This window comes from Engystomops pustulosus, chromosome 2, assembly GCF_040894005.1.
Source record: "Engystomops pustulosus chromosome 2, aEngPut4.maternal, whole genome shotgun sequence".
NCBI classification, from domain to species: Eukaryota; Metazoa; Chordata; class Amphibia; order Anura; family Leptodactylidae; genus Engystomops; species Engystomops pustulosus.
In genome coordinates, this window is record NC_092412.1 from 227,902,503 (window position 1) to 227,957,625 (window position 55,123).

The 55,123-nt window shown below is 42.6% G+C and overlaps 1 pseudogene; it reads left to right on the forward strand.

The window, feature by feature from the left end:
* The first annotated feature begins 2,948 nt into the window (after window positions 1-2,948).
* Window positions 2,949-50,786, forward strand: LOC140117096 (uncharacterized; annotated as a pseudogene).
* Window positions 50,787-55,123: the final 4,337 nt, after the last annotated feature.

The window sequence follows — 55,123 nt, forward strand, 5'->3', positions numbered from 1 at the left end:
CGACTTCCTCCCTTCTGATCAAGTGGCTGCCAGGTCAGATGGAGGCCAGGAGACAGATCTGGGGAAGCTGGCAGAAGATGTGGGGGTTTCTTCTACTCTCCCCACATCGAGTCAGTGGTCTCAGGAAGGAGGGCCTGACAGCGAGGACGGGAAAGTGCCGGGAGAGGTAGGTATTCACGGCAAGGACTCGCTACATGGCCCATCCCCAACTGAACTGTCTCAGGACAGGGCCCACCTGTCTGCCCTGGCGACTGGGTCAGAGGCAGTGAGGAATCGGACGCTACCTGCGGTCACAGCGACCATCGCCGCTGGGCCGCGCAGCTGGAGCGTTGAAGCCCCTCGGGGGCTCGCCGACTTCCTCCCTTCTGATCAAGTGGCTGCCAGGTCAGATGGAGGCCAGGAGACAGATCCGGAGGAACTGGCAGAAGGCGTGGGGGTTTCTTCTACTCTCACCACGTCGAGTCAGTGGTCTCAGGAGGGAGGGCCTGTCAGCAAGGACGGGAAAGTGCCGGTAGAGGTAGGTCTTCACGGCAAGGACTCGCTACATGTCCCATCCCCAACTGGAATGTCACAGCACCAGGTCAGTCTGTCTGCCTTGGAGACTGGGTTGGAAGCTGAGAGGAAGCAGACCCTACCTGCGGTCACGGCGGCCATCGCCGCGGTGGCGTGCAGGCGTAACGTCGAGGCCCTTTGGGGGTCCACTGCCTTCCTCCCTTCCGACCAATTGGCTGCCAAGTCAGACAGAGGCCAGGAGATCGATCCTGGGAAGCCAGCAGAAGATGGGGCAGTTGCACCAATTCTTGCCACGTCCAGCCAGGAGTTTCCGGCACCGTTAGACACTGACGCTTGCCTGAAAATTAAGGAGAAGCAGGTGGTAGAGTCTCCCTTGGACTCCGACTCCAAGCGGGCCTGGGACCAAGGGCGACTGTACCAGAGGACAGTTCAGCAGGGTACACCGGAGGTATGGCCCAGTGACCCACATGCAATGGTACCCTGTCCAGTTTGGGCAGAGGAACCCATTGCGGATGTAGAGGCTTGCCAGCAGCTCCGGGCGGACCAAAGGTCCCAGCTGCGGGCAACCCTTCACCCCTTCCGGGAGTTGCTCAGCAACCAACCTGGGAGGAACCCGTTGGCAGTCCATCACATGGACCCCGGGGACCAAACCCCATCCCAGTTTTCAGCATACCGGGTCCCTCCTGAGGTGCAACAGTGCCACAGCTGGGTGACTGACGTGATGCTGAAGCTGGGTATCTCTCAGGCATAGAGAGGTAGTGAGTGGGCGCATGGGGAAACACAAAGGTATTACCCCTTAGCGCCCTCTATAGGAGGGAGGTGTGATGATGTGACCAGGGGGAGGGGAGGCCTGCTGGTATTCACCACCATAAATTAACCTAATTGAGCCAGTTTGTTGACAAAACCAGCATGTGGCTGGGCTTCAAAGACCTATACAGACAAACCGACTGCAGGCCTCACCCCCCCTCGCCTCCCCAGTCGCAAACAAAGAGCCATTAAAACTTTCACATCACCAGGTTGTATAGAGACAGTTATGAAGTTATGGTCCGTCTCACCAGAACACCAAATACATTTTTGGATCAGTTATTCTCCATAAATCATAACAACCCATTGTTCATTGCTCTAGGATACTCAGATCCAGAGATATCAATATCTCTGGATAGGACCATAGCAAATGGGTCAGGTTTGGTATCAATGCGATCCTGGGATTCCCCCGGATCCAATGATACCAGAACCATGACCCCAGGACCTTCCCATGGGGTAGCTGTGGCTTCTCCAGGGCTCTGGAGGTAATATCAGGTAGGAGGGACCATTGACCCCCCTTAGGATGGGCAGAGGTGTGTCCACACCTGATATAATCGGGCGCCCTTGAAGGGGCCGGGGTCTTTGTCCTGGGGGAAAACTAACATCAACTAAGCGCAGGGAGGATCTAAAAGTGTGGACTATCCATCCCCATTAGGCCACACACAAAGGTAACTAACTAATTAACCAAACTGCTTAGACTTGTAGTGCTGCCCGTGTAATTTGTACTCTGTTTACTGTATATACCTATTGTGTGTACTGTATTGTCTAGTGTGCCCTTAAGGCAATTAAATATAAAATCTAATCTGTGTTGCTCTTTTATCTCGATCACGAATCTTACGTCCGGGTTTCTCGCTTATATACATGCTACCGGGTTGGTTCCTCACCCTATATAATCCCGTTACGGACCGGGCTTATATTAAAGGAGAACTGGTGGCAGCATAAGGCTGATAATATTCTGTCTCACTGCGGCTAGTGAGAGGGATCTTATAGCCATTCAGGGATTTGATTTAGGGTTGTGCCATATCCGGAAGTTGTGTGGACAACTTTAAATCACTTCCTGCGCCTCTCAGAACCCGTGCGTTCTGGGAGTGTCTGTAAAAGGATAACTGAGTGACCTTACGTACCCTTCAGGGGTCCGGAACGTCGCGGTTTCCTTCACATGCCCCATTGTCTCTTATTTGAAAATACAGGGATGCTCCTGCAGTTCACGCTCAGCGGCGTACTAGTGCATCACATGACATGGTGATATCGCGATGACACTTGGGTGAAGGAGGCAGGAGAATCTGCCAATGACAGCGGTTTGGATTTTAGCTCCGTTCCTCCAGCGGCACCATTTTGGTTTGGAATCGCTGGAGAGAGGAGCAGAGCGTTACTGTGTCACATCAAAACACAATCTACATGATCTGATCAGATCACGATCTGATCCTTATCTTGTGTTTCCCTCTGATCACCACAGGACATAGACATATTTTTTTTTAAAAAGGGCTGAGCTTTAACATATAAACAGGATATGTCCTTAAGGGGTTAATAAGAGGCAATGCCCTTTTTGGCAACTGACACATTTAATCGTAAAGTTATTAATTCCTTATTCAGCACTGACTATTGGAAATTTCAGAGCAGCAAAACCGGTTGGGTGTCTCTCTGATGTCACACAGCAGTATATATAAAGGCGCTTGCAGTAAGTTTGTCCATTAGCTATATTCACATCAGAATAAACTTCAGCGGAACTAAACCTTGGCTGTCATTCCTACAAGAAAAAGAAGGTAGGTTACTCTTACAACTACTTCCTCCTCTTCTGAAAGATAACTTTGTGGGGAGGGGGGTGGGGGTTTACGGGCTACCCTGAAGGAGATAGGTCATGATACAGCCTTGGGTTGCAGTCACACAAACATGTGATTTCTCCATGCATCTGTATATACGCGATGATTTTTTAATCTGTTCGTGCATTTATGTCCCTGTATCCGTTCCTAGTCCCATAATGATGGCTGGTGAATTGTATGACTATTGGATGACTATTATTTAAAGGGAACCTGTCATCAGCAATAGACCTAATAAACCACTGCCACAAATATTGTCACGCAGCGTATTGTTTCTTTCATGGTCCAGTGTGGTGGAATCATCCAGAAAATCAACTTTGAAGTGAGCTGTAAATTGTTTGTACTAAATCAAGGAAGAGGAGAATTTAACACTGTCAAGGTGGGGAGCACTGAAAGCCTCCTCCTCTGTGATTGACATTATGCATCGAACCAGGAGATCTGGTTAGCGATGTTTATTGATGCAGGACCATCACTTACAGTCAAGGGGGCTTTCTGCGGAAGAGAGAGCTTGACTTCAGTGTTAAACAGTCCGCTTCCTTGATTTTCTTGATGATTCCACCACACTGGGACATGAAAGGGTCGTGAAAGAAACATGGGGCCACATTTATCACTTGTTTTTTCTGTTGTTTTTGCGCCTTTTCGTTTAGGCGCATCGTTTTTGCGCCCGTTTTGCGATTAAACGTCAAATTAGCCGCGCAGCTAAAATAACCACCTTTCCCTCATCTATCATTCAATTCCAGATGTTTTGCTGCGCCTAATGATATTCATCACGTGCGACTTTTGCATTTAGGCGCAAAAACGGGCGCAAAAACACTCCAGCTCGAAGGTGGCGTTATCTGAGAAGAAAGCACTGAGCCCCTTTGCAGAAGAGCTCATTTCTAGCAGCAAAGCTCAGCCAGACACTGGAACATATAATAGATACATTAGATACATTGCAGACAGGAGCTGCAGACTATTTACACTTCATCACCTTCTATTTACAAAATATTCTGCAAAACGCTGAGCTCACAGCAAGAGCAAGAGAAGTTTGCACAAGTTTGCAGAAGTTTGCAGATACGACATACAAGTGTCCCCCATGTAATTCTGCACAGTATCACCAGTGTGTCTGAGGGGGATACTGTGCAGAATTACAGGGGTGCAGCAGGAGACCAGCACTGGGGGATCCCCTCCAGGAGAAGCCCCTGCTGAGGAGGTCACTGGGTGCAGGGTGTCACACACCTGGGTGCTGCTGTGAGTGTTATCTTCATTCTGGGCTGTGGGAGAAGCAGAGAGGAGCTTGTAGCAGGATCACATGTAAGTGCCCGAATCTAACATTGCGCCTAAACTGCGCCTAAACTGTTTTAAAGTAAAGTGATTAATAAGAGGCAGGAAATTAACTTATCACAGATGGTTGTAGCTTGTGATAAATCTGGCAAAACAGTGCGCCTGAATTTAGGCGCAACTACTACACTTTGGCGCACAAAAGTGATAAATGTGGCCCATGATCTGTAAGGTGTTAAACTGCTTGACAACATACTGGTAGTGATTTATTGGGTCAATTTCTGCTGACAGGTTCCCGTTAAATCAATATCTTACTATCTAACAAATAGTAGATAAAGCTATTGACAACATAGTTCTCTTTTCTTGTGAGTTAACATTTCACATGTGGAGCAACTTACCAAAGCCTAAATGTATTAGTATTGTCTTATACGGCTTTTGCTTAATATGTCAAGTTGTTATTAAAATAACTGAGCGATTGATCATTGAGCAAGAACTTGTAGGACTGATGTCCTGTTATCATTCTACCATATCCAATCTATCTTAGCACAAAAAGTTATTTGTTCTTTCCTTTTTTAATTATCCTCAGGTATGGAATGTGACTTTTCACAAAATGAATGTTATTTATCTCATTTCCAGTTGAGTATGCAGATTTTTGTGAAGACCCTGACAGGAAAGACCATTACACTTGAGGTTGAGCCCAGTGACGAAATTGAGGATGTGAAGGCAAAGATCCAAGACAAAGAAGGAATCCCACCAGATCAGCAGAGATTGATCCTTGATGGAAAACAGATGGAAGATGGTCGCACCCTATCAGATTATAACATCCAGGATAAATGCACCATATCCATGGTATTACATTAGAAGGTTAAGATGGCTTTATCTTTTATTACACTCACTGTATTATATCAGTTTGAATAATCCTATGGGTTTTTCTAATGCCACCAATCAGAATGTTGTCTTCTTTTTTTGAATAAAATTGTCTTACTTAAAAAAATATTAAACTGCAGTTATTAATTTTAAGGAATACACTTCAGGGTGGTGATTTCAGGGTGATATGTGATTTATTCGTGTCCTAACTAGGGGACCTTATATTCCATGGAATAGTTTTGGTGCACGGTTAGACCGACACAAAGCAAATCTACCAACTTCTAAACCCCTTCCTGAATGTGGAAAGCCAGTTATTTATTTTTGCAATGTCTCTCTTTCTGTAATAATATTCATCGGGGGGCAATATATACATAATGTGGTAAATTTGGGGTTATAGAAGTACAATTTGCACTATAAATAAGTGAGGGCATTGGTCAGTCACTATCTATAGTAAAACTTATTTAGAAATCAGGAAAGGCTGTAACCAAATTTTTTGGTGGGCTTTTATTGATTTTTTTTCAAGGGGCATGTATATGCAGTATACTGATTGATTTAGTGGCCACAGTATATATTTTAACTGAGGGGGTTATATCTAATTCATTCAAGAGGCTTAGTATATTGCAAATTTATTATAAATGGAGGATTCGCAGTGCATTGTTGATATATGCCGCGGGCACGTAATGAGCATTTGTGTGCAGTATATATTGCTTAGGAGCATAGTGTGGAACATAGGGGGTCATTTACTAAGGGCCCGAATCGCGATTTACGACGATTTACCCGAATTTTACCGTTTTGCGCTGATTTTCCCTGAATTGCCCCGGGATTTTGGCGCACGCGATCGTATTGTGGCGCATCGGTGCCGGCATCCACGCGACGGAAATTGGGGGGCGTGGCCGTCCAAAAACCCGACGGATTCGGAAAAACCGCCGCATTTACAAAAAAAAAGTGTTGCTTGACACGCGCTTATCTGCACCAAGTAATAGAAGGTGAACTCCGACAGACTTCAGTGGACCACGGCGCAGCAGCGACACCTGGTGAATATCAGCGCATGGACCTTAGTGAATCCCGTCCGGACCCGAATCAGCTTCGGAGAACCCGCCGCTGGATCGCGACTGGACCGGGTAAGTAAATCTGCCCCATTGTTGTCATGTAGGGGACTCTATACTATAAGTGAATATGGTATTTTTAGGATCGCCGTGTGGAGCTAAGGAAATCTTTGGCCAATTCTGCAGCAATTACATCTGTGAGAAGTCTTCATGCAGTACCATAACCGAAAGAGGAAAATCGTAACAAGTTAGTCCATGGGTGGACAGTTAATTTTTCCATTAGGCCACATGAGAACATACTTATACTAACCCAATACCTGTACTGTATTCAGTATATATATATATATATATATATATATATATATATATATATATATATATATATATCCTATCCCTACATTTAAAATAACAGTAAGTAAAACGTTACATGTTTCGCTGAAAGTATGGAGGGCATAAGTGCATCATTATTTAATAATTTCACATTTTTCAACAATCCCACATGGGCCATGTAAGAGATAGTTAGAGGGCCGGACGTGGCCCTCGGGCAATGCCCAGGTTTGAGTTTGTTGCTATATGCCACTTATGATAAATAGCCTGGGAAAAAGAGCCAAGGGAGCCAACGGCCCCAAAACCACTGGCCTCCCGTATAGAAGGAAAAGGGGAAACAAAGACAAGGGCCCTCTCCTCATGATTTACAGTCCTTACTAATAAAATATATAAAATATTATAGGTGGGTTCTCACCTGATGGCACAATTTAATGTGCATATAGTGGAATTCCTGGCAGCCAATACTCGGTTTTACTATCCTCCACGGTCCAGGGGAATCAGTGGGTAGTTTGGTCCAGGGGAATCAGTGGGTAGTTTGGAAGGTGAATTAAGCTGATTTCCTCCGTATAGAAGGTTAGGGTTATGATCAAAAGGAATTCACTTTACCCGATCCATGTAGAGGGTTAACAGGTTCTATATTATAAATCGGCAACGCATTTTGGTCCAGGACATGACAACTGATGCCTGACGAAGGTCCATGTCCTGGACCGCAATGTCTTCCCGATTTATAATAAAAAACCTGTTAACCTTCTACACAGATCAGCCTTCAATGGTGTTCGCTGTATTGTAAGAGGCCACATCCAGGTAGAGAACAATGATGCACCAGCCAGCTGAATGGGGATTTATAGTACATATCTCCCTTATAAAACTCAGCAGCCAACCAAGTATATGGCTTAAATGGGGAACCAGGGGCGTAACACACATTTATACACACATTTACACACATACATTTATACATTCATGCACACACATTTATGCACTTATGCACATGTATGCACTCGGATGGAGTGTGGGAGGAAACCGGAGGACCCGGAGGAAGCCCATGCAAACATGGAGAGAACATACAAACTCTTTGCAGATGTCCTGGATGGGACTTGAACCCAGGACTTCAGCGCTGCAAGGCTATAGTACTAACCACTGAACCACAGTCATACTAGTAGGTTGATTACATTGTGAGCCCCATTGGGGACAGGGACCGATTTCACAAGCTGCGCTGCGTAATCTGTGTGCACTATATAAAGGAATTATTATTATAATTACACCTTGTTCTAAGAATGAGCTAAATATTAACTCTTTGTTAATGTGCTGCCTAAGGACAATAGGGAAATGGAAGTTTGCATTAGAAGAGAATGGCCTTTTTGGAAAATGATTATTAAGATTTTAATTATATAGTAACAAAGAATTCAATTTATAGAAAGTGATGTCCAACTTCTGGCAGTTGGCTCCGATCTTTTTCTGCATTTGCTTACCTTACTTATCCTTTCAAATGATTGAGAATCAGTTACTTTGTTTATATATGAGGGATACCATTATTTCAGGCCATTTTTTAACTTGCATTCTGAGTGTTTTGGCTGTTTTTTTTCACTCTGCAGAATCTGGGGGGCATTTATCTTTATTTTTCTTCATTTTTTTCTGCTTGTTATGTGTTTTAGACTTTTTTTTTATAATGGGCAGGCTACCACAGGGGGGCTGGCAGGCTACCGCAGGGGGGATGGCAGGCTACTACAGGGGGGCTGGCAGGCTACTGCACTACAAGGGTCTGGCTGGCTACTACAGGGGACTGGAAGGCTACTACAGGGGGCTGGAAGGCTACTACAGGGGGCTGGCTGGCTATATACTGGGACCTGTGACCAATGCATTTCCCACCCTCGGCTTATACTCGAGTCAATAGGTTTTTCCAGTTTTTTTTGTGTTAAAATTAGGGGTCTCGGCTTATACTTGGGTCGGCTTATACTCGAGTATATACGGCAATTGAACAAGGGATCACTTGATTGCTTGTAGATTTCACTGCTAGACTTGAGAATCGCAATGTGTCATATAAGTCTCAGTTTGAAAGTAGCCTCAAAACTTATCAGACGCAGTGGGGGGGAATTTAATATGGGTTACCAAACCAATATGGAACTTCTGCCTCATTTATTATGGCCGTACTCCAAAAAACACTTTAATCACGGGGCGTGCACAGTAAATATGTCTATTCACCAGGTCCACACACCAAAAAATAAAAAGAAGTAAATTAAAAAAGTAATTACATTTCTTTTTGGTCAAACACACCATATATTACTGCTGTAGGCCAAATATATTGGGGGTCATTTACTAAGGGCCCGATCCACGTTTTCCCGATGTGTTACCCGAATATTTCCGATTTGCGCCGTTTTTCGCTGTATTGCCCCGGGGTTTTGGCGCACGCGATCGGACTGTGGCGCATCGGCGCCGGCGTGCACGCGACGGAAATCGTGGGGTGTGGCCGAACGATAACCGGACGGATTCAGAGAAACCACCGCATTTTTTTAAAAAAAGTGTCGCGGTAAATGCACTTACCTTCACCCAGGATGGCTCGGTGAACTCCAGTGCGTTCCGATGCTCTTCCGCTCAGCAGCGACACCTAGTGGACGTAGGAGGAACTGCCTTAGTGAATCGCCGGAAGACCCGAATCCACCGCAGAGAACGCGCCGCTGGATCGCGAATGGGCCGGGTAAGTAAATCTGCCCCATTATGTCGATTAATCTAGAGTAGAAGCTATTTGGAAAGACCACAGTCATAAACAGGTAATACATTCCTTCTAGTCTCTAGGTAGGGTTAATAGGCTAACATGGCTAGCCAATCCAAAGGTCATTGTCAGGTTCTAGTCTCAGGATCCTCTGTGTAAGGCCTCATGCACACAAACATATTTTGGGGGCTGTAAGCTACTTGAAAATACAGAAGGTAATTCGTACATGGCCCCATTGACTTCTATTGTGCAGGGTTAAGGTGCAGTAGGGCATGTTCCATGCCTAGCTTTACCTGGAATACCTGAATTATTCCTAATAATTCAATGAGGAGAAATGTATCTTTGCAGTTGCACCTGTTTTCAGGTTAAATTGTTACATCTGCCGATTTGCACAATTTTAGTGACTATTCCATACCCTTGCCACTTTTCAGTTCTACCACCATGCACCATTTCAAGAATTCTCCTGGTGTAGGGAATTGGAAAACTTAGGAATCAGTTGCACAAAAATTTGCAACTTTTTCATTTAATGCTTAATTACTTTGAGAGAGAACACAAGACATCATGGGATCTGTGGGCAAGCTAACTGGCTTCAGCTTAAGGGCACAGACTGACATACATTAGTCTCCACCTACTTCAGATTTTTGTCAAACACTTTCAGAAGAAAAAATTCTATAACATCGGAAAGAAAAGGGCAAGCAGCACAAAGTAGGCATCATACTGTTTGTTATTTAAAAAGGGGAATCACATATAATAATTTGGTAAAATCATTTAGAGTTATGCTTTAAAGATCAGAATATTCTATTTCCAGAGCACTTAACAATCTGCAAGGCTTTTTTTTCAGTTCTTTTCCAGGCGTTAAAAAAAATAGAATCAAAGCATTGGATGTGGATTTTCACAGATCTAATTTATTGTTTTTTTTGTTTTTTTTAGCAAAATATGCAGATCCTTGTAAAAACCCTCATAGGCAAGACCATCGCCCTTGAAGTAACATACAATGACACTATTGAAAACCTAAAAGCAAAGATCCAAGAAAACGAGGGTATCCCACCAGATCAGCAGAGATTAGCCTATTAGGGCTATCAGCCAGAAAATGGCCCCACCCTATGTAAAATCCCACAATGTCTTTTTGTTATGTGAGCGATTCAGGTGGCCATTGCAAATTGGGGCAAAATTTTTAATAAGTGTAAATTACAAACTAATTCAAAAACTAAGCACTAATGACATAGGTCCATTATTGTTAATGGCTAGATTAATAATAACACAATGGCATATAGGATACAATATATTATTAAGGCGGGAGAGACTGATTGACATGCGCCACACAAATGGATATAAAGAAAACGCATTTGAGTAGAAAACGATAGATAGATAAAGGAAACAATCCAAGTAGAAAAATAATTTTGACTAAATGTGCCAAGATAGGCTGGCCCAGGTTTAAATAACCAGATTCTCCACTTTTGGGACACGCCACCTGAAGAAGCAGTAAGTGAAACGCGCGTGGGGGCGAGGAGGCAATGTCAGCTGGTTGCAAAGGTAGCGATTTTCATAGTAGAAGTACGCATCAGGTCTTGACTTAATGCACTTTATAATCTTTATACTCTTTATGTAATACAATATAATGTTATAGAAACCCTATGAAATAAGAAATTTTTAATAATCTTAATATCAAATACCTCCTTGTTACAGTCTAGTCCGTCCCTCCTATTAATTTTGGGGAACATTGTTTGATTTTATTGAGTTGAATGTGTTTCTTTTAAAAGAATATTAAATAAATAAATTTCATATTTTATTAAAAGAAAATGGACATGGTCCTTGTATTTTGGTAGAATTTAATACAAAAGGGGGACCACCATAGAGTATATAAGAATAGGAAAAGATTAATATTGGTGAAATAATATATTATTAAGGTCAAATTTACATGATGCTTTTGCTTCGTTTTGAAACGCATTGCAAACGTGATTTTTTTTCTTTATAGGTAGTAACTTGTGTTTCATATCATTAATCATTATTACTTATGTCAAAAGTTAAAACACATGTTGTTATTTAAATAAATACCTTACACATATCTGTTTCCCCCAATATGCTTACACTGGGTTTCAAAACACAATGTGAATGTGAATACAACCCTGCATTGGCATATTCCTCTTTGCCCCGTTGATATTTGCATTTTATTTGTCTATATAATGGTTTCTTCCAATTTCTTTATATTTTCTACCATTCAGCTTTGAAGTTCTTGGTAGATGGATAGATTCTCATGTTTTGAGTTTATTGAATATAATGTTAATTTCTTCTCCCGTTGTTTTTGATTTTTGTTTTGTTCAATGATCGAAAAAACAAATTCCAGGCACTTTAATAGAATTGTCATGAGTGCCCCCGTGATCCATGCCTCGGATACCGGACACACCCGTGCCCCTCTCCGTGGCGCTACCCCCTGGCCCCAGCACCAAGCTCACCTTTCTATGCTCCTGCTCCCGTCCGGCATGATCCGCATGCGTGTCCCTGCTCCTAGGGCAAACGTGCGCAGCCACTCGAGGATTTAAAGGGCCAGCGCATCTCTGATTGCTCCCAGGATTCCCTGGATCTTTGCGCTCATTGCCATAGAGAAAGCTTCCCAGTGTGTTCCTCTGTTTACTGCTTTGTTCCTGTTCCCTGCTCTGCTGTATTTCTATTGTGACCTCGGACCTCTGCATCTCTGCCACCTGACCTGACTCCGTGCCTGTTTCTCACATTGAGCCTGGATCATGTGTCTGTACTGTGACCTTGGCTGCCATCGCGAGCTAGACACACCTGTGGAACAACCTTGTGGTACCCTGCCGCAGCAAGACCATCCCGCTTTGCGGAGGGCTTGAAGAGTTCAATGAAGAGAAGTTTGCAATCATTTAAATCCTCATTTTCAGAGAAAAGAGATAGCATTTTCAAACACTTCTGCTAGCTTATTAATTTGTGTATCTGTGGTACAGCCCTTTGGGGCTCATTTACTAAGGGTCACAGATCGCACCTTCATCGGAATTTGCACCTTTTTCAGGATTTGCACGGCTTGGACAGGTATTTAACAGATGTCTGCGCTGGGATTGTGATGCACGTGATCGGATTGTGGCACAGCTGCACTGGCTTTCATGCGACAAAAAAATCAGGGGGGCGGGCCATCAGTCGATCTGACGGATTCGGACAGAGTGTGGGATTTAGCACTTATCAAGCACTTACATGCACCAGGAAGAAGGTGAACTCTATCGGACCTGAGCGGGGAAGCGACACATGCAGGATATCAGGCGCACGATGAATCGCGGCAGATGTGCATTATATACGAACAATGCACTTTCGGTGAACTCCGTTGGACAGGTGAGTAAATGTGCCCCATCATGTTCAACTGGGAGCAAGTCACACAAAAAATGATGGATATATTAAATTCAATCACATAAAGGGTCTTCTTATGGGAGACTGAGATGACGTGCTGCTGCACTGTGTTATAACTGTTTGTAAAGGCTGAGCACAAAGAGGCTAGGGTAGCCCTTCAGACTCATTAACATAATTCTAAAAGTTGATTTTAGAAGGATGGAGGCCATGGATAACAAATATAAGAAGATTACCACAGTCACAGTGTCTGGATCTGAGTAAGGTGTCCCCAGTTTATCAAGATGGATTTTGATGGTAGGTTTTCTTTAAACCCTCCTTATTTAAAATAAATCAGAAACAATCAGCTACTTTGACTGCTTAACCAGTTTTGAACAATATACCTTAAACACATTTATATATATAATTCTTCTTTTTTATTAATTGCATTTGGAAATTTAGTTTTCAGTTCCAAAATCCAGTTTACTTCCTTTTTTCTTATTAGTGACTCCCAATTACCTCCCCTTTGTGGGGTTAAACACCCATTCTATCCCATGGAAGCAGAAGGTGGAAGTGTTAATGTTGTGAAATACAATGAAGTGACGGGCAGCTCTGGAAACCCCTGTACATTTTTTTGTTCTGACAAATACTCAGCAATTGGGGTCTTCAGCTTACATATATGGCGTAGTATAGCGTAGTGCGTAGTTCACATTGCAACTTTTGCACTCTATTATATAAACAACATGATGTGAAGTTGAAATTTCTGTTCCCATTTGAATGAAAATACTTACATTTAACAGCAAAAACACATCTATTACATCTATTCCCACCAGAGGTAATAAAATCCTTTAGTTACTGCCATGTTCTAGATATCCCATCATCTTTCTCACTGTAATAACTTGGTGACATCATCGTGCCTAGCGATCTCCCCCTGTGTGTCACACATTAAAAAACTTTCTCCTAGAATTTTTCTGCAGGTTTTATCTATATTTAAAATAGGGATATCTTTTCTCACAATGTTATATACAACATATATTATAAAAACATATAATAATGTTATAATAACATATGTTAATATATTCCCTGATATAAGAAGTAGAAAATACCAGCTTGTTACATTGCTTTTGTCTGCATTTATCCTCCAATAACTTACCTTGAGTTTTCTTGCAAATGCGTTTTTTTGCTCTCTGCAACATCCAATTATTATACCCTCTTTCTGTAAGATTTCTATCTATAATTCTGCACTGTTCTTCATAGATATCATCTCTACAGCAGTTCCTCCTTGCTCTTGTGTATTCTCCAACAATTGTATGTGAAGGATGGCAGCTACTTGCTACCTGCTACTGGTTTCACATTCAAGTTCATGTATGTACCGTACTTCCAATTATATCACCATACAAGGTTAAATCCAAGAAATGTACACTGAGGGACATATATCATTTTGTCTCTCTGAGGTGAATTTTAGAGACATTTGGCGGCTAGTTTTTGCACCTTATGTATGATCCTGTCTTTTTACTTGTAATACATGTTTAGTTTTTTTCTATCCTGGCAGGAGCAAATTTTTGGCTTCTTTTTGAGACTTTGTTGCAAATGTCTCAAATCCACATTGACACAAGCCATGTGAGGGGTTTTATACAGGAGAGGACACTAGAGATGAGCGAACATACTCGTCCGAGCTTGATGCTCGTTCGAGCATTAGCGTACTCGAAACTGCTCGTTGCTCGGACGAATACTTCGCCCGCTCGAGAAAATGGCAGCTCCCGCCGTTTTGCTTTTTGGCGGCCAGAAACAGAGCCAATCACAAGCCAGGAGACTCTGCACTCCACCCAGTATGACGTGGTACCCTTACACGTCGATAGCAGTGGTTGGCTGGCCAGATCAGGTGACCCTGGGATAGACTAGCCGCTGCCCGTGCTGTTCGGATCATTCTGTGTCTGGATGCCGCTAGGGAGAGAGCTGCTGCTGGTCAGGGAAAGCGTTAGGGTGTTCTATTAGAATAGTGTTAGGCAGGAGTGATTCAACAAGAACCCAACAGCCCTTCTTAGGGCTACAATAACGTTATACTTTTTTTTTTTTTATTTGCAGCTAGTACCATATTGTGAGGAATTTGCAGGGGGACTTGCTACCGTTGTGTTTAGCGCTTAGTGACACACATATCCACCTCAAACACCAAAGTGGGAAAATTTATTAGGGGTTTGATTTCAATTAGGCACAGTCTGGCAGTTTCTTTTTATTTTACGTTTATTTTTTCATAACTCAGCGTCATCTCATCTGGCATAGCAGTGTGCTTTCATACTTGGCTAGAAAATAGCCAAACGGCTTACTTACGCCTACAATAGCGTTATATATATTTTATTTCTGGTTGATCTGCTGGTGGCTGTCCTTGCTGCAGTGCATATACTAGCCAATTGTCAGGAATTTGGAGTGAGACTTGCGACCGCTGTGTTTAACGCTTAGTGACGCACATATCCATCGCAAAGACTGAAGTGGGAAAATTTATTAGGGGTTGGATTTCAATTAGGCACAGTCTGGCAGTTTCTTTTTATTTTACATTTATTTTATCATAACTCAGCGTCATCTCATCAGTGTGCTTTCCTACTTGGCTAGAAAATAGCCAAAGGAGAATCCAAACGGCTTACTTACGCCTACAATAGCGTTATATATATTTTATTTCTGGTTGATCTGCTGGTGGCTGTCCTTGCTGCAGTGCATATACTAGCCAATTGTCAGGAATTTGGAGTGAGACTTGCGACCGCTGTGTTTAGCGCTTAGTGACGCACATATCCATCGCAAAGACCGAAGTGGGAAAATTTATTAGGGGTTGGATTTCAATTAGGCACAGTCTGGCAGTTTCTTTTTATTTTACGTTTATTTTATCATAACTCAGCGTCATCTCATCAGTGTGCTTTCCTACTTGGCTAGAAAATAGCCAAAGGAGAATCCAAACGGCTTACTTACGCCTACAATAGCGTTATATATATTTTATTTCTGGTTGATCTGCTGGTGGCTGTCCTTGCTGCAGTGCATATACTAGCCAATTGTCAGGAATTTGGAGTGAGACTTGCGACCGCTGTGTTTAGCGCTTAGTAACGCACATATCCATCGCAAAGACCGAAGTGGGAAAATTTATTAGGGGTTGGATTTCAATTAGGCACAGTCTGCCATTTCCTTTTTATTTTACGTTTATTTTTTCATAACTCAGCGTCATCTCATCTGGCATAGCAGTGTGCTTTCATACTTGGCTAGAAAATAGCCATAGCAATAGGATAGCATTGTTTGGCTTTAAAAACTAAAAAACACACAAAAAAACAAAAAAAACTAAAAAACACAAAAAAAAGTAAAAAAAAAATTAAAGTTATAACTTTCATTTTCAAAATGTTTAACCCGAGGGCTAGGGGTAGAGGACGAGGGCGGGGACGTGGGCGTCCAACTACTGCAGGGGTCAGAGGCCGTGGTCCTGGGCGGGGTGAGACACCACCTGCTGATGAGGGAGCAGGGGAACGCCACAGAGCTACACTCCCTAGGTTCATGTCTGAAGTTACTGGGACTCGTGGTAGAGCACTGTTGAGGCCAGAACAGTGCGAACAGGTGATGTCGTGGATTGCCGACAATGCTTCGAGCAATTTGTCCACCGGTCAGTCTTCCACGCAGTCCACCCATGTCACCGAAATCGGCACTCCTCCAGCTCCTGCACCTCAGCCTCCTCCCCCCCAGTCTGCCCCCTCCCAGGAAAATTTGGCATTTGAACCGGCATACTCTGAGGAACTGTTTTCTGGACCCTTCCCACAGTCACAAACCACTTGTCCGGTTGCTGCTGAGCAATTTTCCGATGCCCAGGTTTTCCACCAGTCGCAGTCTGTGGGTGATGATGACCTTCTTGACGTAGTGGAAGAAGTGTGTAAAGAGGTGTCCGACGATGAGGAGACACGGTTGTCAGACAGTGGTGAAGTTGTTGTCAGGGCAGGAAGTCCGAGGGGGGAGCAGACTGAGGGATCGGAGGATGATGAGGTGACAGACCCAAGCTGGGTTGATAGGCCGGGTGAACACAGTGCTTCTGAGACGGAGGAGAGTCCTCGACCAGAACAGGTTGGAAGAGGCAGTGGTGGGGCCAGACGGAGAGGCAGGGCCAGAGCAGGTGCATCAGCGCCAAATGTGTCACGTAGTGAAGCTCCCGTGGCGAGGGCTCCCGCGGCGAGGGCTAGATTTTCAGAAGTCTGGAGGTTCTTTAAGGAAACACCGGATGACCGACGGACTGTGGTGTGCAACCTTTGCCAAACCAGGATCAGCAGGTCTAGCTTAACTACCACCAGTATGCGCAGGCATATGAATGCTAAACACCCCACTCAGTGGCACCAAGCCCGTTCACCTCCGGCCGTGCACACCACTGCTCCTTCCCCTGTTTCAGCTGATAGTCAGCCCCCTGCCCAGGACCCTGGCACAAAAACCCCATCGTCGCCTCCACGATCCTCCACAGCATCCACCAGCGTTCAGCTCTCCATACCCCAGACGCTGGAGCGGAAACGCAAATATAGTGCAACCCACCCGCACGCCCAAGCCCTTAATGTCCACATCTCCAGATTGCTTAGCCTGGAGATGCTGCCCTATAGGCTAGTAGAGACCGAGGCCTTTCGCAACCTCATGGCGGCGGCCGCCCCTCGGTATTCGGTCCCCAGCCGCCACTACTTTTCCCGATGTGCCGTCCCAGCCCTGCACCAGCACGTGTCAGACAACATCATCCGTGCCCTGACCAACGCCGTTTCTGACAAGGTCCACCTGACCACGGACACGTGGACGAGTGCTGCCGGGCAGGGCCACTATATATCGCTGACGGCACATTGGGTTAACTTGGTGGAGGCTGGGACCGAGTCTGACCCTGGGGCTGGTCATATACTGCCGACGCCGAGGATTGCGGGGCCTACCTCGGTCCAGGTCTTTCAGGCCTACTATGCCTCCTCCTCCTCCCACCCCTCCTCCACCTCCTCCTCCGAACTACCATCCGTGGGCATGGCGCCATCAGTCGCTAGCTCTAGGCACAGCAGCAGTGCCGTCGCTAAGCGACAGCAGGCGGTGCTCAAACTGCTGAGCCTAGGCGATAAAAGGCACACCGCCCAAGAACTATTACAGGGCATCACGGCGCAGACTGATCTGTGGCTGGCACCGCTGAACCTGAAGCCAGGCATGGTTGTGTGTGACAACGGCCGTAACCTGGTGGCGGCTCTGCAATTCGGCAGACTGACACATGTGCCATGCCTGGCCCATGTGTTAAATCTCATAGTTCAGCGTTTCCTCAAGACATACCCCAATCTGTCTGATTTGCTCACGAAGGTGCGCCGCATCTGTGCGCATTTCAGGAAGTCCAGCACAGATGCTGCCACTCTCAGGGCAGCGCAGCGCCGCCTCCAACTGCCCGCTCACCGACTGTTGTGCGACGTGCCCACGAGGTGGAATTCAACATTAACCATGTTATCCAGAGTTTACCAGCAGCGCAGAGCAATTGTAGACTGCCAGATGTCAACTTCCACCAGAACTGGTAGTCAGGTCAGTCAGCTTCCTCAAGTCTACAATGAGGAGTGGACGTGGATGTCTGATATCTGTCAGGTGCTGAGTAACTTCGAGGAGTCAACACAGATGGTCAGTGGCGATGCCGCCATCATCAGCCTCACCATCCCGCTGCTTGGCCTGTTGAAAAACTCTCTGATCAGCATGAAGTCGGAAGCTTTGCGCTCGTCACAAGAGACGGGGGAAGAAGATTCCCTTGTTGATAGCCAAAGCACCCTTAGGTCTCTTTCTCAGCGCATATCGGAGGAGGTGGAGGAGGATGAGGAGGAAGAGGAGGAGAATGTTGGCGAGACACAAGAGGGGACCATTGTTGAGTCCTCCACTGTTCAGCGTGTATGGGCAGAAGAAGAGGAGTTGGAGGAGTTGGAGGAGGAGGAAATGGACAGTCAGGCCAGTGAGGGGAGTGAATTCTTACGCGTTGGTACTCTGGCGCATATGGCAGATTTCATGCTAGGCTGCCTATCCCGTGACCCTCGCGTTCAAAGAATTTATTCCAGCACCGATTACTGGGTATTCACTCTCCTGGACCCACGGTACAAGCAAAATCTTTCCACTCTCATCCCTGGAGAGGAAAGGAGTGTGAGAATGCATGAATACCAGCAGGCCCTGGTGCACAAGCTGAAACAGTATTTCCCTTCTGACAGCGCTAGTGGCAGAGGGCGTAGTTCTGCGGGACAAGTAGCGAGGGAGAGTAGGCGAGCAGGCAGCTTGTCCAGCACTGGCAAGGGTACGCTTTACAAGGCTTTTGCCAGCTTTATGTCACCCCAGCAAGACACTGTCACCTGTCCCCAGTCTCGGCAGAGTAGGGCTGATCTTTACAGAAAGATGGTGAGGGAATACGTAGCTGACCATACCATCGTCCTAAATGATCACACAGCTCCCTACAACTACTGGGTTTCAAAGCTGGACATGTGGCACGAACTGGCGCTGTACGCCTTGGAGGTTCTTGCCTGCCCTGCCGCTAGTCTTGTCCGAGCGGGTTTTCAGTGCAGCTGGTGGCATCATCACCGATAAGCGTACACGCCTGTCGACTGACAGCGCTGACAGGCTGACGCTTATTAAGATGAATAAAGCCTGGATTTCTCATAATTTCCAATCTCCACCGGGTGAAGGAAGCTCAACCTGAATAATTTATCCATTCCTCCTCCTCCTCATTTTCCTCCTTCTCCTCCTCTTTGTACACTAAAGCAGAGGAAACTGGCTATTTTTTGACAGGGCCCACTGGCTCTAGCTATAGTACTTTATGCATTTAGTTTTTCTGGAGGACCACCTACCCGGTCCTCTGTTTTAAACAATTTTTGGGAGTGCCACATACAGGCACTCAATCTATTTCATTTTTCTGGAGGGCCACCTACCTGCTCCTCTGGTTTGAAAACTTTTTTGGACTGCCACATACAGGCACTCAATCTATTTCATTTTTCTGGAGGGCCACCTACCTGCTCCTCTGGTTTGAAAACTTTTTTGGACTGCCACATACAGGCACTCAATCTATTTCATTTTTCTGGAGGGCCACCTACCTGCTCCTCTGGTTTGAAGACTTTTTTGGACTGCCACATACAGGCACTCAATCTATTTCATTTTTCTGGAGGGCCACCTACCTGCTCCTCTGGTTTGAAAACTTTTTTGGACTGCCACATACAGGCACTATCCAAATTAAATTGTCTCCATAGCAGCCTCCACACGTTGTCTCCATTGCTACCTCCAAAAGTCGTCCATATAGCTGCCTCCATACATCGTCCCCTTATCAAACGAGGTGTGTCAGGCAGAAATTTGGGTTGTTTTCATGGATTCCACATCAAAGTTGTTAACTTTGTCGCCACCCTGCTGTGTTATCCACAAAATATACTGGCAAACTTTTATCATTTACCAAAATTATTTCAGCGCTTCTTGCGCATCTGTTTACATTCCCCTCACCCGCCATATCCTAAACTTATAAGAACGCTACTACACTTGATCTTATACAAAAGGTTCTCTTAGAAGTGCTGTTTGGGGAGTAGCCTAGAGACAGGGGCTTGTGTTGGCGAAAGCTCGCCTGGCAGCGGAGCGCCAGCTCCATGCGCATCATGCGCTTCTTGCGCATCTGTTTACATTCCCCTCACCCGCCATATCCCAAACTTATAAGAACGCTACTACACTTGATCTTATACAAAAGGTTCTTAGAAGTGCTGTTTGGGGAGTAGCCTAGAGACAGGGGCTTGGATTGGCGAAAGCTCGCCTGGCAGCGGAGCGCCAGCTCCATGCCAAGATCCAACTAACATAGTTTTAACTGCAGCACCTTTAATCTACTACTAGTTCACTGCCTCCATACATGGTCCCCTTATCAAACGAGCTGTGTCAGGCAGAATTTTGGGTTGTTTTCATGGCTTCCATGTTAACTTTGTTGCCACCCTGCTGTGTAATAAAATATACTGGCAAACTTTTATCATGTACCGATATTATTTGAGCGCTTCTTGCTCACCTCCTTTGGTTCCTCTCTGCCACCCATTGGTTTGAAATCCATTTAGGGTATGTCGCCATGCCACTCTCTAGCCTGCAGCTGCTGCCGCTGCCTCTGCATGCCGTCCCCTATAGTGTCAGGGTCAATTATTGGATGTTTTAGATGCTATCTTGCTTCATTCTGTCACTCTGTCATGGCCATGCTGTTGCCCATAATTTTGGCATAATGGTGTGATTAAGCAGCCTCAGAGGCATCCATGCATGCTGCCCCTGCTGTTTCCTGTCCATTTCCGTGGTGTTTCCATCCTTTTCTGAGGTTCCCAGGTGTTTGGCCAAGCTTCCCTGTGCAGAGCCTTGGTCCCCTTGAAAAATGCTCGAGTCTCCCATTGACTTCAATGGGGCTCGTTATTCGAGACGAGCACTCGAGCATCGGGAAAAGTTTGTCTCGAATAACGAGTACCCGAGCATTTTAGTGCTCGCTCATCTCTAGAGGACACACGCCATGTGAGGGGTTTTATACAGGAGAGGACACAAGCCATGTGAGGGGTTTTATACAGGAGAGGACACAAGCCATGTGAGGGGTTTTATACAGGAGAGGACACAAGCCATGTGAGGGGTTACATACAGGAGAGGACACAAGCCATGTGAGGGGTTTTATACAGGAGAGGACACAAGCCTTGTGAGGGGTTGTATACAGGAGAGGATACAAGCCATGTGAGGGGGTTATATACAGGAGGGGATACAAGCCATGTGAGGGGTTATATACAGGAGAGGACACAAGCCTTGTGAGGGGTTGTATACAGGAGAGGATACAAGCCATGTGAGGGGGTTGTATACAGGAGAGGATACAAGTCATGTGAGGGGGTTATATACAGGAGGGGATACAAGCCATGTGAGGGGTTATATACAGGAGAGGACACAAGCCATGTGAGGGGTTTTATACAGGAGAGGACACAAGCCATGTGAGGGGTTACATACAGGAGAGGACACAAGCCATGTGAGGGGTTTTATACAGGAGAGGACACAAGCCTTGTGAGGGGTTGTATACAGGAGAGGATACAAGCCATGTGAGGGTGTTGTATACAGGAGAGGATACAAGCCATCTGAGGGGGTTATATACAGGAGAGGATACAAGCCATGTGAGGGGGTTATATACAGGAGAGGATACAAGCCATGTGAGGGGGTTATATACAGGAGAGGATACAAGCCATGTGAGGGGGTTATATATAGGAGAGGACACAAGCCATGTGAGGGGGTTATATACAGGAGAGGATACAAGCCATGTGAGGGGGTTATACACAGGAGAGGATACAAGCCATGTGAGGGTGTTATATACAGGAGAGGACACAAGCCATGTGAGGGGTTATATACAGGAGAGGATACAAGCCACATGAGGGGGTTATATACAGGAGAGGACACAAACCACGTGAGGGTGTTATATACAGGAGAGGATACAAGCCATGTGAGGGGGTTATTTACAGGAGAGGACACAAGCCATGTGAGGGAGTTATATACAGGAGAGGATACAAGCCATGTGAGGGTGTTATATACAGGAGATGATACAAGCCATGTGAGGGGTTATATACAGGAGAGGACACAAGCCATGTGAGAGGGTTATATACAGGAGAGGACACAAGCCATGTGAGAGGGTTTATATACAGGAGAGGACACAAGCCATGTGAGGGGTTTATATACAGGAGAGGATACAAGCCATGTGACGGGGTTATATACAGGAGAGGATACAAGCCATGTGAGGGGGTTATATACAGGAGAGGATAAAAGCCATGTGAGGGGGTTATATACAGGAGAGGATAAAAGCCATGTGAGGGGGTTTTATACAGGAGAGGATACAAGCCATGTGAGAGGGTTATATACAGGAGAGGATACAAGCCATGTGAGGGGGTTATATACAGGAATGGACACAAGCCATGTGAGGGGGTTATATACAGGAGAGGATACAAGCCATGTGAGGGGGTTATATACAGGAGAGGATACAAGCCATGTGAGGGGGTTATATACAGGAGAGGATACAAGCCACGTGAGGAAGTTTTATACAGGATTGAACACTACTGTTAAATTGGTTTTGAGGCTGTGTCCTGCATTTTAAAACACTGTAGTCACACCCCAGGGAGATGACGACATATGAGGCTGCAATCACACGTGGTGTTAAGGGTGCGGTCACACGTTGTGTTTTGATTGTTTGTTTTTTTTTTAAACCAATTCCAACAGCGGATGATAGGGGATTTGCCTAATTACATTACTGTTAAAATTTGCATTTGCAAAACGCAGGGTAAACGCAATGTAAACACATTTGTAAATGCGAATGTTAACAGTAATGTAATTAGGCAAATCCCCTCTCCTCAGCTGTTGGAATTGGTTTCAAAATGCAATTAAAGCGTGATTAAAATGCTTTGTGTGACCTCACCCTTAGAAGTAATCAGTAAATAAATTAAAAAATGTAAATGCAAACATTTCTGAATTTTAAAAATACAGGTTACCATGCAAAATTTTAAACAGTTAAAGCATGTGAAATAATAATAATAATAATTTTTTTCAATGAAGAAATCCTTCCTTTGTACCTGCCCTGGACCAGGTGCAGATTTGCGCCTAAAAAGTGATACATAAGTGAAAAGTCGCACGGAACATCTGGGAAACAATGATACGTAAGGCACACTGCACAAGGTGCAGCCAAAGCATACATGAAAAACTACAGAGTAAACAGTAGCAAAAAAGTCTCAAAAACTACAAAAGTCACAAAAATGAGCCAATTTGACTAGCAGAAATGATACATGTCCCCCTATGTGTATATCTCCTGTGAAACCCATTTTTAAAACATTGGGGGTCATTTACTAAGGGCCCGATTCGCGTTTTCCTGACGTGTTACCCGAATATTTCCGATTTGCGCCGATTGTACCTGAATTGCCCCGGGATTGTGGCGCACGCGATCGGATTGTGGCGCATCAGTGCCGGCATGCGCGCAACGGAAATCGGGGGGCGTGGCCGAACGAAAACCCGACATATTCGGAAAAACCGCCGCAGTTAAAAACCGAAAAAGTGTCGCTTGGGTAGCGCTTACCTTCACTTGGTCCGAGCTGGTGTATTTCGGCGCGTTCAGATGCTTTTCAGCGCAGCTGCGCCACCTGGTGGACGGCGGAGGAACTACCTTTATAAATCTCGTCCGGACCCGAATCCTGTGCAGAGAACGCGCCGCTGAATCGCGAACGGGCCGGGTAAGTAAATCTGCCCCATTGTCATTCATATATTCAGGAAACAGTTTTTCATGATGACACATGGATATATGGAAGATATATGGAAGGTTTAATTAGAGGCAATGCCCTTTTTGGCAACTAAGACATTCAATTTTACAGTAATAAAGAATTCCTAATTAAACAGTGACTTGGATATTCCAGACCAGGAAAACTAGTTAGGTGTCTCTTTGATGTCACTCAGCAGTATATATAGCAGTCAGTTTCCCATCAGCTATACACCAACGTAAACTTCAGTGGAACTAAACCTTGCCTGTCGTTCCTACAAGAAATAGAAGGTAGGTTACTCTTACAATTACTTTCTCCTCTGCTGTAAGACAGCTTTCAGTTGGGGGGTACTGGCTCCTCTGAAGGAGATAGATCACGATTTAGCCCTACTGTGAATTATTTCTGGAAAAAAATCTGCAAATAGCTCTCTCTTCTGGGAGGAGAATGCATTTTATGACTTACCTCCCGTAAAATCAATATCTTTCTATCTAACAAATGCTAGATAAGGCGACCCCATTCATATGTTAAAGTCTGGGATAGGTGGCAGGGGCAACACAGTTCTCTTTTCTTGTGAGGGAACTTTTCACATTTACAGCGACTTACCAAAACCTAAATGTATGACTATTGTGTTACACTGTTTTGCTTAATTTGTCAAGTTGTTATTAAAGTAACTGAGCGATTGATGATTGAGCAATATGAAGAACTTGTAGGACTGATGTCTGTTATATTTCTACCATTCCAGAATAGTGCTCAGTGTCGTATCCATTCTATCAGAAAAGTACAAAAAGTTATTCATTATTTTCATTATTTAAATACATTTAGGTATGGCATGTGACACTTCACAAAATTATTGTCGTGTATTTCTTTTCCAGCTAAAAATGCAGATCTTTGTGAAGACCCTTACTGGCAAGACCATCACCCTTGAGGTTGAGTCCAGTGACACTATTGGCGATTTTAAAGAAAAGGTTCAAGGTGTTGAAGGTACCCCACCAGCTCAGCAAAGATTGATCTTTGGTGGGAAACAGTTGGAAGATGGTCGCACCCTATCAGATTACAACATCAAGGAAGGATCCACCATATCCTTGGTATTACCTTAGAAGTTTAGATGGCTTTATCTTTTACTAAATTCGCCCATATTATACTGCTTTGAATAATTCTATGGGTTTTTCTAATGCCACCAATCAGAATGTTGTCTTCCTTTTTGAATAAAATTGTCTTACTTAAAAAAATATTAAACTGCAATTTCTTCTTCATTTCAGTGAATACATTTCAGGGTGGTATATATGATTTATTCATGTTTCAACTAGTGGACCTTATATTCCATGGAATGGTTTGTCATGCAGGTGTAATAAGGGATGTTAACCCCTTAGTGCTCTGCGTCAGATAATTGAGTTTGGAGCTGAGCCGGCATTGGAATACATGGGGTGCCGGTTGTAACTAACAGCTGACATCCCAGTGTAACACAGGCAGTCAGAGTGGGCTCCAATCTCTGGTCTTTAACCCGTTAAATGCGCTGAACGAGGCATTTAACTGCCTGTAAGGGGTCTCTGCCCCACGATCGCCCCCTTGCACCGAGCATTCCCATGACAGCCTTGAGGTCCGATCAGGACCCCAGGGTGGTGCACAGGCATTGCCTGTAAGATGCCGTCTGTGACGTTATCTTAAAGGCACATCAGTATTTCAGGGTATTATCATGAACAAGCAATCAGATGATTGCTTGTTCATGTCCCATGGTGGAACTAGTAAAAAAGTTAAAAAAAATGTTATTCAATAAAACATAAATTAATAAAAATGTCCATAAGCCCCATAACATATAAAAATACATATAATGCTTAAAAAAAGTCTAAATCATAACACAAACCCCACATTTATGGTATCACCGCATCCGTAACAATCCATAGAATAAAAGTAATTAATTATTGAACACACACAAGGACGCTGTTAAAAAACCTGTTTAAACACTGCAAAAAAAATTGATTTCTACCTTTTTAATCCCACTTAAAAAAGTGGGTTCAAAAACACAAATGTACTCCAGAATGATACGGTTGCAAAGTACATCATGTCCCGAAATAAACAAGCCATCAACCAGCTCCGTAGCAAAAAAAGTAAAAATGTTATGCCACTTGGAAGACGGTGATGCACAGATGATAGATTTTTCCCACATTAGGCTTTTATTTGGCAGATTTAGTAAAACATAAGAAAAAATATTCAAGTCTGGTATCCCCTTAGTCGTACCGGCCCGTAGAATAAAGATAAGATGATTATTAGGCTATACTGTGAACACCAAAAACAAAAAAGTAAAAAATCCAGTACAGAATTGATGCTTTTCTACTCCTGACCTCAAAAAAAGTTCATAAATAGGAGATACCAACCCCAAAATGGTAACACTGGAAAAATCATCTCATCCCGCAAAAAAATGTCGTCACATGGCCCCAGTAACGAAAAAGCAAAAATGTTATAGTTCCAAAATGGGCCAGATAAAGGAACATTACAGTTCACCAGACACTAGAATGTTCCTCTACCAAGGGAAGAATAAATTGTATAAATATAGTGTCCTTTTCCCTCCACTTTATATTCACATCATGTTTCATAATCGTTGATCTGGATTACCTGTGTGAGACTTGCATTCTAAACTCATTTACATGACATGCCGTCTTGCAGGATACCACTAATTGTGTGGGTTCATTGGTGGACCTTTATTTTATATGTTTGTGAATCACTTGCACTGTGTATGCCATGACAAAGGGCAACTAACGCTCGAAACGCGTAGGCAATGTATTCTCCATTTTTGTACTGGTTTTATAAAGATTGAATAAAGGATTGTCTGTTTTATAAAAAAAACCTGCAAAAAACCTTTTCTTACATGTATAAAATGGGCCAATGAGAAAACTAAAATCCTGGCAGCTGCAGGGAGCTCCTTCCCTCCTGCGCCTCCCTGTGCACCCATAAAACAAGTAACGGCCACACGTGAGGGTCTCTGTATTGATGGGTTTTCTCTTGTTATCTTTTGAAAATGTGTACATTTAGGGCTAAATGAACATATAACCGACAAAATTTTACCATTCTAAATTTCACCTCCATTTTGTTTTAATTACAGGCAGTCCCCGGATTACATACAAGATAGGTTCTTTAGGTTTGTACTGAAGTTGAATTTGTATGTAAGTGTATATTTTATAATGGTAAATCCAGACAGAAATTTTTTTTTTGCCCCAGTGACAATTGGAGTTTCAAATTTTTTAGCTGTAATGGGACCAAGGATTATCAATAAAGCTTCATTACAGACACCTTACAGCTGATCATTGCAGTCTAAAGTAACATCCAGAGAGCTTCACCGGAGATCACACAGTGCAGGGAGGTCCGTTTTTAACTAGGGGTCGTCTGTAAGTTTGGTATCCTTAAGTAGGGGACCGCCTGTATATTATATTGGTACAGTGCATTGTAAAAAAAGTTTATCTTTATCACAATCCCTTCAATAAATAATTTCTAAGTATAACTAATTTCTAAGTAATTTCATCCCGATTTCCCTATGGTTGATGACTAACAACAAGCGTAGGCCTGGTTCCTTAGCATTTAAAATGTCATGTATATCTTCAAAAACATCATATTTTTCCATTTTTCTTGTCTTGTCGGCCCCTGCTGAGAAAACCCTGCGTTTTCCAAGGATCACACCAATTTGGGCGCAGCTTTTGTTTCCAGCACTTTTCCTGTAACATATTTTTGGTGCACATTTAGACCAACATAAAGCAAGTCTACCAACTTCAGAAAAAAATGTGTGGTGAAACCTCTATACAGTATATGCCAAGGACTTAACGGCAGCACTTAACTAAAGACTCCCGTAATCTTCCCCACAGCTGCGTTAAAAATGAGTAGTGCACACCATACAATTCACTACAATTATTATGTACAAAACTCCACATATATATCAAAAATTCAGTCCTACCTGAAGAAGGTCCCTGCATGCACTGGTTCAGCTCGTGAAGTCTTTTCACTTTGAAAATGCCTTGGACTAAATTTGTTTATTTATACAACTTGTATGGTAAAAAGAGATGATGGGAAATGTTCTGATGAACTACTTAAGGAGATGTACCAAAACATTTTTTATTTTTGTTGTATATGTGGAGTTTTGTACCCAATAAATGTCTATTCGTATAGAAGTTAATTGTAGGGAATATCAACTTCTAAACCCCTTCCTGAGTGTGTTATTTCTGGAACCCATTTTTCTTTGGTGCTATACGCCGAGTACATTTGCACCACAATATAAAATCCCAGTACAAAACACTGCTAATGTTGGGTGTCAGTATACAGACCTTGGACCAAAAATGAATAAATTCCTCACAATGAGTCAGAAAATGAGTTAGGGGAAGTCGCAGACCAATAATAAAAATGTCCACATTATGGGACCCGTAATGAATAAAACAGTTTTTCTCCCTATAATAATTGGAGACTCTCCCATTATGAATAATAATGTATATTGCCCCCATAATAAATTGATACCTTATCGATTATGACATCTTAATTTATTATGGGGGCAATATACATTATTATTCATCATTGGGTCATGGGCCCAGATATATTGGGGGTCATTTACTAAGGGCACGATTCGCGTTTTCCCGACGTGTAACCCGAATATTTCCGATTTGTGCCGATTTTCCCTGTATTGCCCCGGGTTTTTGGCGCATGCGATCGGATTTTGGCGCATCGGCGCTAGCATGCACGGGACGGAAATCGGGGGGCGTGGCCGAACGGAAACCCGATGGATTCGGAAAAACCGGCGCATTTAAAAACCCGAAAGTGTCGCGGAGCTTGCACTTACCTTCATCCAGGATAGGCCGGTGTATTTGAGAGCGTTCCGATGCTCTTCAGTGCAGTAGCGCCACCTGGTGGACGTCGGAGGAACTACCTTAGTGAATACCGACCGGACCCAAATCCACCGCAGAGAACGCGCCGCTGGATCGCGAACGGACCGGGTAAGTAAATCTGCCCCATTGGGTCAATATTTATTTTTATATATATATTTTCACCAAAAAGAATGCTTGCACATGTATTTAGGAAGTGTTTGCGCCACTTTTGTGAAGTGTTTGCTCTTTGACTGACACTTTAGAAGATTGTGCACCTAAAGGAGTTAGTGCTTAGTCTGATTATGCACCACATTAATTACTGACGTGCGCCACAATTCTGTCTGTTCGACAGTTCTGGTAAATGATCAATTTAGAAAGTGCCCCCCCCCCCCCAAAAAAAAAACGCAACTGTGTGCACACTATCCATAGCAGTGCAGATTGCCCCAATATTGAATTGACTGGCGCAACCCGCACAGGAGTGAGGCAAACTGCACTGAGCCATATAGCACCACTTTTTATATATCTGCCCAAATATGTGTTATTTTTTATTATGGAGGTCTCTATTTATGTAATAATATTCATGGGGGAGCAATATATACCATAATATAGTAAATTTAGGGTTATAGAAGAAGAATTTAAGTACCAAATAATTAAGTGAGGGCATTATCTATAATAAAACTTCTTTACAATTCAGAATAAGTTGCTCCTTATAATAACATGACATAATTTAGTGTTGGGCTTTGTGTTTATTGTTATTCAAGGGGCTTGTATGTAAAGTATACTGATTGATTTAGTGGTCACACTGTATATATTTTTACTGAAATGGTTATATAGAATTTATTCAAGGCATAATCTATTATAAATCTTTCATGGAAGAAGAAAGTTATATAAAAAAAGAAAAAAGTCCAGTTTACCTTTTCTCCGTAGATATCGTATGTCTCAATGCACGGAAAGCAGCCCCAAGGACCTTAGACACGAAAATACGTTTTTTCCAGCACTCGAGAGAGTTGCCACTTGAATCCTTTATTGAAGTAAAAGCATATTACACAGCGGTGTGTATAGAAGCTGTAGGCACCATTCCGGGTAGATATGACGTACGCGTTTCACTTTACAAGCTTAATCATGGTTTACTAACAAGTGAAATCTATACTCTTTTACAACAACCCGCTCATACAAGGGCGTGTGTCGTCACAGTAGTCACGGGATAAGCCTGTACTGCCTCCTGTTTCTACGTGTAGCTTGTCACTAGAGATCATAAAAACATACAAACACATTAAAATGTTGTTGTAAGAGGTAAGTACTAGCGCCTTCTTATAAATAAAGATAAGCAATTTAAATCAAAGAAGCCCAAAAGTTCAGGGTTACGACTTAAATTATAAGATTTCTACATAGTTTTACAGAAAAATCTATGTATACCACATGATTTTTGTATTTATAAATATTGTTATTTCCCTCTCCTGTAATGTATCATTATGGGGCACATTTATTAAGGGTCCGCTGAACGCATTTCCGCATTTTTCCGATTTGTGCTGAATTGCACAGGGGTTTTTGGCACACGTGATCATTTGGCGCAGTCACGCTGGCTTTCATGCCACACAAATCGGGGGACGTGGCCCGACAACCCGACTGATTTGGACAAACTGTGGAATTTAAAATTCAAATTGTGTCGCAAGGTCAGCACTCACATGCACCGGGAAGAAGATGGTGAACTCCGGTGGACCTCAGCGGGGAAGTGACACATGCAGGAAATTGGACGATATTAGTGAATCGCGGCAGCTCCGAATCCTTGTCGGACAACGCACCTCGGGGATCGCGACAGGACGGGTAAGTAAGTTAATACCCGAAGAAGAAGAAAGGATGCACATATATGGCAAAGAAGTAACAATCTTTATTAAACATAATCCAATATATCAGAACAACAGTATGGATATAAAGAGACACAGACAAATAAAAGCAATTAAAAGTGTGCTGCACAGAGCACAAACACCCCCCTTTTTTAAGGGTGTGGGATGGAAATCCCAGACCCCGGGGTAACCCACAGCTGACCACAAAATTCCCCCCTACAAGGTAACCCCAAGTTTAAACCATCAAAGCAATATGTGTATGATCAGGAAAACCTGATAGGGACCATATACAATACCTCCTACCAGCAGGTAGGCATGGAACAGAGTAGGCAGATACGGCGGGGGAGGGAGAATTGGGTAGGCTGTGGGGAAGGAGACCCCACGCGTTGCATCACGTATCCGTGACTTCCTCAGGGGTAAAGGACGGGTAAGTAAATGTGCCCCTATGTATTCAAGAGTTTTCTACACGTTTCTCATTGGCTATCGCTGAAATATCTATTCCTTTGTGATACAAGAGATCCACTAATGAAATATCCACACCTAGGCTTTTATCCTGTTCTACCTTTTGGCAATATTCTTAATGTGATAGAATTGATTACTAAAGGTGGTGACAAAAGAGAAAGGATCATCCCTATTTTTGTTCTTCTTATGTGGTTTAGTTCCCCCATTTATATTTTCATGATCTTTTAGGCGATCATACCTATTAATGTTTCTAATCCTATCTCTGGCTGAGGTTAAAATTTTCTCTGTTTTATCCTACTTCCCATTCAATAAATTGTCTTAAAAATTAAGCTAGAAGAGCATCTGTTGGATATTTGTTAGTCAAATAATCTACAGTATCATACCACTCTCTCTCCCCGAGGTCCATAAATGACATGAACCTTATATATTATGTATATTTTTGGTGGCTAAAAAATAGATTTTTTTAACATGTTACATTTGAAAGCTTTGATCAACATCCTGTCATTCCAGGTATGTGATTGATAATATTCCTTAAGGAAAGCTCATTAGGGCACAAGGAAAAAGTTCTGCCGAATTTGTTTTTAATAGGCTATGGGAAATGCCTTGTCATTGTTTTTGTGCTAGAATAGTCTTAGTCTTTAGTGGCTTGTAGTTAGGGAACATGTCTTGCTGTTAGGTAACAGAGCTTGGAGGAAGAGACTGACAGTCTACCTGAGAAACCAGACAAGGAAACTAAGGTGGAGATACATTGCCATAGACCCTGGGCTCCTAGCCTGTGACCGGGGTGTCTGATTTATAAATAAAAGAGGGTATGCTAGGCCTCAGCATAGAACCCTTCTTCTACCAGGGAAGAGATTGAAGAAGAAATGTTTACTGCAGACCCTGACTATCTGGACTTATTTCCCATTGGGGTGCACAACGCCTTATCATCCTTTTTGGAGAGCAGCCACACGTAGTGACACCTTAACGGTGCCTGGCAGACCCAGCCTAGCTTTGGGGCTACAATATACTGCAATACAGTTGAATTGCAGCATATTGAATAAATGATCAGACCCCCTAGGTTGCAAGTACCCTAGGGCGGCTGAAATAGTAAAAGTTAAATGTTTTAAAAGTTTTAAAAATATGAAAAAAAAAATTATCACCCCCCTTTCCCTAGAACACATATAAAAAAATAAATAAATAAGTAAAATTATACAAGTTAGGTATCACTGCATCCCAAAATATCTACTCTCTAATCTCTTAAAATATAAAAACAATTATTCCTGGTAGTGAACCTGTAATGGAAAATAGCGCCTAAATCCCCAGATTCTGTGGTGTGGTGCTGGTGGGGACCCGGGGCTATGCTTGCTATAATGAGTGTTGGGGGACAACTGGGTCTTGGTGCTGTGCTGCAGCGGCGTTGGATGCCATGTGATGCTGTACACAATAGTGTAGGGACCCACTAGAACAAGATCACCGTGAAGTGGTCAGTGGGGCTTATACAATTTGATCAAAATATATCTAAGAACCTCAAGTTCATCTTGTAAATATAGCCTAGCAGCAATAGATCATTGTATGGTGTGTGGATGTGCGCTCAAGTTCTTTTTTCTCTCCCAATGTTGGTATATAATATACTGCACCCACCATACTGATTACATACAGTACCCCTAATTAATTAATGTTGAACCCCACTAAGGTTGTATTCACATGATGCATTTGCATTTAGTTTTGAAACCCAGTGTAAGAGTATCAGGTAAAACGCATAACAAAACACATAGGTGTAAGTTATTTATATAAGTAACATTTGTTTTACCTCTCATTATAAGTAATAATGACTAATGATATGAAACACAAGTTATTGCAAAACAGTTGTTTGCAATTTATTGCAAAACAAAGCAAATGCATCATGTGAATGTGGCCTTAACCCTTTCACGACCCGTGACGTAATAGCACGTCACGGGTCGGCCGCGGGTGCATGGAGAGGGTGTTTTCCCGCTGATCGCCGCAGACAAAGCTGCCGGCGGCTTCAAAAGGATTGCGGCGCATGGGCGCCGCCATCTTTTCGAGGATCGCCGCTCCCCGTGACGTCATCGGGGAGCGGCGATCCGTCGCCATGGTAGCCTCGGGTCTCACGAAGACCCGAGGCTACTTCGGGTTAACCCATGCATTACAATGTGCTATCAGCACATTGTAATGTATGAGGAGTAAAATCCCCATATACTGCCATACTGTAGTATGGCAGTATATGATAGGATCGTGCAGACACCCTAGGGTTAAAGTACCCTAGGGAGTCTGAAAAATACTAAAAATAAAAATAAAAAAAAGTTTAAAAAAAATAAATTATAATAAAAAACCCTAAAAACTCAAATCACCCCCCTTTCCCTAGAACTGATATAAATATAAATAAACAGTAAAAATCATAAACACATTAGGTATCGCCGCGTCCGAAAATGCCCGATCTATCAAAATATGATAACGGTTTTTCACTGCGTTTAATCGTGCCCAAATTCGAAAATGGCACTTTTTTGTCATTTAAAAAAATAAAACAATTCTATAAAAAGTGATCACAAGGTCGTACAGTCCTAAAATTGATAACATTGTAAACGTCATCAAAACCCGCAAAAAACGACACCACCCACAGCTCTGTACACCAAAGTATAAAAAAGTTATTAGCGCCAGAAGATGGCAAAATCCCCCCCAAAATTTTTGTACAGGAGGTTTTAATTTTTTTAAATGTATGAAAACATTATAAAACCTATATAAATTTGGTATCCCCGTAATCGCACCGACCCAAAGAATACAGTAGACATGTAATTTGGGGTGCACAGTGAAATCCGGAAGATCCAAGCCCACAAGAAGACGGCACAAATGCGTTTTTTTTACCAATTTCACTGCATTCGGAATTTTTTTCCCGCTTCCTAGTACACGGCATGGAATATTCAATACCATTTCAATGAAGTGCAATTTGTTACGCAGAAAATAAGCCATAACACAGCTCTGTACATGGAAAAATAAAAAAGTTATGGATTTTTGATCATGGGGAGTGAAAAATGAATATGAAAAAACAAAAAAGGGCCAGGTCCTGAAAGGGTTAATAATACATTGTATTCTATGTGCCATTCTGTTACTATTAAAATGATTATTCCATTAACAATAATGGACCTTCGTTATAAAGAGCATAGCATTTTGAACCTGTTTGTAACATACACTTATTACTAATTTTGCCACAATTTAGCAACAGCCGCCTGAATCACCCATATTACAGTAGGACTTTGTGCCCCCCTCAAGGGCTCTGCATTCTGCCACCTAAGGCAAGATATTCATCTTGCCTCATGCACCCAGCAGCCTCTTGTTGTGAATAGAAGAAATGAAGAAATAGCAGCTACTGGGGACTTTGAAGGCAACATGACAACTTACAGAGGCTAAAAAGTTCAGGAGCCTTTAATTAGCTGGTGCTGTCTTCTAGGTGGTTTACACTCCTGCCTAAGGCCAAAATCTCTAGATAAATATATGGTTGCAGTCATGCTGCTGGGAGCTTCCAAAATCTATATAAAATGGAATCGGAGATTTCCTTTAGCTTAAAACATGAAGATCACATACTCCCAATATGAAGGCAGTAAACATAACTGAAAATGAAGCCATGGTACACAACGTAACTAAGGGTACTTTCACATGACGTATGTCCACCCGAGCCCTAGCCGGGGCAAATATACAGCCGCACACTGGAGAGGAGGGAGGTGGAAGGGTGAGTGCTGCTCACCCCTCCCCTCTTTGTAGAGAAGCGAGTGGCTGGTGCCGTAACACTGCAAAATTTAGGACATGTCCTATATTTCTCCATGCACCATTGACATCATCATATTTGATAATTTGAGTCTGCAGAGGGAAAAAACTGCCAAAAAAGTTATAAAATGTCCATAAATAATGTTGTTCCTCATATATAAACAAACTTTGAAAGGTTAGGTAAGGTAAGCCAATACAATAAAAGATCGGGGCAAAGTGCCAGGTATTTCACCACGTTTTTTAAAAATTGAAAAATGTCATCATCTCTCCATTAAAAGGGCCCCAAGTAACTACTTCATCATTCATCAAGCAGTTTGCACATGAAAGTATGTTACAAAGTATGCGCATAAGTCTTGGAACAAGGTGATTTATATAACTAGCAATGAGCACTAAGAGACAGATGACCAATGTGCTTATTATTTTCTGCTAGGAGGACATGTTAACTTATATGCTCGAGTATAAGCCTAGTTTTTCAGCACAAAATTTGTGCTCAAAAACCCTAACTCGGCTTATACTCGAGTCAACTAAAAACATAAAGACAAAACTCACCTTTCTGACGTCACCCATAGGTCCTCTTCTGTCTGAGACAGTCTGAGACAGAAGAGGACCTATGGGGGATGTCGGAAAGATGAGTACAGTGTTATTTTATTTCCTACTACAGGGGCTGGGCAGGCTGTATGCTACAGGGGCTGGCAGACTATATACTGGGAGGCTGTAACCAATGCATTTCCCACCCTCGGCTTATACTCGAGTCAATAGGTTTTCCCAGTTTTTTGTGTTGAAATTAGGGGTCTCGGCTTATACTCGGGTCGGCTTATACTCGGGTATATACGGTATTTGTTTTTCCAGGTTTTTTTAAAAACTTGTGGTCACAGTTATGGAGCAACTACTTCATGGAGGTCATTTATGTTAGAATGTTCTCTTTTTTTCCCCTTATTTTTGCGACATTAAGATCCAGATGTGAGCGTATGAAAAAAAGTTACAATTTTGTCGCAAAGCGAGGTTGAGAAGTCACAAATAATTTCCAGGCACCATGCGTAGGAAAAACTTTAACCCCTTAAGGACGCAGCCATTTTACAGCTTAAGGCTCAGTCCCATTTTTTTTGGACTCTGACCTGCGTCTCTTTATATGGTTATAACTTTTGAACACTTTTACTTATCAAAATGATTCTGAGATTGTTTTTTCCCCACATGTTGTACTTCATTTTAGTGGTAAATTTTGGCTGATAAGTTTTGCGTTTATTTAAAAAAAAAGGAAAAAAATTATGAATTTTTAGATAAATTTTCGAAATTCAAAATCACCGCGTTTTCAGGCAGATAGATTTGCCACCTAAATAACTTGCCGAATAACATTTCCCATTTGTCTACTTTACATTTTCATAATTTTTGAAATGTTTGGATAATTTATTTTGACGTCACGCGGCCTACAAATCGAATAGCGATTTTCCGTATTTTCAGAATTGACTATTTTGGGGATAAATACAGTTTGAAATTAAATTTTACATATTTAGCATCAAAAACCCCCTATATAACCAACCCATTTTCAAATCTGCACCCCTCAAACTATCAGAAACAGCATTTACAAAGATTGTTAACCCCTTGAGATCTTCATAGTAATTGAATCAAAATGGCGGTGAAATTTAGAATGGTCAAATTTTGTCGGTTATACGTTCATTTAGCCCTTAAATTTACACATTTCCAAAAGATAAAAAGAGAAAACTCACCATAAAATTTGTTCTATATTTCTCCTGAGTGCAGCGACCCCCACATGTGGACATTATTTGTGTTATGGGGGCACAGCAAGGCGCAGAAGGGAAGGAGCACCCTGCAGCTGCCAGGATTTCAGTTTTCTCGTTGCCCCCTTTTGAAGGCTATAAAATTTTCGCTTTTCCTTTATTGGGGCCATGTGACGGCATTTTATTTGCGCGATGAGATGCTTTTTCCAGTGTTACCATTTTGGGGTTGGTGTCACCTATTGTTGAAAATTTAGGAAGCATCAATTCTGTACTGGATTTTTTACTTTTTTTTTTTTCGTGTTCACCGTATAGCCTAATAATCCTGTTATATTTATTCTATGGGTCGATACGATTACGGGGATACCAGACATGAATATTTTTTCTTATGTTTTACTAAATTTGCCTAATGTGGGGAAAAATCTATCATTTTTGCATCGCCGTCTTCCAAGTGGCATAACATTGTTACGTTTTTGGATACAGAGCTGGTTGATGGCTTGTTTTTTTGCGGGACATGTTGTTCTTTGCAACAGTATCATTCTGGAGTACATATGTTTTGTTGATCACTTTTTATTGCATTTTTAGTGGTATATAATAGGTAAAAATCATAATTTTGGGCAGGTTTTTAACTTTTTTTTTTTTACGGCGTTCATCATATGGGTTCAATAGTTATTTAGTTTTATTCTATGGATTGTTACGAACGAGGTGATACTATATATGTGGGGTTTGTGTTATGATTTAGACTTTTTTGAGCGTTATACGTCTCTTTATATGTTTTGGGGCTTATGGGCATTTTTAGTGATTTATAAAGTTATTTTTTATTGAAAAACATTTTTTTTACATTTTTTACTTGATCCACCATGGGATATGAACAAGCAATCATCTGATTGCTTGTTCATTATAACACTCTGCAATACTCAGATGCATAGGCTGACACTTTGCCTTTAAGATGACGTCACAGACGCCATCTTAAAGGCACCGCCTTCAGGCTTCTCTGGGGTCCTGATTGGACCCCAGAGGTGCCAACGCAGCGATCAGCCCCCCCCCCCCGAAAACGGCACGCGGGGGGGGGGGACGATCGTGGGGTAAAGACCCCCGGAAGGCATGTTAAATGCCCCGGTCGCGTTGACCGCGGCATTTAATGGGTTAAACGCCCGCGATCGGAGCCCACTCCGACCGCGGGTGTTAGCCGGGGATGTCAACGGTAGATTACCATTGAAATCCCGCGGCTAACGATGCCGGTTCGGCTGCTATGCAGCGCTGAATCGCCATCGTCTCTGCGCAGTACAGCTACGGCGCAGAGCGCTAAGTGGTTAAAATAAGTTGTAGAACAGTTTGAGACTTTTGTGCAACTTTTGTACAACTTTTCAATAAAAAGTCTCTAGAACGCACAAATGTCCTGACCCCCTATGTTTCCCTATTTAATCCATATACTTGGTTGGCTGCTGAGTTTTATAAAGGAGATTGATGTCATGGATCCTCACCCAGCTGTCTGGTGCATCATTGTTCTCTACCTGTGTAGTGCCCTGGAACAGTGGAGCATTGAACTGTGGTCATTTAAGGACATTTGAATATGTCCCCTATGCTAACTCAGCACGTCTTACTTTATTTTACATCAAGGGTCAACTTGCATTGATCTATAGTGTTTTGTTTTATACATTCTGGGGCACATTTACTAAAAACAGTGCAAACTGCAGTGTGCCAAATTCATGATTTCGGGCACCCATTCTTAATGAATCTGGTGCTCCCTGCACTACCCCGACAGAGTGCACCAACTCAGACTGACTGTAATATAGAAATAATAATGACAGCTATGGAAGCCTTTAAAAGGCTGTCACTGCGATGACCACCGCCCGCCAATCATGTCACGGATCGTGCTGACCATTTAAAGATGGTGGCACCCAGCAGTATACCTGTTAGGTGCTTGGGTCGGGTGAGTGCCAGCATAAAACTGAAACCCGGCGGTTGTGGAGAGGGCTCAGCTCATAAGCCCTCTCCATACTGCCCTTTACGACCACCTGGCGTATTTTTACGTTGGGTGGTTGTGAAGGGGTTAAAGCAGCTTTTTGTGATGACACATGGATGTATGGAAGGTTCAATTAGAGACAATGCCCTTTTTGGCAACTGAGACATTTCATCGTACAGCAATGAATTCTTTATCAAGCAATGACTATTGGATAGTTGAGACCAGGAAAACCGGTTAGGTGTCTCTCTGATGTCACTCAGCAGTATATATAGCAGGCAGTTTGTCCATCAGCTGAACTCACACCAGCATAGACTTCAGCAGAACTAAACTTTGGCTGTCGTTCCTTCAAGAAATAGAAGGTAGGTTACTCTTACAATTACTTTCTCCTCTTCTGTAGGACATCTTTTTATTGGGTGTACTGGCTCCTCTGAAGGAGGCCAGTCATGATTTAGCCTTACTATTAATTATTCATGGGAATTCAGCTAATAGCTCTCTCTTCAGGAAGGAGAATGCTTTTGCTTATGACTTACCTACCTATATATCAATATCTTACTATCTAACAAATGCTAGATAAGGTGACCCCATTCATATGCCAAAGTTTGGAATAGGTGGCAGTGGCAACACAGTTGTCTTAACATTGTGAGTTAAAGAACATCTACCACCAGGATAAAGGATTGTAAATCAAACACACTTACATACTGGTGTGTGTCCCCTCTGGCAGGAACTGCTCTTTTAGCTTCTGGTTTTTACAAAAAAGGCTTTTAAAATTATGCAAATTATCCTCCTGAGGAGCTCAAGGCTCCATAGGAGTTAAAGGAACCTTGAGTGCCTTAGGCTGATTTGCATATTTTTTGCATATAGAGCAACTTACCAAAGCCTAAATGTATTACTATTGTGTTACACTGTTTTTACTTAATTTGTCAAGTTGATATTAAAATAACTGAGCAATTGAGCAAGATGAAGAACTTGTAGGACTGATGTCTGTTATATTTTTACCATTCCAGAAGTGCTCTGTGCCATATCCTTTCTAACAGCTGAGCACAAAAAGTAATTTATCATTTCCTTTTTGTAGGTATAACATGTGACTTTTCACAAAGTTTTTCTTATTTATCTCTTTTCTAGCTAAAAATGCAGATCTTTGTGAAGACCCTCACTGGCAAGACCATCACCCTTGAGGTTGAGCCCAGTGATACTATTGAAAATACGAAAACCCAGATTGAAGATCAAGAGGGCATCTCACCTGATCAGCAGAGATTAATCTTTGATGGAAAAGAGTTAGAAGATAGTCGCACCCTATCTTCCTACAAAATCCAGGAAGGATCCACCTTAAACTTGGTATTATCTAAGTTAAGATGGCTTTATCTTATACTACAATCACCCGTATTATATTGGTTAGAATAATCCTATGGGTTTTTCTAAAGCCACCAATCAGAATGTTGTCGTCTTTTGTCTTACCAAAAAAAAAATACATTAATTGAATACATTAATGACATAATACATGTTATATGTCACTGATGGCGAACCTTTTAGAGACTAAGTGCCCAAACTACAACCCATAGCCACCTGTTTATCACAAAGTGCCAACATGGCAATTTATTCCCTGACTTATTGCTCCCTACTCTGTTGTAACTTTGAATCATATCAGTGTTCTGAGGGCACCAATACAGTAGATAGAATGTTCCCCAGAACAGGAAAAAATATTTTGCCTGGAGAAGGAGCAACAATGATAATTCTGATTTGTCCACACCTTCCCACCCCTCCTGTAGTCCAAGGCAGCGCTGTTGCTTTATAATAACATTGAGAGTGACAGGTCCTGGGCTGTCTGGGAGTGCAAGTAGATAACTTGAGTCCTCTTTGGTGATGGCCTGAGTGCCCAGAAAGAGGGCTCTGAGTGCCACTTATGGCACCTGTGCCATAGGTTTGCCACCACTGTTATATGTGATCCATTCATGTCCCATCTAGAGGACCTTATATTCTATGGAATGGTTCCTCATGCAGGTATAATAAGGGATGTTAAAGAAAAGTCAGACTTTGAGCAACTCATCACTATTTTTAGCTATAGTAACTGTAGTAGGGAGGCGGGGGAACCCACAAAATCTGACTGTATGGGGGCAATAAAATTCCTGATGGCAGCCCTGTACATTGGATCCCCTGGCCTTCAATGGTGCTCGCTAGCAACTACTGTAGAGTAATAAGCCACAGCCAGGTTCTATACCCTTATATAGGAAGTGATACACAACATTTACATGATTTTTAAAAAATCGGAGGAATACAATTTTTTCTACCCATTTTATAACTTGTTTTCTGAATTTTTTAGCAGTTCTTTTCCCTCTGTCTCTAATTATCAAATATGATGTCCCCCATGGAAAAAAGGTATAAAACATAAGATTCTGTTTCTCAAGGTCACCAAAGGCATGAAGGGGGTATGGCTGCTGGCGGAGAAGGCCAGTGTGGTGGTGGGGTTCCTGCCCCTTTACTGTGCACTCTCTAAAGCCTGCAAACATTAGCTGCTGAATGTTCACAGGTTTTTTTACGCAAAACTACACCAGGTTAGATCTGGCACTCTTATTCCTGACGGTGCATCCACCCGACGGATACATCAAGAGATCTTAGTCTGATGTCTCAGCCATGATGGGTGCATGGAGCCTTTATCATACGCCCTGCACACAGAGCGCTGTACAGGCGGTTCCCTACTTAAGAACACTCGACTTACATGCGACCCCTAGTTACAAACGGACCTCTGGATATGGGTAATTTATTGTACTTTAGTCCTAGGCTACAATAAACAACTGTAACAGTTATCACAGGTGTCTGTAATGAAGCTTTATTGTTAATATTGATTCTTATGACAACCCAACATTTTTAAAATCCAATTGTCACAGAGACCAAAAAAGTTCTGGCTGGGATTACAATGATAAAATATACCCCTTTTCCAGGCTAAAATGTTACAACTGCAGATTTGCACAATTTTTATTGCCTATTCCAAACCTTCACCACATTTCACTTCTCCCACTTTGGAATCAGTTGTGAAAGAATAATCAAACATTTTTGGCAAACCTTAACATTTCGTATTCCAGATTTAACAAGCAGCCTAAATCACTATGATAAATCTGACATGCAGAAAAGACCCTATAACAATCCAGCTTCCTTTTTCAGTTCCTTTCCATCCTTTTTTGTAAAAGAGAACCAGAGCGTTGGGTGTGGATTTTCACAGATCTAATTTATTGTTTTTTATCTTCTTTTCTAGAAAAAAACCCAAAGGCATGACCATAAACCTTGAAGTAACATGCAATGACACTATTTGAAAGTTTTGAAAGCAAAGAACCAAGAAAAAGAGGGTATCCCACCAGATCAGCAGAGATAATCCTAGAGGACAAGCAGATGGAAGATGAACACATCCTATGTGACTATAAAATCCCAAACCAATCAACAATTCTCCTACTTCTTCTCGTCTCAAATTCGCCATAAATAGTAAATTGTTGCAGGCATCATCTTCACTACTACTTATTCTGTGATGTCTGATTTCATCTGTGGATGTAGCCCCTGATTCGTAAGGTGCTGCAAAATATAAATGACTCACACAATTTAAAATATTGTTAGTTTTATTATAATAATTAATAAATTTGTTCTTAGTCGTAGAAGAAAATAAATGCAGAAAACATCAAAGCTTTTTATTGAGTTTTTTTTTTCAATTTTTAACATTAACAAACAAACATTTCCCACCTTCCCCCCCTCCCCCACCCGTAGAAAGACATACAAACCCACCCTGTCCCAACCCGTCCAGACATTTGCATAATGTACAATAACCTGCACAATTATTTTTTCCAAAAGGTACAGCTTATACATACTTCTATACACAATATAAAGTGGTTTCACATTTACCATAGATTTTCAAAGAAAGGCAGTCAACGGATTACGTTGTAGGTGGATTGATGGTAGACCAGGAGTGTCTATCCAGGGACCCCATACATATTCAAATTTTGTAGTTGCTTTTCTTTTGCAATAAACACCTTTTTCCAACCTAATTATGTTGTTCTTTTTTTTTTTTGTACGTCTCAATGTCTGGGGCATCGGGGCGTAGCCAATACATAGCTATCAATTTTCTGGCTTGGTAAAGCATTCTGCCTACTCCTAATATAGTGCCCTCTGCAGCGTTATCATCCTCTATGTTTCCTAATAAGCATACAGTTGGGGTGGCTGGCAAATCCATTCTGAATACTCGAGAGATAAGGTTTAGCACCTCCTTCCAAAATTGCCCTAACTTCTGGCATTCCCACATCATGTGCATTAAGTGCACTCCCTCCATTCCACATCTGGGGCAGTTGTCACTCCCTCTAAGACCTACTTTGAGCAGCCACTGTGGGGTTCGATATACCCTATGTAGTAGGAATAGTTGTGACAGCCTATGGGCTTCACAGAGAGCCAACTGAGGGACCTTCTCCATAATGTTTGACCACACTTCGTCTGTGATTGGGCCTACGTCCTCTTCCCATTTCTCGCGAATGGTAAAGGGTTGTTGTTTTTGGTATTCCCCCAATAGTGTAATGTATGTTCTGGAGATGTATCCCTTGGTGCCATCCGCCATAATTAAGTCATCTATGATCTCATGTGTAGTAAAACGTACCTCTGTTCCTCCAGTTTGTGCCTCTAGGGCGTGCCTGAGCTGTAAGTATTGGTAGAAGAGATCATGTGTTAATTCAAACTCTTCACGAAGTTTCTCAAAGGTCTTAATCACCCCTCCTTCAAACAGCTGTGATAGGGACTGAACACCTTTACTCTCCCATCTCTGGAAGCCCTCCAACTGCATTACCTCCCGCAAATTTGGATTACGCCACAACGGGGTAATAGATGTGTGACCCTCCATTTTGAGAACTATCCTCACCTTCTGCCATATTTTGCTTATTAGTGCCACTGTGGGAATTTGGTCGGGAGGCCTTCCCTGTGCTCCCAGCTCAAGAATGTATAGTGGGGGTCTTCCCCCTCCCTGGTGTTGTAGTAATTTCTCAGAGGTTCCCTTACCACTAGGTTGCCCCCAACCTTTAAGGTGTTGGAGTTGGGCCGCCAGATAGTAGAGCCAGGGGTTGGGGACCGCCAACCCCCCCTGATCTTTAGCCCTTTGCAGAGTCTCCAACCTTATCCTTGCTGATTTTTTCCGCCATATTAAGGATCTAAACAGTCTTTGTATTCTGGTGAATAAGTATACCGGTATCCACACAGGTGAGTTTTGAAGATATATGAATATATAAAAATTGAGGCATGAGTACCATCTTACATAAATTGGTACTCCCAATGACTGATAAGGGAAGTTTACACCAAGCATCAACTTTGGCTGTCGATCTTTCAAGCAATGGTTCTATGTTTAGTTTTGTATAGTCTTGTACCCTAGATGAGATCCAAATCCCAAGATACTTGAACTTGGTGACTAACTGCACCTGCTGCAGATCTATGTCATCCTGCAAGGGGTCTAGAGACATCAATACTGATTTGTGCCAATTAATAGTCAGCCCTGAGACCCGACCAAAATCTGAAAGCGTGGTCATTATGGGGCCCAGGGACCTGGCTACATCTCTAACAAACAGCAAAATGTCGTCTGTGTAGAGGGCTATTCTTTCTTCTACCTCCCCATATTTAAAGCCCTGTATATCTGGTGCTTTTCGAATCATGCAAGCTAATGGCTCTATGGCCAGAGCAAAGAGGAATGGGGATAAGGGGCAACCCTGCCTCGTGCCTCTATGGAGTGAGAATGGAGTAGATAAAAGACCATTTGCCCTTATTTGTGCCCTTGGTGCCCCATATAGCATTTGCACCCATTTGATATATCGTGGTCCGAATCCCATTCTATTCATGACAGCCCAGAGAAAAGGCCATTCGACGCTGTCGAATGCCTTGGCTGCATCCAGTGACAAAATAGCCCTGGAGCCCTCTCCTTCTTGCTGCATTTGAATATTAAGGAATAATCTCCTGATATTGATGACTGTAGATTTCCCAGGCATGAAGCCTGTTTGATCCTCATGGACCAGATCTAGGATAACTCTTGTTAGTCTATTAGCTAGTGCCTTGGCAATCAGCTTTACATCTGAGCATAATAATGAAATTGGCCTATATGATTCTGGCAATAGTGTGTCTTTATCTGGTTTGGGTAATACTACAATTATGGCATTGCTCATAGAGTCTGGAAATTTGCCTAGTTCCTCCGCTGCCTTAACCACTTCAAGTAGCTCTGGCAACAGTAGGCGTCCGTAAGTCTTAAGTACTTCCCCAGGTAAGCCATCCACCCCCGGTGCTTTCTCATTTGGGAACGACTTTAAGGCTTTCTCTAGTTCCTCTAAAGTGAGAGGGGCATCTAGGGTCCCTTTCTGCTCTTCTGTTAATATCGGCAACGTCACCTTGTCTAGGAAAGCCTCTATTTCCTGGCTATCGTCTCCCACCCTAGAGGTGTATATATCCTTGTAGAAGGACCTAAGGGTTTCAAGAATTTCCTTATCTGAGTGTACTTCTTCACCCTGTGTATTTATTAAAGACTGGATGTGGGAAGAGTCCCTTTGTGCCCTAATGACTGAGGCCAATAGTTTCCCCGTGCTTTCCCCCCCTTCGAAATATTTCTGCTGGACAAAGAATTTCTTTGCGTCAGCAACTGCTTTAATGTGGGATGTTAGCAGCTCCTGTGCTTCCAACCAGGCCTTCTGAGCTGCCTCTGTCGCTTTACTGATATATTCTTTCTCTGTGTCTTGTGCTCTTTCCTGCAAAGCCTGTAGATATTCCTTTTGTTTAATTTTGTGTGTAATTATCCGCCCATTAAAACAGTCTCTAATATGTGACTTGAGTGCATCCCATAAGATCAAGTGAGAAGTCGTTCCCTGGTTAAATTTTAGGAATTCCTCTATTTCCCTGGGCAGGTTGTCAGTAGGATGTAAGATCTGTATCCAAAAAGGATTGAGCTTCCAAAGGTGCTGCCCCCCCCCCCCGTGTCTGCAGCCATTGTAAGTGTAACCAACACGGGGGAGTGGTCAGATATACTTCTTGGAGCATATTCGACATCCTCTGTCAACGCCACCATCCTATCATTCCCCACCGCTAAGTCAATTCGTGATAGGGAATTGTGGGAGCTAGAATAGCATGAATACTTCCTTAATGTGGGATACTTGTGCCTCCAGATATCCATCATACCCACTTCCCCAAGAATTTTGGCTAGGATAGTATCGGGGCTATTCTGAGAGATGCTGCCTCTATGGTATTTGTCATAGTAGGGATTCAAGTAATTGTTAAAATCACCTATTATTAGGGTGGGAAGCTCAGGAGACTCCGCTGCCAGCGCCAGTGCCTTATTCAAAGTAGCTGACGAGAAAGGCGGTGGTATGTAAATGGCAATAAGGAGAATCTCTTTGTGATGCATTTTACATCTTAGCGCTACATACCGCCCTTCCGGATCTATGGTGCAATTTATCATCTGGAATGGAATTGATTTATGTATCAAAATACTCACTCCTCTGGAGTGTGATGAGAAGGTGGAGTGATAGCTCGCTCCCACCCAACCACGGCCAAAGCTAGTCACCGTAGAATCCGTGAAATGTGTCTCAGATAAACACAACACCGCTGGCTGATATTGTTTTAGCGCTACAGTCACGGCATACCTTTTAGCGGAGTCTCCCAGCCCCCGTATATTCCAGGCAATTATTTTGACTTTAACTGCCATCATACTCACATGTCACATTATTTATATAAGTGTACAGTTGGACCTTATGTGCACGCCCGGACAACACAAAAACCTCCCTTTGTAAACAACCCAAACATATACCCCTGTACCGTAGGTACAACCTGGGGAAAAAATAGTAACAGTAGCCGACAAGTCTCATATAGTTCTCACGCCTATTCGATGCATTGCTGGGGATCTGCCCCCCGCCAGGCTAGCTTGACTAGCATGTGCACCTTGTTCTGAGGGTGACTCTTCCTGCAAAAAATTGTCGTGAGGCAGATATAATTGCGGCTTATCACAATTAGCACATCACTATCTGTCCCGTCTAGGACTTCTTCTGCGTAACTCCTGCTCATGATCATCCAGCCACGAAGTGGCCTCTTCCGGTGTGCTGAAGAAGTGAGTATTCTGCAGAGCAATCACTCGCAGTTTAGCCGGGTAAAACATAGAGTATTGTAACTCCAATTGTCGCAGTCGCCTCTTCACTCCTTGGAATGTCGCTCTACGTTTCTGCACTTCCGCAGAGAAATCAGGAAAGATGGATATGCGACTGCCATTGATTTGTAGATGCTCCTTATCTCTGGCTTTTCTCAGGATAGTGTCCCAGTCTTTGTAGTGGAGGATGCGGATAAGTATGGATCGAGGTGGGTTGCCTGGAGGTAGGGGTCTTGATGGAACCCGATGGGCTCTTTCCACCGCAAACAGCGGTGACAGGGTAACTTGCCCAAAAATCGACAGCAGCCACTGCTCAAAGTATTCGCTGGGATTACGGCCTTCCACCCTTTCAGGCACCCCCACAAGGCGCACATTGTTCCTCCTCAGCCTGTTTTCCATATCATCCTGCTTTGCTAATAGTAGAGTAAATTGCATACGTGATATATCACGCCTGACAGAGGGTAGCTGATCTTCCATCTCCCCCACTCTACCTTCCAAGGCCCCCATTCTTTCGGAGACTTTTTGCACATCGTGCCTGATAATGTTCAAGTTCTCCTTCACATCTCCCACAAGTAGTGTGAGAGAGGATATGGCACTATTGCAGCTATGTACTGCAGTCAGCACTTCTTGTAGTGTGGGCTCTGCATCTTTAGTTGCAACCGCAGGAGTTGCTGTATTCGATTCTCCCACCACACGTGCACCTCTGGGAGGCCTAGGAGTGTCTGGGGCTTTGGACCTGGTAGCCGCCGCCATGTTAACTGCCGGGGGAGGCAGTGACGGCTAGTCATTGTTTGCAGCCTCACCTCCGTTCTCCACAGCCACCGCTGCTGTCAGGTCACCAGCACCGGTCTGCCCATGTGCGAATCTTTGCAGCCTGCTCGCCACGTCTGCCGGGTCAATGGCGCCACCGCGGCCTGCACGATGCGCGCCTTCCACCGCTTCCTCCGCTCCTTCCTTAGAGCGTTTTTTGTTGCTGCCGCCGGCCATCTCCGCTTCTCCACCGCTTACCCTCGTACTCCGGTGGTTCCTTGTGGTCACACACCCCTCAGACAGGCGATTTTCAGGATAAAATGTCGAATGCCTAGCGGGAGCTCCTCAGCGTGCGTCCTCTCACATCTCCGGCTAAGCCACGCCCTCGGAAACTAGTTTTTTAGTTGTGTAACATGGCTTCATCTTTAGTTTACTCCCTATATATTGGCTTGCATAATATAAAACTGTAAGGTTCCTTGCACACAACAACATTTTTTCCGGTTGTATGCTACCCGTACCCTACCTTTTCAGTATGGGTAGCATACACATGCATTTCAATGGGCAATATGTCCATCCATGTGATTCCATTTGTCCTCAGAAAGGAGTGTGAACCACCTAAGAGATGGTGTGAGCTTATTAAAGTCTTTTTAGACTTTGTAAGTTATGCTGTCCCCAGGAGGCTGGGTGCATGAGGCTAGATGAATATCTTGCTTCAGGCGGCAGACTGCAGGGCCCTTTGGGAATGCAGCAAAATGTCCTGCTGTTATGTGGGCAATTCAGGCTCCCGTTGACGCCCAAATCGCTCACTGGAAAAATCAATTGCACCTGTGTTTTTAAGACACAAATGCCTCTGGACTTGCACTCATATACAACCGTTCTGGGAGAATGTAAGGAAACTAGTTAAGGAGATCATCAATATAGATATCCCATTGAATCCGCTGTTTTATCTGCTGAACATCACTGATTTTCCTATGGCTAAAGCTACTAAGAAACTTTGTTTACACATTCTTACTGACGCTCGATGTCTGATTGCACAACATTGGAAAAGGCAACCCCCCCCAAGCCACATTCAGTTGTTAACAAGGGTGAGAGAAGTCCGGAGTATGGAGACAATGACGGCCTCCATGAATAACCAAATGGACCTTTTTGATAAAGTATGGTGCTCATGGGATATGTATTGGGCAACGATCTCATAGGACAATTACCTAGGTACCGGTATAACTGCATTTTGTCTGGATTTGGGCAGCTAGAGTTACCCCCCTCAACGCCCACCCTCCCCTCCATGATATGTCTGTCTTGTGTTAAAGTTGTTTTGTGTTTAAATGTAAAATATCATGTTTAGAGTGGAACAGACTTAATTGTTTGTACTTCTCTCTTCTTCTCTTCCTTCTTGTAACTATGTTGTTTGATACAAATGTTTGTAACAAGTTTATTGTAGTTACTAATTCTTATAATACTTAAGTTTTATGACCGGAATTCCGGTAAAAATTGTACCTCTTATGTAAAGTTCTTTACCTTACCTGTATGAAAAATCTAAATAAAAATACAGTTAAAAAAAAAAAAGCAAAAGCCATTGATATACAGTGCAGTGCAATGCTTTTTCATCTATGTGTGCTGCTCTAAATATTCTAAATCATTATTACTAATGTTAAAAGGCAAAACACATGCTGTCACTTATATAAATAACTTACACATCCGCATTTTGTGATGCCTAGTCTCTCTATATTCATTTATTAGGGAGTGCTTCAGTGTAATCAGTACAGTGGGTTGCAGTATACATTATGTTCTGGGGTGCGGTGCATATTATAATTAATTCAAGGTGAATGTTTTAACTCTTTGTACTAATAAGGCGAGCATCGGGTGCATAGAGAGGGCTCATGGGCTGAGCCCTCTCCAGAGTCGGTAAGTCTTTGCTGTTAACCCGTTGATTGCCGCCAGCAAAGCTACCAGCGGCTTAAAAAAGATGGCGGCGGCCATGCAGTGACGATCGTTGCTCCCCCTGACGTCATCGAGGAGCGGCGATCGGTCGCCATGACAGCCTCAGGTCTTCCAAAGACCAGAGGCTGTCTCATTTTAACCCATTCATTACAATGTGTGATTTGCACATTTTAATGGATAAGGTGGAAAATCCCCATACGAAGAGGAAGATACAATAAAACTTTAATCATTCCAAAAATGCTAACTTATTTATTGTTGTATTCATCATTGACCATGGCATTGATAGTGAAGAAATCAATGAAACTAAACACCACAGAGGATTGAGGTCAACCTAACTGAGATATGGTTTGGTGCAACATTGAGAGTATCATTTTCAAGATGACAAATGTATACATGGATGTAAAGGTTTGAAAAAACCGGGTTGGTATACCAACCCGGTTTTTTCAAACCTTTACATCCCTGTGATTCCCTATCCGGCACTACCACTGTACCGGACCCCGGGAAGACGCAGCACACCCTAGCCACAGCTACCGGAGAACAAAAAGTATCTACTCTAGACGCATAAGACACAAGGTGTCTTCAGGTAAGCAGATACTCTCTAATACCTCATCTCACTTATAAGTGACCTATTGCACTAGGGGCGCCGCCCGTGTCTCGTTCTATTTTTCAAGTGTATACATGGACGGTTTAATTACAAGGTGATGCCCATTTTTTGGCGACTGATTAATAAGTTCACAAATCTTATAGTCGTAAATAATACCCTGTTGTTCAAAGGATATTGCACATCTCAGAGCAGGAATACGGGTTAGGTGTCTCTTTGATGTCACTCAAATGTATATACTGTACTTGATTGCAGTCAGTGTGTCGATCAGCTGTACTAAGACCAGTGTGAACTCCAAAAGAACCAAAACTCTTCTGAACAGAAACGGAAGGTATATTACACGACCAATTACTTATGCCACTTAACAGATTTATCATTTGACTTTTTGTCACCTGACAATTTAATTAGAGTCAGTTTGTAAATTGAACATGTGCCTTTGCAGCTACTGTTCCTGAGAATTCTCACATTATCTATTATATTGGTTGAGCGCTTATTATACTGCTCAGCTTTTTTCTGTTGCCTTTTTGCCCTTTCTTTAAGCAAAACTGAGTGTTGGATGTGAATTTTCACAGATCTAATGTATTGTTATTTATCTTCCTTCCCCATTAAGAATGAAGATCTTTGTAAATGTCCACAATGGAAGGAACTTTCCTCTTGAGGTAGGCTGCGGGGATACTATCGAAGATGTGAAAGACCTAATCCAAGACAAAGAGGGTATCCCCCGGATCACCAGAGACTGATGTTTGCTGGCAAGCAGCTGGAAGATGTCTGCACCTTGTGTTCCTATAACATTGTCCATGGATCAGAAATTCTCCTTCAAGTTGAAGCAAACTCCACTTCTTCATAGACTGTATGCAGTTGTGAGCAGGACCTTCACTCCCATGGTTTGATATGTTTAGTTACCCTGTGATGTCTGATTTTGCTGTGATGTCTGATTTTGCATACATGTTCCCTATGATTTGTAGATCTCTGCAGAATGCTGGCATTACATAAATGAAACATATTGGGGCACATTTACTTACCCGGTCCATTCGCGATCCAGCGGCGCGTTCTCTGCGGTAGATTCGGGTCTTCTGGGGATTCACCAAGGCAGTTTATGTGCCAAACTTTGTGTTTACTTCTACCAGATATGAAGTGTTTGCTCAGATCCTTGGAGCACATCTCCACACTGCACCCCTAAAGATACCACAGTATAGTGTCAACTGGATATCAACTAATATATTGCCATGGGTGAACAAAGATCACCTTTATACTTACTGGAGTGCTGCATTTTTTGGATATATGACAGAGGGCACTATACTACAGAGGGCACTATATAAATGGCAATATACTGTATGATAGAGGGCACTATACTACAGAGGGCATTATATAAGAAGTAATACATGACAGAGGGCACTATATAAAAGTTAATATATGACAGAAGGCACTATATAAATGGCGATATACTGCATGATAGAGGGCACTATACTAAAGGAAGCACAATACTGCAGGCTGCACTATATTACACAGGGCACTATTTCATGGGATCAGGGATGGCTCCAGGTTTCAGTAGGCCCCTGGGCGACAGAGCCTCAGTGGGTCCCCTTGCAGTAAATTCACTTTGCAGCATTCAACATTCAAAAACCAAAAGAGTCTCCTGTTCTAAAACATTCTCTAATTTATCATCCCAAACAGCCCCCTCATGGTTATTTTATATAAGCCCCCTTCACACCCTATGGATTCACTAGATACAGCCCCCACTTCCCCCTGGATTCCTTATGTACAACCTTCTGTGGGCCTCCCCAGAAGCTCTGGGCCTTGGCACTTGCCCGGGTATGCCCAGTGCTAGCGCCTGCCCTGCATGTGATGTACCTGCTACAGGGGACTTTATACAGATTAAAGAGGACACTTTAAAGTCTATTGGAGAATGAACTATACACAATGAGGCTCCATGCATTATTATGTGTCGCAAATAAAAGTGAAGGGTATAGGAGACACATCAGCAACAGTATGGTGGTAGCAACTATCATCAATGTGGAGGTAATATGTTTACCTGGTATAGTGATATTATTGGTAATATTGGTTTTTATATATCATTTTTTTAAAGTAACAGAATGTTGTTCATTATCTCTATGGTAGTCCATATATGTACTGTACTGTATATGCTGTTTACCCGCTTTATATGTCTAAACATTTATAGACCTAAATGTCCATCACATGACCATGGAGAGATTTCTATCCACTGGAAATAAACATAGATGCCTTCTATAGCAGGACATAAAGCAGAGATCTTGAAAACCGTGAAAAATTGATTTTACAACTTTTCATTACACAAAAAATATTTGCTGAAAGTGGACAACCCCTGTAACTATATCATAAGTTGTTTTATATACACCAAAAGTGTTTTACTAAAAGAGAATGGATATAAAATTACTATTGCCGTATACTACTTATTATAAAAGTTATGAAAAAGAGATGAGTGGCAGTAAGCAACAAGAAGTAGCGCATATCTTGTAGTATTACTACTGATCCACCACTAGATGGCATAGCCACACACTGTAATCACACAAGCCTCTGCTATTAATCAAAAGATTATACTTTCTCTCCAGATGTCCCAAATATCCAATGTCTACCCTAGAATATAATAGTGAAGAATAACAGTAAAGTCAGGTACAATACAAGCAATTTCTACACCAAAAAAGATATTTTAAAAAAATGAAATTATTATTAAGATTTAAAAAAAAAAAAAAAAAACAATACCGAGAACAGGATCAGCGATTAAAAACAACATATTGCGAGCAACGTCTACCTGGTGACATTTTTGACTGTTCATCTTTTATATATGGCAGGTCATCCCTCTTAGGCTCCATTTCTTTGCACCCTGTTCCCTTATAATTAAATATTTTCTAGATATTCCCTGCTGCTATGCAAAAAATTGTATTTTAGAGATTTGTTTTTATTAAACATCATCTTGATAAATGTATCACTTATTATATTAATATTATTCCAGTATAACTTTTCTATATACATGTAGAGCTATTTTGGGTATTATTACTAGTGTAGCAGCTTTATTCTAACTCAATGTCAGGCTGACCTTACTGTGATGTTATAATCAATACACAGATATAGCTGCTCAGTATTCCGCGCTTGTATGCTCAATTTACTTGATTTCGTTTGCAAAAAAATCTCAACGTAGTGAATTTACGAGTTCACAGCAGTACACCATGACTACATAATCCCTGACTGCCTGTTCTATTATTAGAGGTCAGCCCAATTTCTGTCAAACAGCTATTGTTTCTGAAACAGAGTGAAAGTTTTCTCTGAAGGAAATGATTTATCTTATGGAGATTGCTTTTGCAAGTATTCATGATCTGCTGAGCATTCTGGGTAAGTAATATGTAAATAATTGCTCCAGGATGGGGAAAAAAAGGAAAAATATGCTTCCTTGTCTACCTTAAATGGAACCTGTTATTCGAATGAACCCACCCAAAATAAATACAAAATAACATTTCATAAAAAACCTATATAACCTAATAATTATTAGGCATTGCTATTGCCTGTATTTCTAAAAAGGTTCCTTTCATGTCTGCAATGTTAAAGGAAATCTACCTTTGTTATGTCTTGTGAACCAAACATACCTTGAGAATGCTGTAGCTACACTGATGCAGAAACATATCTTGTTTAATTCTTGATTCAAGTGGTTTTGTTTTAAAAACAATTATAAAATCCAGGACCAGAAAGCTTTGTGGATACTGGCTGCTGTGTTTCATGGAGCTTCCTGAGCTGTCCAGACAGGACTAATCAACCTGAGCTGCATGACTCATACACAGCAGCTGGGGGATGGTGCAGCGATTGATAACTTCTGCCTCTCAGGGACAACACAGTGAATATAGCATTCTATGAAGCAGAAGTGCATAATTATGGTACGTAGACGCCCTGAGCAACAGCGCCTCATAATTTAAGAATTGGTTTTTCAGCTAAACCACTCAATTCAGGGATTAAACAAGATTTGTTTCTGCATCAGTGTAGCTACAGCATTCTCAAGGTATGTTTGGTTCATAATGCATAAAAGCAAATGGTAGACTTCCATTAAAAATCAGCTTGTAAACTTGTATGCAATTCACCTAAGGGGAGTCCAATCATTTTAAGTGAGTCCTGCATATTTATTGCTCCCTGCATTGCCTCCCTGTTCTTGATTGACTGGTCTCACTGGTCTCACTGCTTCTACCATGCTGCTGGTATGAAACTAATACTTATATTCAACTACAGACATATGTAGCTCTTTTTACCAGCCCATGGTCTGTTATCAGGAGTTGGAAATGCTACACACTGCCTTGAGAGTGTATGACTAGGCTCTGCTACATCATTAACTACTCCCTCAGGAAGTTGAGGGCTGAGAATGACATTGACTATGTGAAAAGAAATCAACCTTGCTCCTCACCCCTCCCTTTGGAATTCTCTTCAGAGGGCCTGAGTTAGCAGTGTCAACATCAGTGAGGACATGGTATAGCTTAATATATATTTGTTACCCAGTATTGTTTAACGTTTTCTTTCATTTTGAAGCTGACGCAAGAACCCAGCTCTACCCTCAATGCCCCCAGAACTTTGGATACACACTTTGGAACTCTCACAACATCATTTGTTTTGGCCACATAAAAAACTGTTGGAGCAGCATGTATCTAGTGCACTGTGCAGTTTAAAGGGAACCTGTCACCAGGAGACCCATTTTTAGCACTCCCCAGTCCCCACAGAGCATAGTACATACACTGCCAAAGAGTTTTTGTATGAAAAATTGGTTTTACAGAAAAAAAGATATGTTATATTGTACCTTTCATTAGCATCTGCTGTGTGACTAGGCAGTTGCCCAATGGGAGGGGCTGGAAAGGAGCAGTTGCCCCCACCCTTGGGAAACATGTGACCCTTATGAATATGAATAACTCCCCTCACTCGGGATTGGTTGTAGAGGAGCAGGGGGCGTCGCTAAGCCAAGTAATGGGTGTTTTCATATATTTGAAAAGGTCACATGGAGAAGCTGAATCCCAAGGGTGGGGGAGGGGGAACTGCTCCTTTCCAGCCCCTCCCATTTGGCAACTGCCTAGTCACACAGCACATGCTAATAAAAAAGGTACAATATAACAATATACATTGTATAACATATCTTTTTTCTATAAAACCAATTTTTTATACAAAAACACTTTGGCAGTG